The sequence below is a fragment of the Loxodonta africana genome, chromosome 7 (assembly GCF_030014295.1).
Source record: "Loxodonta africana isolate mLoxAfr1 chromosome 7, mLoxAfr1.hap2, whole genome shotgun sequence".
NCBI classification, from domain to species: Eukaryota; Metazoa; Chordata; class Mammalia; order Proboscidea; family Elephantidae; genus Loxodonta; species Loxodonta africana.
The window spans coordinates 17112311-17184399 of NC_087348.1; the positions used below are offsets into that span (position 1 = coordinate 17112311).

The 72089-nt window shown below is 41.0% G+C and overlaps 1 protein-coding gene and 1 pseudogene across 1 annotated transcript; both read left to right on the top strand.

Moving 5' to 3' along the window:
- The first annotated feature begins 2702 nt into the window (after positions 1-2702).
- On the top strand, positions 2703-26684 carry LOC100663214 (glycine N-acyltransferase-like; annotated as a pseudogene).
- A 14488-nt stretch (positions 26685-41172) lies between these two features.
- On the top strand, positions 41173-47816 carry GLYATL2 (glycine-N-acyltransferase like 2). Its single transcript, XM_010600909.3, is given in 6 exon segments — positions 41173-41579; positions 43423-43448; positions 43451-43512; positions 44837-44963; positions 45059-45239; positions 47092-47816. Coding segments are annotated over 6 exon segments (903 nt in total). The 5' UTR covers positions 41173-41493; the 3' UTR covers positions 47513-47816.
- Positions 47817-72089: the final 24273 nt, after the last annotated feature.

Below are 72089 nucleotides of genomic sequence, written 5' to 3' on the forward strand. Positions count from 1 at the left end.
ATTCTTAGGGTTTCTTCATTTTTTTAAATTCTTTTATCTGATTTTTTTTCAGCTATGTTGGTGTTGATTCCCTGGTCCTCCAGATGTCCCAATCTGCATTCTAATTGCTCGAGTCTTCTCCTCTGACTTCCTATTGCGTTGTCTAATTCTGTAATTTTATTGTTAATCTTTTGGATTTCTACATGTTGTCTCTCTATGGATTCTTGCAACTTATTAATTTTTCCACTATGTTCTTGAATAATCTTTTTGAGTTCTTCAACAGTTTTATCAGTGTGTTCCTTGGCTTTTTCTGCAGTTATCCTAATTTCATTTGTGATATCATTAAGCATTCTGTAAATTAGTTTTTTATATTCTGTATCTGATAATTCCAAGATTGTATCTTCATTTGGGAAAGATTTTGATTCTTTTGTTTGGGGGGTTGGAGAAGCTGTCATGGTCTGCTTCTTTAAGTGGTTTGATATGGATTGTTGTCTCTGAGCCATCACTGGGAAACTAGTTTTTCCAGAAAATCCGCTAAAAAAAAATGCAGTCAGATCCCTATCAGAGTTCTCCCTCTGGCTCAGGCTATTCAGATGTTAATGAAGCCGCCTGGGGAGGGTGGGGGAGGGAACAGAGAGATAGGAGAGTAGCACCTCAGAATATAGCCAGAGTTGCTTGTCTTGCTTGGAATGACTATTATATCTGAGATTCCCGCAGGGCACGTCGCCTATGTGTGCTGGCTGTGTGGAGATTGCCCCTGGGGGGTCTGGCCAGCTGGAGTCACGGTCAGATCCTCCGCTTCCAGCCCCACGCCCAGCGTCAAGGCTCCCCTACTGGGACGATGCCCTCTCGACTCCAAAATCAGTCGCTGCCTCCCGGGGACTTCTCGTCCCTCTAGCCGCGTGGCCGTACCGCCTCCGAGAACCAGTTGGGCCTTCTCTCGGGGTTAGTTCAGATGGGTGGAGCAGGTCCCCGTGCTTGTGCCGTGACCGAGTGTCCCGGCTGGGACGCTGTTCTCCCTGCTCCAATACCAGTCGCTGCCTCCCAGGGACTTCTCCTACAGGCTGCGTCCCACACTGCCCACGTGACCCGGCTGGTCTCCTTCCCGGGGTTAGTTCAGGGGGGTGGAGCAACTCTCCATGTTTATGCCGTACCTGCCTCCAGTCCAAATCCCTGCGGGATGGTTCCCCGGCTCGGACGCTGCTCTTTCTGCTCCAAGACCAGTCACCGCCTCCCGGGGACTTCTCCTACCGGCTGCGTCCCACACCGCCCGTGGGACCGGCTGGTCCCCCTCCGGGGGTTAGTTCAGGGGGGTGGAGCGGCTCTCTGTGCTTGTGCCGTACCTGACTGGTACGCTGGCTCCAGGCCCTGAAACAATCACTGCTTCCCCGTATTAGTTCGTTCTCCGTCTCTAAATCTGTGTTTGTTGTTCAGGGTTCGTAGATTGTTATGTATGTGATCGATTCACTTGTTTTTCCGTGTCTTTGTTGTAAGAGGGATCCGAGGTAGCGTCTGCCTAGTCCGCCATCTTGGCTCCGCCCCCTGCTCTTAGTTTTTATCTGATGGAAATTATTCTGATCATATTTCATTCTTTGCTTAGACTTCCAAAAAGGTCAGATTCAAATTTTAACCCTCTTCTCACCAAAGCATAAAACACTATTAGTTGTAATCTAAACGTCAGACTCCTTTCATATTGTTTTCCTACAGTTTCCTATTGCCTGACTTTCCCCATGTGTCTGTGTGTTTTTTTTTTTTTTTTTAATATAAATTATGATGTACTACATGCATTTCTGGAGTGCAAAGTACATATCAGAGCCTTTTTTAATGAGTTGGGGGAGTAATTAATTAACACAGAGTTTATGATATAAACTTGACCTCTGGCTCTTGACAGCAAGATTCCATTGGAAACAACCCATTGCTGTTGAGTCAAATTCCAACTCAAAGCAATGCTATAAGACAGAGCAGAGCTGCCCCATAGGGTTTCCGAGGATGTAAATCTTTACAGAAGCAGACTGCTGCATCTTTCTCCTTTGGAGCACCTGGTGGGTTCACACCTCTGACCTTTCAGTTAGCAGCCAAGCATTTAAACCACTGTGCCACCATAGAAAATAAACAAAATATCCATTGCTGTCCAATTGATTTTGACTCATAGCAACCCTATAGAAGTGAGGAAGAAGAAGGTGTGAATACAGAGGAACAAAGGAAAGTGGAGGAGGAGGAGGCCACACGGATTCCAGGACCATCTCATGACACAACTCCAGATGTAAAGCTACATCCCAGCCCTTCAATGGAGAAGAAGGGCAAGCCAATGAACCACTGTGAATCCCAGTGTGGTTGTCTGCCACTGAAGACATTAAGAGGAAGAGGAAGTGAAAAAGAAGGAAGAAGAGTGTAGTAGTAATAAAATAACCGTTCAGTGCTTACTACATGGCAGGTATTCTTCTAAACACTTTGCATGTATTCACTCATTGAAGCCTCACAAAACCTCTGAGTTAGACACTGCTATTATCCCACCCACATGTGAGTTAACTTAGACAAAGAGGCTGAATAACTTTCCCAAGATTCCAGCCAACCAATCAACCAGTTGTCGTCAAGTCGACTCTGACTCATATGGCGACCCCAGGCATGTCACAATAGAACTGTGCTCCGTAGGGTTTTCAGTGGCTCAGTTTTCAGAAGTAGATCACCAGGCCTTCTGTGATGCCTCTGGATAGACTCAAACTTGCAACCTTTGTTTAGCAGTAGAACAAGTTACTTGTTTGCACCACCCAGGGACTCCTTCCCAAGGTTACATAGCTTGTTCCTGGCAGAATCGGGAGAATCACTGAAAAACAACTTCATTTCAAAAGATTCTACACATATTTTAAAAATATGCTTCTTAGGCTGAAAGTGAAACTAATGGGTGGAAATAATTAAAATGTAAGAAAGGGAAACTTGGAAAAAGGCCCCTGTGTGCTCTGCCAGTCTTATCCTTACTTGGAGCTGGTGTGGACTTTAGTGAAGGCATCAGCAGTGAAGAGACTCTGGCCATTAGCGTAGAATTTGCTACTCTTGTTTCTCAGCTTCCTCTGGCTCTTCTCATTCCTCCTTGTTTCTTGGTCTGCTCTCCAGGCTGAAGTGTCCTCTACCATGTTTCCATTGCAAGGAGCCCAGATGCTGCAAAAGCTGGAGAATTCCTTGAGGAAGAGCCTTCCTGAATCTTTAAAGGTGAGCCTGGGCCATTCTAAAGGGAGCAAGAAATGGCAACTTCCTCTGAAGGAGGAGGAAAACATACTAACATTTATTGAACACTTGTTCTGTGCCAGGCATTACCCATGTTCCTTCTCACTTAATTATCGTAATCTTTCTACAAAAAATAAAGAGCCCTGGTGGTGCAGTGGTTAAGTGCCTGGCTGCTAACCAAAAGGTCAGTGGTTCCAATACACCAGCAACTCTGAGGGAGAAAAACGTGGCAGTGTGCTTCCATAAAGTTTACTGCCCCTTTGGGGCAGTTCTACTCTGTCCTAGAAGGTCGTTATAAACTGGAATCAACTCAAGGGCAACGGGTTTGGGATTTTTTTTTTTCTTTACAAGATATTTTCTATTACTTCCGTGTCGCAGATGAAAAAAGGGAAGCTCAGTTACATAACCTGCCCAATACCCACCCAAATAGTGAACTGCAATGATATGTTGTAAGCATGGGTATATCTGAGACCAAACACAGCTTTTTGCTCTTGGCTGATTCAAAAAATATTCCCTTGTTCCTTTTCCTAAGAAACGTTTCTTAACAACACTGGAAATTTATCCAAAGTCCTCCAAAGCTTACTGAGATTATACATTAATGTTTAATTTCCTCAGCAAAAGAATTTTTGCCAAGTGAGAGATCGACTGTCACAAGTGTTCCTTGAACGTGGTCATAGGTCAAATTGTATTTTATCTAGCCTCAAAGTATTGTGATTTACAAACTAGATCTATTAAGGAGTCTTAAAAAGAATTTTTAACGATGGGTCTTTCCATTGCAATGATATGTTTGCAAAGGGAGTGAATTCATGCATGTGTGTGTGTGTGTGTGTGTGCATGTATGCGTGTGTTTTAACACTCAGGCGGAACTGAAACTGAGGACCAGTTCATTTGAAGTTTGTTCAGCAAATGAAAATAGATGGCTTCTCACAACCATCTCCAAAGCCAACCAGCTTCAGATCCAGGTGTAGTAGTAGTGTGGAAATAGTATTGGCAAGGTCTTTTTGAGAACCACCTCCGTAGTGAGGTAAGGTAGCTCCCTTGGCTCCTCAATTTGCATGAGAAAATAGCATCCCTCTCCTTTATTTGCATACTAAAGATATACATTTGCCCCTAAAGGAAATCTAGAATATTTGTACACTAGGCACTTTTAGGAAAACCTGGTGGTGTAGTAGTTCAGATCTATGACTACTAACCAAAAGGTCAGCAGTTCAAAGCCACCAGGTGCTCTTTGAAAACTCTATGTGGCAGTTCTACTCTGTCCTCTAGGTTTGTATGATTTGGAATCAACTTGACGACAATGGGTTGGTTGGTTTGTTGCTAGGTATTTTTAATGGAGGTATAACCTAAAACTGACCGTTACTTAATACTTACTTTTGGAATGGTTGAGTAACAGTCCATTCATTCTTCTAAGTATTGGATATTGAATAGATTTTATCACATGTGACAACTCTGGTAGCCTCAATTTATAGTAGACACCTGAATCACAGAGGAGTCTGGGTAGTTTATAATCGGGTGTTAGCCTAAAGGTTGACAGTTTGAACCCACCCAGCAGCTCCTCAGAAGAAAAGCCTGTGGAACTGTCTCTGTAAAGATTACAGCCAAGGCAACCCGATGGAGCAGCTTTACTCTGTAAAACACAGGGTCACCATGAGTCAGGGGACAACTCGACAGCTGCTAACAAACATCAGTGATACCTGAATCACTATGTTCTGAGCTCAGTGGCTGGAAATATCGTAAATTCAGATAAACTCAGTAAGTTTATAAGGTTTTCTCCTTTCTCTTTCTCTCTTCTGTACCATCAACAATTCATGTGGGATGGGGGGTGACAGAAGGGATGGATACAGGAGTAGTTCCTGGTCACCATATGTCTATTGTGGCAGCCATTGAAATGCACATCATCTTACTTGGTCTTTGGTCATTGGGATACTTTCAGGCTGGCATCTGCTGAGGCTTTGTGTTCACATCTGTCATGAGGTCCATGTTGCTATCCACTGCTGCATTCCACAACCCAAGACCATAAGAACCTTCAGTATCCACAGGCACTCTCTCATTCTCTCTCCCATCTTGATGCTCCTCTTGAGATTAGAGAAGCTTAAACTGATACTTGAAAAGATTAAACAGTATGTCCTATATTGCAGGGTGAGGATCTAAGAATGGACCCAACCTGTAAGACCCCAAACCCTATTCTCTTGAGCACCAGGTTTTAGCCTCCATTTGCTGATGGGAGTTCATTTAACCTTTCCAGATGGTTATGTGGAAGTACAAGTTAAAAAGTTTTAAATATGCTCATTACATTTGGAACAGCAATTACCCCTCTAGATTTCCTAAGAAAATATTAGGTACCCGTGCAATGGATTTTGTGCAAGCATGTTCTATGAGGAATAATTTGTTTTAAACTGAAATTTTGGAAACAACTGAAATGACCATCAATAGGCAAAGGAATAAACAAACTGTGATGCATCCATATAAACAAAACCTAACCAAACCCAGTGCTGTCCAGTCGCCCCTGACTCATAGCGACCCTATAGTACAGAGTAGAACTGCCCCATAGAGTTTCCAAGGAGTGCCTGGCAGATTCGAACTGTCGACCCTTTGGTTAGCAGCTGTAGCACTGAACCACTATGCCACCAGGGTTTCCACGTCCATATAATGGGATCCTATAAAGCCTTGGTGGAGCAGTAGTTAAGAGCTATGGCTGCTAACCAAAAGGTCAACAGTTTGAATCCACCAGCCACTCCTTTGAAACTTTATGGGGAATTTCTACTTTGTCCTACAGGGTCACTATGAGTCAGAATCAACTCGATGACAATTTTTTTTTTTTTTAATTCAGCCTCTAGAAAATAATTGAAAATGTTTGCATATATTAACATGGAAATGTGCCCACAGTGTGTTCATTGGCCACACTGTGTGTTCAAGTCGCAAAACAGTATACATCAGGTAATTTTGCTTTTGTAAAATTGCATATCTCCATGAGTATGAATAAAGTCCTGAAAAACATCATATTAGAATATCAATAAAGAGCGGTGTTTTTTAAATCATTGTTTTTATTGGTATGACTTTTTCACTCTATGTATAATTCTTACAATTTGATGGAGGAAAAAGTTCTTCTCATTTGGGGTAAAAACATAGAACAGAATGATTATTTGGTCTAGATGCCCTGTTTGGCCCTTTCTACCACACACTTTCATGGTTTTATAGAAATAATCATTGTTCTGATCAAACACAAGGCGCCTTGTTATCCCATCCTAACACGCCAACTCTCCTACTTTCTTGGGATGCGGCAGGTTTATGGGACCGTCTTCCATATGAACCAGGGAAACCCATTCAAGTTAAAGGCCTTAGTGGACAAGTGGCCAGATTTTAATACAGTGGTTGTCCGCCCTCAGGAACAGGTAAGTCACCAGATGTAGAATGAGTGTGCTTTAATGTTTCTATTTGTTGAGTGCCTCTCATGTGACTGGCAATATGGCAGTCCCTGAGGGTACAGATATGAACCATGGTGATGGGGAACAAGTTCCTGCCATCAAGAAGTTCATACGGTAGAAGAGAAGATAAACAAATAACTTAAAACACGATGTGAGATATGCAAGAACAGAAGATGTACAAGATAAAGGACTAGTCCATACAAGGGAAAGATTAGTCCAAAGGACTAATGGACCATGGCCTCCCCCAGACTGAGTCCAGTGCAAGCAGATGGTGCCTGGCTACCACCACTGACTGCTCTGAGAGGGATACCAATAGAGGGTCCCAGACAGAGCTGGAGAAAAAAGTAGAACAAAATTCTTACTCTCAAAGAAAGACCAGACTTGCTGGTCTGACAGAGACTGGAGAAACCCTGAGAGTATGGCCTCCGACACCCTTTTAGCTCAGTAAGGAGGTCACTGCCGAGGTTTACCCTTCAGCCAAAGGTTGAACAGGCCCATGGAACAAAACAAGACTAAAAGGGTGCACCAGTCCTGGGGCAGGCACTTGAAGGCATGACGGAATAGGAAAGCTGGTAATAGGGAACCCATGGTTGAGATGGGAGAGTGTTGACATGTCGTGGGGCTGTTAACCAATGTCATAGAATGATGTGTGTACTAACAGTTTAATGAAAAACTAGTTTGTTCTGTAAACCTTCATCTAAAGTACAATAAAAATTTCAAAAGAAAAAAAAAAAAAAGAAATAGTCCAGACAACAGCTGACTAAAGCTAGATGTGTAGAGGTGATGGGAGAGGGTTCGAGACACATCTTGGTGGAGATTTCATCTGAACTGGACTTTGTAAGTAAATATATTTTTGTCTGACTGAGAAGGAAAAGGGCATTCTAACCAGAGAGAGTAGAGAGAGCAGACAGGAAGGTGTGAGTCTTCGCAGTGAGCTAGGGGAACAACAAAAAAGCAATATTACACTGCTAGAATTTTCATGTATGTTTTGGGTAAAGGTTTTTTAAAAGTAGTAAAGCTAAATTGTTAATACATTTCAAAGACAAAAATTCTTAAGCTTATTTTAAAACATCAAGTGAAAATAGAAATTTATAAAAATAGTAATGGGATGCTTCTGCTACAAGCAAAATGCAATTTAAAAATCTCTAAGTCAAATAATGTGTAAAATGAAGAACTTTACATTAATAAGAAAACTTGGAAGGAAACAATAGTATTTGATCTTTTATTTTATATTGATCTTATAGAAAACGTATCCACGATATCATTGCTGACTTGTCGATCTATTTTTTGCCCAACATTTTCCAACTACACTGATTCTATACTAATTGGGATTGTATTTTCCGCTGGCTTCTTCCTCCAAATAATCCCATCGGTTATTCACTGATTTAAGAGGATCTTTCTGAGTAAGTTGTTGGTTTGTTTTTCTGGGGCGATAATTTATGGTATTTTTTAAGGAAGCTTTTCTAATTGGTCCTCATTTTCTTTGGTTGTGTTCTGTATAGACAGAGATTTTAATCCGTGTTTATCTGCATCACATTTAACACTGTCATGTTCATCCTTTGTACGTGCTGCAAGACTTTGTGCTGTAGTAAAATTCACTCTTGCAACAGAAGTCTTCATTGTCGGTTGCTTTTATCATCTTCCTGTAAAGGATTATGGAGGTATAGCAGAGTGTTTTCCAAATGGTTACGCATTTTCTTTGAAATTTTAATGTATTATATGTGTAGAGAAACAGTATTCTGCTGCAATTATCCATCATAAATTTTTTTTATTGTGCTTTAGATAAAGGTTTACAGAGCAAATCAATTTCTCATTAAACAATACACATACTGTTTTGTGACATTGGTTGCCAGCCCCACACTGTGTCAAGGCTCTCCCCTTCTCAACCTTCGGTTCCCCATTACCAGATTTCCTGTCCCCTCTGGAGTTCTTGACCTTTGCCCTGGACTGGTGTGTCTATTTAGTCCAGTTTTGCTTTATGGGCCTGTCTAATCTTTGGCTGAAGAGTGAACCTCAGGAGTGACTTCAGTACTGAGTTAAAAGGGTGTCCGGGGGCAAAACTGTCAAGCCAGTAAGTCCAGTCCTTTTCTGGGAGTTAGAATTTTGTCCTACATTTTTCTCCAGCTCTAATTTTTTTTTATTGTTATCCCTGTTAGAACAGTCAGTGGTGCTAGCTGGGCACCATGTAATTGTGCTGGACTCAATCTGGGGGAAATCTTAGTGGTGTAGTGGTTATAAGCTATGGCTGCTAACCAAAAGGTTGGCAGATCGAATCCACCAGGCTCTCCTTGGAAACCCTATGGGGCACTTTTACTCTGTCCTATGGGCTCGCTCGAGTCAGAATCGACTCAACAGAAACAAGTTTTTTTTTAGTCTGGTGGAGGCTGTGGTAGTTTTGGTCCATTAGTCCTATGGATGAATCTTTCTGGTTTGTCCTTGGTTTTCTTCATTCTCCCTTACTCCAGATGGAGTGGGACCAGTGGAATATCTTAAATAGCCACTCAAACGCTTTTAAGGTCCAAGATGCTATTCACCAAAAGAGGATGTAGAATATTTTCTTTAAAAACTATGCTATGCAGATTGAGTTAGATGTCCCCCAAGATCTGTGATAAATTTAACACTTGAATCTCTGACCTTTTTTTCTCTTCTTCTTTACTTTTTTAAATTGTGCTTTTGGTGAAAGTTACAGCTCATGTTAGATTCTCATACAAATATTTATACACACACTTTATGTAACCCTAGTTGTTATTCCTATCATGTGACCACGCATTCCTCCTTTCCACCCTGGATTTCCCTTGTTCATTCAACCAGCTCTTATCCCTTTCTGACTTTTCATCTTGCCTCCGGACAGGAGCTGTTCATTTTGTCTCCTGTATCTACCTGAACTAAGTAGCACACTCTTCATGAGTATCATTTCATGTCTTATACTCCAGTCTATTTTTTGTCTGAAGAGTTGGCTTCGGGAATGGTTTTAGTTCTAGGTTAACAGAGAGTCCAGGAACCATGTATTCTGTGGTTCCTCCAGTCTCATTCAGACCATTAAGCTTGCTCTTTTCACTAGAATTTGAGTTCTGCACCCCGTTTTTCTCTGGCTCTGTCAGGGACTCTCTGTTTTGTTTCCTGTGAGGGCAGTCATGGGTGGCAGCCAGGCACCATTCAGCTCTTCTGCTCTCAGGCTGATGGAGTCTCTGGTTTATGTGGCCCATTTGTTTTCTCTTGGACTAATATTTTCCTTGTGTCTTTGGCATTTTTCATTCTGCTTTGCTCTAGGTAGGTTCGGACCAATTGATGCAGAACCCCTGATCTTGAGCTCATGATTTAAGTGATTCAGAAATAATGGCAATGCACTCCTAAAAATACCAATATTTTAATACTGGAAAATTGTCACAGTGTACTGAAATTCCAAAAAATAGCATCACAATAATAAAATACAATGAATTTGATTTACCCCCCTTTCCAATACAAACAGGAGATGACAGATGATCTTGATCACTACACCAATACTTACCAAATCTACTCCAAGGATCCCAAGAACTGCCTGAAATTCCTCGACCCACCAGAAGTCATCAACTGGAAACAACATTTGCAGATCCAGAGTAAGAGGCCTGGGATGTGTGCTGACTCACTTGTTTGTGCTGAGCAAGGCCCCCCTGTGATTGGTACCTCCTTCTTACAAGTTCCAGACTCTCAGTCTGCTGTCTTTTCTTTTTTTAAAACTCAGCTTCAACTATAGGTATAAAGGAAAGAAGAAGAAGAAAAAAAAAACCCTCAAAGCTAGTAAAGAATAGATTTCACATACCAGTTGCTATAAAGTAGACTCCATTTCAAGGTAACTCCATGTACGTCGGAGTACAACTATGCTCCATGAGATTTTCAATGGCTGATTTTTTGGAAGTAGATTGTCACGTCTTTCTTCTGAGGCACCTCTGGGTGGGCTCAAACCTCCAAAATTTCAGTTAACAGCTGAGAATATTAACCATTTGTACCACCCAGGGACTCCAGGTTTCATATAAGGAACCATAATATAATTTATTGGTGCCAATGACTTACGATATATTTTGCAAGGATATTCAGGATCCCTGGGGCTGATTAGTTGTGAGGGCAGAGTTTGCATCTGGACTTCTGTTCTTGGAATGACAAGCACAGGTCATTGTACCATAGAGCACTCTTCCAGTCACCAAGGACAACTGTGTGGTTATGAACATGCCCTCTGGAGTCAGACTGCCTAGGTCTGTTCCTTTCTGTGTGATTGAAACTTGCTGCCTGGATTTGAACTGCTGACCTTTAGGTTGGCAGCCATAGCACTTAACCACTATACCACCAGGTTTCCGTGTGATCTTAGCCAAGTGATTTACCCTCTCTGAGGCTCATGTACTTCATATAAAAAAGTGAGAATAATAGTAGTACCTAAAACACGTTGGGTTGTTGTTGTGTGGCATTGAGTTGATTCCAACTCATAGTGGCCCCATGTGACAGAGTAGAACTATCTCATACAGTCCCTAGGTTGTAATCCTTAAAGGAACAGATCACCAGGTCTTTTTCCTGTGATGCTGCTCAGTGGGAGATCCGCCAAACTTTTGGTTAGGAGCCAAGTACTTAACCATTGCATCACCAGGGCTTCTTATCTAAAACATAAAAAAAAAAATAGGGGCACTAAAAAGATGAAAGTAAATTTTTCTTTTAATAATTTATTTTATTTTGTTGTTATTATTCAGGATGTACACAGTGGAATATACACCAATTCAACAATTTCTACATGAATCAACTCAGTGACATTGATTACCTTCTTTGTGTTGTGCAACCATTGTCACCCTCCTATTCCAAGTTGCTTCTCCCCCATTAACATAAACTTACTGCCCCCTAAGTTTCCTATCTAATCTTCCAAGTTTCTGTCGTCAATTTGGTCCCGTAGAGATAGATCTCAAAAGACCACAATGCAGGGGGTGGACCTAAGATGGCAGAGTAGTTCAGACGCTTTTGGTGAACCCTCTTACAAGAAAGACCTGTAAACCACATGGAATGATTATATTTACGACAAGCTAGGAGCGTTGGACATCAAAGGCAAAGTTAGAAAACATGCCGCATGGCAGGGGAAGGAAGAGACGGTTCAGAAGCAGATAGCAGTTGCCAAAACCGAATCACCAGGAACCTTCAGGCTGCGGTGGGCTGGTGGTACCATTTGGCTGTACCTTCCTCAGGGAGAAACAACCAGCCCCATAGCCCACTCACACCTCCTGAACCAGAGAAGAAGGGCGCTCTTGGCAAAAGCTAATTACTGGTGTATATTTTACCATGCCCCTAGCCCTCAAGTTGGCTTCAGTGACTGTTGATTTCCTTGGGCCTGAGATAGGCTCTGCTGTGCTCCCTGATCCATTCTCCTGGCCTTGGAGAAGGAGCAAATTCACAACAGAGAAAAAGATAATCTACCAGCTCCACTAACCTGGGTAGCTGAGGACAGAAGCAGCTCCCATTTGGCATGAATATTCTGTTGATTTTGAATAACTTTCTCCCCTCCATGAACCTGTGTGTGCCTATTTCAGGAGAATAGGCCCCTGTTGGCAGACTGCAACCATTTCAGCTGTGCAGTGGAGAGGTGGGTGTTTGATGTTTGACACTGCTTTGCTTATTAAACGGGGTCCTCACCTACCCACATCAGGGGCCTAAGGGCTGGTGACTCAACTCAGGTCACCCAGCCACCCATGACAGGGGTCCAAGGATAACTGGTCCCTTTCAGTCAAATGCATTGGGTGCCCATGGTCCATCTGCAAAACCCACCCACCTGTGCGCTCTAGGCAACAGGGATGTGCTTTCCTCACAAACACTAGGGGGATAGTTGTCAATCCCCTTCCTTGTTTGGAGCATGATGCCTGCTACAACCAGATACTGGTACCTACATCCATCACTCCTGCCCCTCTAAGACTGTAGGAGAGAGTGTGTACCACACACTTGATGACCAACTAACTGGACACCTGAGCTGAATTCATACAAGAAAAGTAAGTGGACTCCTAGGCAGATTTTTTTTTTTTTTAGGCCGATATACCTGATAAGAGTTCAAGCCATCTGGTGACAGGATGTTAGAGCTACAAAGGCAAAAATAATCCAGCTAACTCAGTCAAGCAATGCATTTGGGCATATCAAAACAAAACAGAGCAAGAAGCTAAGATACAGTCAGCAAACATAAAATAAACTAATACAATAACTTATAGATGGCTCGGAGACAATGCTCAATATCAAATCACATAAAGAAGCAGACCATGATCCCCTCAACAAGCTCTCATAAAAAAGAATCAAGGGATCTTCTGGATGAAGGTACTCTCCTAGGATTACCAGATGCAGAATACAAAAGATTAATATACAGAACTCTTCAGGACAGCAGGAACGAGATCAGGAAGGAGATTAGGCAGTACTGAGAACTTGCCAAGGAACACACAGATGAAGCAGTTGAAAAAATTAAAAAGTTTATTCAAGAATATAATGAAAAATTTAATAAGCTGCAAGAATCTATAGAGAGACAGCAATCAGAAATCCAGAAAGTTAACAATAAAATTACAGAAGTAGACAACTCAATAGAAAGTCAGAGGAGCAGAATGGAACAAGTGGAAGGCAAAATTGGTCAGCTTGAAGACAAAGCACTTGACACCAATATATTTGAAGAAAAATCAGATAAAGGAATTAAAAAAAATGAAGAAATCTTAAGAATCATGTGGGACTCTACCAAGAGAAATAACCTAGGAGTGATTGGAGTAACAGAACAGGGAGGATTAACAGAAAATACAGAGAGAATTGTTGAAGATTTGTTGTTGGAAAACTTCCCGCATATGAAAGATGAGAAGATATCAAGATGCTCATCGAACTCCACATAAGGTAGATTTTAAAAGAAAGTCTCCAAGACATATCATAATCAAATTTGTGAAAATCAAAGATAAAGAGAGAATGTGAAGAGCAGCTAGGGATAAACAAAAAGTCACCTACAAAGGAGAGCCAATAAGAATAAGCTCAGGGGGGAAGCAAGACCAAGATGCTGGAATAGATAGACTCTTCCGGCAAGCCCTCTTACAACAAAGACCCAAAAAACAAGTGAAACGGTGTATTTATGACAAGCTAGGAGCCCTGAACATCGAAGGCAAATTTAGAAAATGAACTGAACAGCAGGGGGAGGAAGAGAGAGTTCAGAAACGGAGAGGAGTTACTGGACCTGAATCGCCGGGACACCTCAGGCATCATTCCCGGGAGCGGCCGCGGTGGGCTGGTAGTAGTGTTTGGCCGCAGTTTCCTCAGGGATAGACAGCCAGTCGCACAGCCTAGTCACACCTCCAGAAATAGAAAGGAATGGTGCTCTTGGCAAAAGCTATGTACATAAAAAAAAAAAAAATGTACATGGCATATATTTTTTCACTCCCTCAGCCCCAAAGCTGGCTTCAGTGGCTGGTGATTTCCCTGGGCCTGAGATAGACCCTATTGCACATCCTGAGCCAGTCTCCCTAACTTGGAGAAGGAATAAATTCACAACTAGGGTAAAAGATAATTTGCCAGCTCCACTAACCGCGGGAGCTAAGGACAGAAGCAGCTCCTGTCCACGCATAAATGGTCTGTGGACTTTGAATAACTTTCGCCCCTGCATGGACCTGTGTGGACCTATTTCAGGACAATAGGCCCTAGTTGGCAAACTAACCATTTCAGTTGTGTGGTGGAGAGGTAGGTGTTTGATATTTGACACAGCTTTGCCTATTCAACGGGGTCCTCACCTACCCACATCAGGGGCATAAGGACTGGTGGCTCCACTCAGGTCACCCAGCCACCCATGACAGGGGTCTAAGAATAACTGACTCTTAAATATGAAGGTGAAATTAAGACATTTCCAGATAAGCACAAGTTCAGGGAATTTGTAAAAACCAAACCAAAACTACAAGAAATACTAAAGGGAGTTCTTTAGTTGGAAAATCAATAACATTAGGTATCAACCCAAGAGTAAAACACTGGACAGAGCAATCAGATGTCAACCCACACAGAGAAATCACAAAAATAAATCAAGATAAAAAAAGCTCAAAACCAGGAAACCGCGATGTTATTATGTAAAAAAGTCAGCATTAAAACAATAAAGAGGGACTAAGAAATGTCATAGATGTTTCAAGTGGAGAGGAAGGCAAGGTAGTATAAAGAAATAAAAGTTAGGTTTAAACTTAGAAAAATAGGGGTAAGTATTAAGGTAACCACAAAAGAGAGTAACTATCCTACTCATCAAGATAAAATACAAGAAATAAATATAGACTCAGTAGAAACAAAATCAAGAACAACGAGTAAGAAGAAAAGGAGACATATAAAGATAAACTACTCAGCAGAAAAAATTAAGCAGGAGAAAGAATCTGTCAACAACACACAAAAACGACATCAAAATGACAGAAATAAACTCATACGTATCCATAATTATGCTGAACGTAAATGGACTCAAGGCACCAATAAAGAGACAGAGAGTGGCAGAATGGAGTCAAAAAACACCACCCGTCTATATGCTGCCTACAAGAGACACACTTCAGACTTAGAGACACAAACAAACTAAAACTCAAAGAATGGGGAAAATATATATAAAGGAAACAACAACCAAAAAAGGGCAGGAGAGGGGATATTAATTTTTGACAAAATAGTTTTTAAAGTTATGTCCACCACAAAGGATAAGGAAGGACACTATATAATGATTAAAGGGACAATATGCCAGAAAGATATAACCATATTTAATATTTATGCACCCAATGACAGGGCTGCAAGATACAAAAAACAGACACTAACAGCATTGAAAAGTGAGATAGACAGTTGCACAATTATTAGACTTCGACACACCACTTTCGCTGAAAGAAGCTCAATAAAGACACAGAAGATCTAAATGACACAATCAACCAACTTGACCTCATAGACATATACAGAACGCTCCACTCAACGGTAACCAAGTATACTTTCTTTTCTAGTGCACATGGCACATTCTCTAGAATAGACCACATATTAGGTCATAAAGCAAGTCTTAGCAGAATCCAAAACATTGAAATCTTACAAAGCATCTTATCTGACCATAAAGCCATAAGTGTAGAAATCAATAACAGAAAAAGCAGGGAAAAGAAATCAATCATTTGGAGACTGAACAATACTCTGCTCAAAAAGACTGGATTATAGAAGACATCAATGGTGGCAGAAAGGAATTCATAGAATCCAATGAGAATGAAAACACTTCCTATCAGAACCTTTGGGATATAGTGAAAGCAGTGCACAGAGGTCAATTTATATCAAAAAATGCACACATCCATAAAGAAGAAAGGGCCAAAAATCAAAGAATTATCCCTACAACTTGAACAGAGAGCAACAAAAGAAACCCTAAGGCACCAGAAGAAAGCAAATAATAAAAATTAGAGCAGAATCAAAAGAAATAGAAAATAGAAAAACAATTTGAGAGGGTTACAAGACCAAAAGCTGGTTCTTTGAAAAAAATTAACAAAATTGATAAACCATCAGCCAAACAGAAAAAAAAAAGCAGGACAGGAAGCAAATAGAGCCAATAAGAAATGAGATGGGTGATATTACAATGGACCCAACTGAAATTAAAAGAATCAGATCATATTACCACAAAAAATTGTGCTCTAACAAATTTGCAAACCTAGAAGAAATGAATGAGTTCCTAGAAAAACACTGCCTACCTAAACTAACACAAACAGAGGTAGAACAACTAAATAGACCCATAACAAAAGAAGAGATTGAAAAGATAATCAAAAAACACCCAACAAAATAAAAAGCCCAGGCCCAGATGGCTTCACTGCAGAGTTCTACCATAATTTCAATGCTTGTTTTTCACCAATGCCCCCACGTGTCTGTCAGTTTGTCCTATTGTGGGAGCTTGCGTGTGATGTGATGCTGAAAGCTATGCCAACAGTATTCAGATACCAGCAGGGTCACCTATGGAGGACAGGTTTCAGCTGAGCTTCCAGACTAAGACAGACTAGGAAGAAGGACACGGCAGTCTACTTCTGAAAAACATTAGCCAGTGAAACCCTTAGGAATAGTAGTGGAAGATTGTCTGATATAGTGCTGGAAGATGAGCCCTCCAGGTTGGAAGGCACTCAATTGATGACTGGGGAACAGTTGCCTCCTCAATGTAGAACCCACCCAAACCCAGTGCTGATGAGTCAATTCTGACTCATAGCGACCATATAGGACAGAGTAGAACTGCCCCACAGAGTTTCCAAGGAGCATCTGGCAGATTCGAACTGTCGACCCTTTGGTTAGCAGCCGTAGCACTTAACCACTATGCTACCAGGGTTTCCCCTCAATGCAGAGCCGACCTTAATGACGTCGTTAGAGTAAAGCTTTTGGGACCTTCATTTGCTGATGTGGAAAGACTCAAAATGAGAAGAAATAGCTGCAAACATCCATTAATAATTGGAACCTGAAATGTACAAAGTATGAATCTACGAAAATTGGAAATCTTCAAAAATGAAATGGAACGCATAAACATCGTATCCTAGGCATTAGTGAGCTGAACTGGGCTGGTATTGGCCATTTCGAATCAGACAATCCTATAGTCTACTATACTGGGGATGACAGCTTGAAGAGGAATGGTGTTGCATTCATTGTCAAAAAGAACATTTCAAGATCTATCCTAAAGTACGATGCTGTCAGAGATAGGATAATATCCACACGCCTACAAGGAAGACAAGCTAATATGGCTATTATTTAAATTAATGCACCAAACACTAGGGCCAAAGATGAAGAAATAGAAGATTTTTATCAGTTGCTGCAGTCTGAAATTGGTTGAACATGCAATCAAGATGCATTGATAATTACTGGTGATTGGAATGCGAAAGTTAGAAACAAAGATGAAGGACCAGTAGTTGGAAAATATGGCTTCGGTGATAGAAACAATGCCAGAGATCGAATGATAGAATTTCACAAGTCACAATGACTTCTTCATTGCAAATACCTTCTTTCACCAACATAAATGGTGACTATACACATGGCCCTTGCCAGATGAAACACACAGAAATCAAATTGACTACATCTGTGGAAAGAGACGATGCAAAAGCTCAATATCCTCAGTCAGAACAAGGCCAGGAGTCGACTGTGGAACAGACCATCAATTGCTCACATGCAAGTTCAATCTGAAACTGAAGGAAGTCAGAGCAAGTCCACGAGAGCCAAAATATGACCTTGAGTATATTCCACCTGAATTTAGAGACCCTCTGAAAAATACAAATGACACATTGAATGCTCGTGAGCAAAGACCAGACAAGTTGTGGAATGACATCAAGGACATCATCCATGAAGAAAGCAAGAGGTCATTGAAAAGACAGGAAAGAAAGAAAAGACCAAGATGGATGTCATAGGAGACTCTGAAACTTGCTCTCAAACTTCGAGCAGCTAAACGAAAAGGGAGAATTGATGAAGTAAAAGAACTGAACAGAAGATTTCAAAGGGCAGCTCGAGAAGACAAAGTAAAGTATTATACTGACTTGTGCAAAGAGTTGGAGATGGAAAACCAAAAGGGAAGAGCATGCTCGGCGTTTCTCAAGCCGAAAGAATTGAAGGAAAAATTCAAGCCTCAAGTTGTAATAGTGAAGGATTGTATGGGGGAAATATTAAACGACACAGGAAGCATCCAAAGAAGATGGGAGGAATACACAGAGTCATTATACCAAAAAGAATTAGTCAACGTTCAACCATTTTTAAGAGGTGGCATATGATCAAGAACCGATGGTACTGAAGGAAGAAGTTCAAGCTCCTCTGAAGACACTGGTGAAAAACAAGGCTCCAGGAATTGATGGAATATCAATTGAGATGTTTCAACAAACAGATGCAGCGCTGGAGGTACTCACTTGTCTATGCCAAGAAATATGGAAGACAGCTTCCTGGCCAACTGACGGGAAGAGATCCATATTTATGCCTATTCCCAAGAAAGGTGATCCAGCCGAATGTGGAAATTATAGAACGATATCATTGATATCACATGCAAGCAAAATTTTGCTGACGATCATTGAAAAATAGCTGCAGCAGCGTATCAACAGGGAACTGCCAGAAATTCAGGCCAGTTTCAGAAGAGGACACGGAACCAGGGATATCATTGCTGATGTTAGATGGATCCTGGCTGAAAGCAGAGAATGCCAGAAAGATGTTTAGCTGTGTTTTATTGGCTATGCAAAGGCATTCAACTGTGTGGATAGTAACAAATTATGGATACCATTGAGAAGAATGGGAATTCCAGAACCCTTAATTATGCTCATGAGGAATCTTTACATAGATTAAGAGGCAGTTGTTCGGACAGAACAAGGGGATACTGATCAGTTGAAAGTCAGGAAAGGTGTATATCAGGGTTGTATTCTTTCACCTTACCTATTCAATCTGCATGCTGAGCAAATAATAGGAGCAACTGGACTATATGAAGAAGAACGGGGCATCAGGATTGGAGGAAGACTCATTAACAACCTGTATTATGCAGATGACACAACCTTGCTTGCTGAAAGTGAAGAGGACTTGAAGCACTTACTAATGAAGATCAAAGACCATAGCCTTCATTACGGATTGCATCTCAAAATAAAGAAAACAAAAACCTCACAACTGGACCAGTGAGCAACATCATGATAAATGGAGAAAAGATTGAAGTTGTCAAGGATTTCATTTTACTTGGATCCACAATCAACGGCCATGGAAGCAGCAGTCAAGAAATCAAGATTCACATTGCATTGGGTAAATCTGCTGCAAAGGACCTCTATAAAGTGTTGAAGAGCAAAGATATCACCCTGAAGGCTAAGGTGCACCTGACTCAAGCCATGGTATTTTCAATTGCATCATATGCATGTGAAAGCTGGAAAATGAATAAGGAAGACTCTAGAAGAGTTGACGCCTTTGAATTGTGGTGTTGGCGAAAAATATTGAGTATACCATGGACTGCCAAACGAACAAACAAATCTGTCTTAGGAGTAGTACAAGCAGAATGCTAATGCATGTGATCAGGAACCAATGGTACTGAAGGAAGAAGTCCAAGCTGCTCTGAAGTCATTGGCAAAAAAGAAGGCTCATGAACTTAGAAGCAAAAATCATCAACAAAATTCTAGCCAATAGAATTCAACAACATATCAAACAAACAAAAAAATAACTCTCCGTGGCCAAGCTAGATTCACATGTAGGGATGAATCAACATTAGAAGAACAATTAATGTGATCCATGCTATAAATAAAAGAGAAGCACCACATGATTTTATCAATTGATGCAGAAAAGGCATTTGACAAAGTTCAACACCCATTCATGGTAAAAAGTCTCAGCAAAATAGGAATACAAGGAAAATTCCTCAACATAATAAAGGGCATTTATACAAAGCCAACAGCCAACATCATCCTAAATGAAGAGAGTCTGAAAGCATTCCCCTCGAGATCAGGAATCAGACAAGGATGCCCTTTCTCACAACTTTTATTCAACATTTTGCTGGAGGTCCTAGCCAGAGCAATTAGGCTAGATAAAGAAATAAAGGGCATCCAGATTGGTAGGAAAGAAGTAAAAGTATCTCTATGTGCAGATGGCATGATCATACAGACAGAAAACCCTAAATAATCCTCAAGAAAACTACTGAAACCAATAGGAGAGCTCAGCAGAGAATCAAGATATGGTATAAACATATGAAAATCTGTTGGATTTTCTACACCAACAAAAAGAACATCGAGGAGCAAATCACCGAATTGATACCATTTACAGTAACCCCCAAGAAGATAAAATACTTAGGAATAAATCTTACCAGAGACATTAAAGACCTGTACAATGAAAACTACAAGACACTACAGCAAAAAATCAAAAGAGACCTACATAAGTGGAAAAACACACCTTGTTCGTCGATGGGAAGACTTAACATTCTAAAAATGCTCATTTTACCAAAAGCGATCTATAGACACAATGCAAGTCTGATCCAAATTCCAACGACATTTTTTAATGAGATGGAGAAACAAATCACGAACTTTTTATGGAAGGGAAAGAGGCCCCAGATAAGTAAACAATTACAGACAAAGAAGAACAAACTGGGAGGCCTCACTCTACCTGATTTTAGAACCTATTATACTGCTGCAGTAGTCAAAACAGCCTCGTATTAGTACAACAACAGATACAGAGGCCAATGAAACAGAATTGAGAATCCAGACATGAATCCATCCATATATAAGCAGCCGATATTTGACAAAGTCAGTTAAATGGGGAAAAGACAGTCTCTTTAAGAAAAGGGGCTGGCATAACTGAATAGCCATCTGCAAAAAAATGAAACAAGACCCATACCTCACACCATGTGTAAAAACTAACAATGGATCAAAGACCTAAATACAAAATCTAAAAAGGTTAATATCATGGAAGAAAAAATGGGGACAGTGCTAGGAGCCCTAATACATGGCATAAACACTATAGAAAACATTGCTAACAATGCAGAACAGAAACTAGATGACTGCGAGCCCCTAAAAATCAAACACCCCTGGTCATCCAAAGACTTCACCAAAAGAGTAAAAAGATTACCTACAAAACCTACAGACAGGGAAAAAGTTTTTTGCTATGACATTTGCCATCAGCATCTGATCTCTAAAATCTACAGGATACGGCAAAAACTCAAGTAGAAAAAGACAAATAATCAAATTAAAAAATGGGCAAAGGATATGAACAGGCACTTCACTAAAGAGAACGTTCAGGTAGCTAACAGATACAGGAGGGAATGCTCACGAGCATTAGCCATTAAAAAAAAAAAATAGAAATGCAAATCAAAACTACAATGAGATTCCATCTCACTCCAACAAGGTTGGCAATAATCCAAAAAACACAAAATAATAAATGTTGGAGAGGTTGTGGAAAGATTGGAAAACTTATATGCTGCTGGTGGGAATGTAAAATGGTACAACCACTTTGGAAATCAATTTGGTGCTTCCTTAAAAAGCTAGAATTAGAAATACCCTACAATTCAACAATCCCACCCCTTGGAATATACCCTAGAGAAACAAGAGCCTTGTCACGAACAGATATATGCACACTCATGTTCATTGCAGCACTGTTTAGAATAGAAAAAAGATGGAATCACCCAAGGTGCCCACCAGTGGACAAATGGGTAAATAAATTATGGCATATTCACTCAATGGAATACTACGCATCAATAAAGAACAATGATGAATCTGTGCAACATTTTACAGCATGGGGAACCTAGAAGGCATTATGCTGAGTGAAATTCGTCAGTTGCAAAAGGGCAAATATTGTATGAGACCACTATTTTAAGAACTCAAAAAATAGTTTAAACAGAGAAGAAAATATCATTTGATGGTTACTAGTGTGGGGAGGGAGTGAGGGAGAGGGGTTTTCACTAATTAGATAGTAGATAAGAAGTATTTTAGGGAAAGGTGTGGGGAGGGAGTGAGGGAGAGGGGTTTTCACTAATTAGATAGTAGATAAGTAGTATTTTAGGGAAAGGGAAAGACAACACATAATACAGAAGAGGTCAGCACAACTGGACTAAACCAAAAGCAAAGAAGTTTCCTGAATAAACTGAACAGTTTGAAGGCAAATGTAGCAGGGGCAGGAGTTTGGGGACCATGGTTTCAGGGGACATTGAAATCAAGTTGCATAATAAAATCTATTAAGGAAACGTTCTGCATCTCGCTTTGGAGAGTGGCATCTGGGGTCTTAAAAGCTAGCAAGCAGCCATCTAAGATGGGTCAGTGGGTCTCAACCCACCTGGAGCAAAGGAGAAAGAACACCAAAGACACAAGGTAATTATGAGTCCAAGAGGCAGAAATGTCCACATGAATCAGAGACTACATCAGCCGGAGACCAGAAGTAGATGGTGCCTGGCTACAACTGATGGCTGCCCTGACAGGGAACAAGACAGAGAACCCCTGAGGGAGCAGGAGAGTAGTGGGCTGCAGACCTCAAATTCTTGTAAAAAGACCAGACTTAATGGTCTGACTGAGACTAGAAGGACCCCAGATTTCATGGTCCACAGACCTTCTGTTAGCCCAAGAGAGGAACCATTCCTTTAGCCAACTCTTCAGACAGGGATTGGATCAGACTATGGGATAGAAAATGATACTGGTGAAGAGTGAGCTTCTTGGATCAAGTAGACATATGAGACTATGTGGGCAGCTCCTGTCTGGAGAGGAGATGAGAGGACAGAGGGAGTCAGAAGCTGGCCAAATGGACACGAAAACAGAGAGTGGAGGGGAAAAGTGTGCTGTTTCATTAGTGGGAGAGAAACTAGGAGAACATAACAAGGTGTACATAAGGTTTTGCATGAGAGACTGACTTGGTTTGTAAACTCTCACTTAACACACAATGAAAATTAAAAAAAAAAGCACAAGGCAGACATTCTTTACTAGTTAAGCTGATCTATTGTTTGGTTTTAAGAAAACTTCAGTGAAGTGAAATCTTGAAGAGGAAGAGCTTAGCACAATACCTGAATATATCAGTTAGCTTTTGCAGCATAGAAAAACCACCCCAAAAGTTAAATCAACAATTACTGATTCTTAAATTTCTGCAAATCAGCGATTAGGCTGGGCTTTGGCTGGTATTCCTGGGTTTACTCATGCAGTTGTGGTCAGGTGGTGGGTGGAGTATGGGCTGGTTGCTATAATGTGACCTCACTCACATGTTTGAATGATTGTTCTGGCTGTCAGTTAGTGCCAGCTGTTGGCTGTGGTGACAGGGTGATAAAGCCCCATGTAGGCTAGTATATGTAGGTTCTCAGGTATCCTAGTGTACCCGCCACCCACTGTTGTGGAGCCTATTCTGATTCATACTGGCCCTATAGGACAGAGTAGAGCTGCCCCACAGAGTTCCCAAGGAGCACCTGGTGGGTTCGAACCACCGACCCTTTGGTTAGCAGCTGTAGCACTCAACCACTACGCCACCAGGGTTTGCTAGTGTAGGCCTACTTGTATGGTATGAATTTCAGAGTAACTGAGAGCAGAAAAAGAGGGCAAGCTCCAACAGGCAAGCACTTTTAAGCCTCTCCAAACATCCAATTTACTTTTCTCCCATTGGTGAAAGGAAGTCACATGACCACAGTAAGCCTCATTGCATTAGGGTTCTATCCCAGGAAATGGATAGCAGGAGGTTTGGACAAATTATGGATTATTACTGCAAAAATTTGCTGTTTTGAGAATAGAATAAGTGCTCATAGATGTTGGCTACTTTTTCTTTATAACTCACCTCTTTTAATTACCAAAACTGCATGGTTATGCAGACTGGAACACTTGGTTCTGGTCTTGGTGCTGCCATTAATGGCATGACTGTGGCTAAATCAACCCCTGGGCATGTTTCCACTTGTATAAAACAAGGAAAATGACACAAATGCTTAATACATAATACTAAAGCCATACAGCAGCAGCACCAACCCCAAAACCATGTTTTTCTGAATTTAAATCCTAGACACTTCCTACTCCACTGGAGAGCTTCTCCCTAGAATGTACTTGAGCAATGACATCTCTCCTTATAATCCTGTCTAGGTTCACAGTCCAGCCTGAATGAGGTGATGCAAAGTCTTGCAGCTACTAAACGGTTCGAGGTCAAGCACACACAATGCATCCTCTATATGGCGTCTGAGACACTGAGGAAACTGGTTCCTTCTTTGCTGGATGCAAAGAACTTATCACCCGTGACTGGCAGAACCAAGGCCATGTGAGTGTGATAAAAGTTACTCTGCATTACACGTATCTCTCACTAGTAAAGGAGCCCCCCAACTTCTTTCCCTGCTTTCTGCTTCAAGGCTATCAAATCAGGCTCTGTCTACCTCTTTAACCTGTCTTGTCCTTTCTGCTCATTCCCTCCAGCAACACTGGCCTTCTTTCTGTTTTTCTGTTACCACACGCTCATCCATACTCCAGGACTTTGCACTTGTTATTTCCTCTGCCTGCTCTGTCTCTCAAGACAATAGCGGTAAGAGCAATTGTAAAACTTCATAAAACCTGTTGCCATCAAGTGGATTCCAACTCATGGTGACCCCATGTGTTACAGAGTAGAACTGTACTCCATCGGATTTTCTTGACTTTAATCTTTATGAAACCAGGTTGCCAATCCTTTCTTCTGTGGTGCCTCAGAGAGGGCTTGAATTGTTGGCCTTTAGGTTAATAGTCAAGCAGAAACCTTTTGTCACATAGGGAGCATAAAACATTCTGCTTGCTCTCGTTCTTGTTTGCTGCTGGGTCGATTCTGACTCAAACGACCCCATGTGACAGAGGAGAACTGCCCCAGAGGGTTTTCTTGGCTGTAATCTTCATGTAAGCAGATCACCAAGTCTTTTTCCTGAATCGCTGTTGAGTGAATTCGAACCACCAATCTTTTGGTTAGCAGCTGAGTGCACTACCAGGGCTCCTTATAAAATTCATACTCATGAGCTTTCCTTTTCTCTTGGCCTCTCCACAGCAACCAAGAGCTGTTTAAGCCCTCATCGTTGGATGTCACCCACGCTGCCTTAGTGAATAAAGTTTGGCTCTTCGGTGGCAATGAGGACAGCCAGAGATTTATTGAGCGCTGTATCCAGACCTTCCCCACGTATTGTCTTTTGGGGCCCAAAGGGACCCCTGTGTCCTGGTCCTTGGTGGATCAGACTGGAGAGATGAGGATGGGAGGTACCGTGCCTGAGTACCGGGAACAAGGCCTTATCTCCCATGTCGCCTATCACCATGTCCAGGCTCTTCTCAAACTTGGCCTCCCCGTCTATTCTCACACAGACAAGAGCAACAAAGCTGTACAAAGACTGAATCACAATCTGAACCATATCATCCTGCCCTGTACCTGGAACCAGTGGAACTGTGTGCCTCTGTGATGCTGCACCTGAACATAGTTAATGTTGGGGGGTGCAGCTGGGCATATGGCTGGAGGAGCAGATGGGTGGATGGAGAAAAAGAGCAAATTGTAACCACTGGTAAAGGAGTGAGAGCTATTTGGGTTCTGGGGGAGCAGAAATGCATAGCGAACAGAACAGCCACGGTCACTACCCTTAAAGAGCTCATGGACTTCCATTTGGTGCCTTAGTAGGAAAGAGGCTCGGCATTCCTTCAGTGGCCTCCACGTTGTTTAGCGCCCCACGTTTCCAGGATTTATACAACAGACTTTCATGAGCAGCATCCCTGGCCTCTACCCACTAGATGCCAGTTGCATCCTCCCTCCCAGAATTGACAACCAAAAATATCTCCACACATTCGCAAATGTCCCCTGGAGGCAAAATAGCCCCTTGTTGAGAACTACCAGTTTAGAGTTGTGGTTCTCAGACTTGAGCCTGCATCAAAATCATCTGCAGGCTTCTTAAAACCAGATAGCTGGGCCCCATCCCCAGATTTTCTGCTTCAGTTGATATGGAGTCCCACCCAGGGCCGACGAATTTGCATTTCTCACAAGTTCCCAAGAGATCCTGATACTGCTGGTCCAGAGACATCCTTTGAGAACCACTGGTGCAGAGAAATAATAGAGTGTATCTTATTCCCTAGAATTCCACTCTAATTAAGCATATAGATTTCACTTTTGTAGTTATAATAGAAACTTGTGTTCCAATTGACTTTCCATATTATTTCATAGAAACACCTTAAAATTTCTGTAACTTTTTCACTTTGATGGTGGCAAAATATTTAATCACACTGATATAGTACCATTTACTTCACTTGTTGGTGAACACTGAGGTTTATATTCTTTCATTTTTTTCCCTTTTCTTCATTTTTCTCTTTCCTTCCTTCATCTCTCCCTTTCTTCCTCCTTGCCTCCCTTCTTTCCTTCCTCTCTCCCCTCCTTCTTTCCTTTTCATTTCTTCCTTCTTTAGTCTTTTTCTTAAACTTATTTCCTTGAGGAGAATTCCCAAATCTAGAAATGGCAAGTTCCAAAAGGGCTCACATCCTCGTAACTCTTGACTTAGATTTCCAGATTTAGATTTCTCCATGCTGGCAGCACCGATGTGAATCTGTTAAATTCTCCACAGTTTTCCTCATTTCAACAACAATAATAAATATTAATCGATCACTTAGAATGTGCCAGGCACTGTTCTATGCACTTGGGACATAGCAGTGAATAAATACCTTCTGTGAAATTTATAAACTATGTTCATTTATTGACACATCTTTTTCTAACTTGATGATATTTTTATTACATTGCACTAGGATGATGTAGTGATTCTTACTGGGAGGGTGGCCTGCCTTTAGGATTCCCATCCAGGCTACCTAAGGACCCTGTTGTCCCAGTGGTTAAAGCGATCAACTGCTAGCCAAAAGGTCGGTAGTTCAAAACCACCAGCGACTCCATGGGAGAAAGATGTGGTAGTCTGGTTCCATAGAGAAATACACCTTGGGAACTCTATGGGGTTGCTATGAGTTGGAATCAATTTGATGGTGGTGGTTTCCAGGCTACCTAAGCCTTGGGCTCAGAGCATTCTCTGATAAGGAGGCTGGGAATTGGGTCTCACCTCTCTCTCCCAGTTTCTTCTTGACAGAGAAGTCTTCCTCCCTGTTCTGAGCTCACAGTAACTTTGTCTGTCTCCATGACTATCCATAACTACTTAAGCGTACACAATCTTGTAGTTAGTGGGGAAGCTGGTGACAGGAGCTGTCTGCTCCTGAGAAAAGGCATCTTCCTGGTCCTGGGATTGTTAGGCTATTTGTATCTAAACAAAGGCACCTTCCCCTTCCCCTTCCTTCCTCTTGCTTCCATGCAGTTCAGCACTACAACTGTCCCATTTATCTATATAAACCCAGGCCCAAGTTCCTATTTCTTCTCTTACCCATTGAGGGCTGTGCATAGAAGTGACCAAACATTTCACCCTTAGACAAACGTCTTTTGGGAGAACTTACTCCATTTGATAAATCCTACTCCATTTATCTCATCCTGATTACTGTAAGTGATAAAAACCTGTGGACTTGCCAGTGAGCAGTGGGATTATTCATCATGACCCAAAGAGCCCCACACTGTTTGATTTCTTTCACTTGGAACATGGCAATTCTGTTTGTTTGTGTGAGGAAGGCAAGAAATGGTTAACAGGCTGGACCCAAGTTATAGAGTTCCAAGTTTATGGTGTATTAATATGACCCAGAAGGATTTTGTACCAGATTAACATCAACCATCCATACATATGTAGGGGACTCAGGCATCGGAAAGGGTTAAGACATCCTGTAAGAACTTTTCACCTCTCTTGGGTGAAGGTCTAAATTGGACACCTTGGGAAACCTCACCATAAGCAGTTGGCAGACAGCAAATCACACCTTCACCACTTCCCCAGGTACCGTGCTGTCTAGGCTGTCTAGAGGACACCAGAGATGGTTTGTAATAAAAGAAAATAATAACTTCAGCTAATGAATGCTGTGCAGTGTATACATTTAGAAAGTATATTGCCTATGAACCCAAAATGAAAAATTGACTTGAAGGCACACTTGAATTAAATGAGAAATGGATACAAATAAAGAAATCAAGAATTAGCAACTTTAGTAAAGAGGTCTCACTACCCGTCTGTCAGGTTGTCATGCTGTAGCTGCTAGCATATTGCTCTGATGCTGGAAGCCATGCTGACAGCATTTCAAATACCAGCAAGGTCATCCATGGTGAACAGCTTCCAGTCAAGCTTCCAGACTAAGACAGACTTGGGAGAAAGGCCTAGAGATCACATATAGGTCACAGTAGAGCATTGTCCAACTTGCTCGCTTTGGACATATCATCAGGTGAGATCGGTCACTAGAGGAAATATCATGTTTGGTGAAGTAGAGGGCCAATGAGGGCATGGGAGACCCTCAGTGGGATGGATTGGCAAAATAGCCACAACGATGGACTTGAACACGCTGGTGATTGCGAAGATGACACAAGACCAGGCAACATTTTGCTCTGTTGTATTTAAGGTCACCATGAGTTGGGATCAACTCTGCGGCAGCGAACAACAAGAGTTGGATATTGCAGTGACCCTCTGGGAGTTATATTACTCGGCATGGGTCTATCGTTTTATACATATCGTTTAAAATTCGTCACATTTATGTGCATTTCAGAAGGTGATTCACTTGAATCTAAGTCCATAATTGCCTACTCTAAACTCATGTTTTTAACTAATGGTATGCTAGTATATTCTGTCTTATCTCATTACTACACATCTTTTTCATACATTTTGGGTCAGTTCTAGACTTTTTAAAATCATATAAAATAATGCAATTAATATTTTTATGTGCAGAGAGTTGTGGGTTGTTAAAGCTTAAAGGTCATATTTTCATTTATTAGGAAAAAATATTGTGGTCTAAAGCAAAAAATAAAACATCATCTATGAGGTGAGAATTTTGTCCACATTTTCATGTTGTTGAAATTAAAGAAAAACAATCAGTTGATATGCTTTTCTCTATCCTCAGACCTATGCCATGAACACTGCCCCACTTGTCCACAACGTCATGTTGTTGTTGCTTTTGTTGTTAGGTGCCATCGAGTAGGTTCTGATTCATAGAACTCTATGTACAATAGAATGAAACACCGCACATTCATGGGCCATCCTCACGATCATTGCTATGATTGAGCCCATTGTTGGAGCCATTGTTGTTGCTGTTAAGTGCTGTCGAGTTGGTTCTGACTCTTAGCGACCCTATGCACAACAGAACGAAACACTGCCCGGTCCTGAGCCATCCTTACAATCGTTGTTATGCTTGAGCTCGCTGCTGCAGCCACTGTGTCAATCCACCTCGTTGAGGGCCTACCTCTTTTCCACTGACCCTGTACTCTGCCAAGCATGATGTCCTTCTCCAGGGACTCATCGCCCTGACAACATGTCCAAAGTATGTAAGATGCAGTCTCACCATCCTTGCCTCTAAGGAGCATTCTGGCTGCCCTTCTTCGAAGACAGATTTGTTCCTTCTTTTGGCAGTCCATGGTATATTCAATATTCCCTCCAACACCACAATTCAAAGGCACCAACTCTTCTTCGGTCTTCCTTATTCATTGTCCAGATTTCACATGCATATGATGCAACTGAAAATACCATGGCTTGGGTCAGGCGCACCTTAGTCTTCAGGGTGACATCTTTGCTCTTCAACACTTTAAAGAGGTCCTTTGCAGCAGATTTGCCCAATGCAATGCATCTTTTGATTTCTTGACTGCTGCTTCCGTGGCTTTTGATTGTGGATCCAAGTAAAGTGAAATCCTTGACAACTTCAAACTTTTCTCCGTTTATCATGATGTTGCTCATTGGTCCAGTTGTGAGGAGTTTTGTTTTCTTTATGTTGAGGTGCAATCCATACTGAAGGCCGTAATCTTTGATCTTCATTAGTAAGTGCTTCAAATCCTTTTCACTTGCAGCAAGCAAGGTTGTGTCATCTGCATAACGCAGGTTGTTATTGAGTCTTCCTCCAACCCTGATGCCCCGTTCTTCTTCATATAGTCCAGCTTCTCGTATTATTTGTTCAGCATAGAGATTAAATAGGCATGGCGAAAGACTACAACCCTGACACACACCTTTCCTGACTTTAAACCAAGCAGTATCCCCTTGTTCTGTCCGAACAACTGCCTCCTGATATATGTAAAGGTTCCTCATGAGCACAATGAAGTGTTCTAGAATTCCCATTCTTCGCAGTTTTATCCATAGTTTGTTATGATCCACACAGTCGAATGCCTTTGCATAGTCAATAAAACACAGGTAAACATCCTTCTGGTATTCTCTACTTTCAGCCAGGATCCATCTGACATCAGCAAAGATATCTCTGGTTCCACATCCTCTCCTGAAGTTCTGGCAGTTCCCTGTTGATATACTGCTGCAGCCGTTTCTGAATGATCTTCAGCAAAATTTTCCTCGTGTGTGATATTAATGATATTGTTCTATAATTTCAACATTCAGTTGGATCACCTTTCTTGGGAGTAGGCGTAAATATGGATCTCTTCCAGTCAGTTGGCCAGGAAGCTGTCTTCCATATTTCTTGGCGTAGACCAGTGAGCACCTCCAGCGCTGCATCTGTTTGTTGAAACATCTCAATTGATATTCCATCAATTCCTGGAGCCTTGTTTTTCGCCAATGCCTTCAGAGCAGCTTGGACTTCTTCCTTCAGTACCATCGGTTCCTGATCATATGCCACCTCTTGAAATGGTTGAATACCAACTAATTCTTTTTGGTATAATGACTCTGTGTACTCCTTCCATCTTCTTTTGATGCTTCCTGCGTTGTTTAATATTTTCCCCATGGAATCCTTCACTATTGCAATTCGAGGCTTGAATTTTTTCTTCAGTTCTTTCAGCTTGAGAAATGCCGAGCGTGTTCTTCCCTTTCGGTTTCCCATCTCCAGCTCTTTGCACATGTCATTATAATACTTTACTTTGTCTTCTTGAGAGGCCCTCTGAAATCTTCTGTTCTTTTACTTCATCAATTCTTCCTTTTGCTTTAGCTGCTCGACACTCAAGAGCAATTTCAGAGTCTCCTCTGACATCCATCTTGGCCTTTTCTTTCTTTCCTGTCTTTTCAGTGACCTCTTGCTTTCTTCATGGATGATGTCCTTGATGTCATTCCACAACTCGTCTGGTCTGAGGTCACTAGTGTTCAATGCGTCAAATCTATTCTTCAGATGGTCTCTAAATTCAGGTGGGATATGCTCAAGGTCATATTTTGGCTCTCATGGGCTTGCTCTGATTTTCTTCAATTTCAGCTTGAACTTGCATAGGAGCAATTGATGGTCTATTCCACAGTCGGTGCCTGGCCTTGTTCTGACTGATGATATTGAGCTTTTCCATCGTCTCTTTCCACAGATGTAGTCAATTTGATTTCTGTGTCTTCCATCTGGCGAGATCCATGTGTATAATCGCCGTTTATGTTGGTGAACGAAGGTATTTGCGATGAAGAAGTCGTTCGTCTTGCAAAATTCTATCATGTGATCTCCGGCATTGTTTCTATCACCCAGGCCATATTTTCCAACTAGTGATCCTTCTTCTTTGTTTCCGACTTTCACATTCCAATCACCAGTTATTTTCAATGCATCTTGATTGCATGTGCGATCAATTTCAGACTGCAGCATCTGATAAAAATCTTCTGTTTCTTCATCTTTGGCCATAGTAGTTGGTGCGTAAATTTAAATAATAGTCGTATTAACTGGTCTTCCTTGTAGGCGTATGGATATTATCCTATCACTGATAGCGTTGTACTTCAGGATAGATCTTGAAATGTTCTTTTTGACAATGAATGCAACACACACCATTTCTCTTCGAGTTGTCATTCCCAGCATAGAAGACAATGTGATTGTCAGATTCAAAATGGCCCAAATCTGTCCATTTCAGCTCACTAATGCCTAGGATACCGATGTTTATGTGTTCCATTTCAGTTTTGATGATTTCCAATTTTCCTAGATTCATACTTCGTATTTTCCAGGTTCCGATTATGAATGGATGTTTGCAGCTGTTTCTTTCCATTTTGAGTCATGCCACATCAGCAAATGAAGGTCCCAAAAGCTTTACTCCATCCAGGTCATTAAGGTTGACTCTACTTTGAGGAGGCAGGTCTTCCCCAGTCATCTTTTGAGTGCCTTCCAACCTGGGGGGCTCATCTTCCACCACTATATCAGTCTGTTGTAGATAATACATATTTTCCTGTGTTTGGCTCTCCATCCATGCACCAACGCCTTTCTGATTTTAGGTTTTGGAAAATGTTCATTTTCTCCTTTTTCAAGCTTCCTTGTGTGTTTTCCAGCTTGCTCCCTTATCATAGTGGACTATTTTACCTCTTTGTAGCAGGTTCTGCAGTTGCTCACCAATATCTGTATTCTCCCTTTCTTCTTTGGAACAGAGCTAGACCCTAGTGTTTAATCTCATTGTGACCATGTGCCTCAGCTCTGGTCACTGGATTTTATTATACTGATGGCACCATTTCCATAGCTGGCCCTTGCTCCTTTTCCCCATCCATGAGCTATAAAAGAGAACTCCGAAGTCTTAGAGGAGAGTAGAGTCACAAGATTGAGTCTGGGTCCTAATAGCAATGTGTGGGACAGAGTCCCCCGGCACCTAATATTGCGCAGTGATATGGAGAAAATGCACAGTTTTATTGTGTTAAGTCACTGAAATTTTGAGGGATCCTACTGTGATGCTGTTGAAGAATATATCATGGACTTCCAGAAAAATGAACAGATCAGTCTTAGAAGAAACACAACCAGAAAGTTCCTTAGAAGAGAGGATGGTGAGATGTCTTCTTGCTTACTTTGAACACATCATCAGAAAAGATCAACTGCTAGAGAAAACAATATATTTGGTAAAGTAAAGGGCCAGAAAAAATGAGGCAAGCCCTCAATGAGGTGGATTGACACAATAGCCTCAACAATGGACTCAAACATACCAATAATCATAAGGATGCCACAGGGTTGGGCAACATTTTGTTCTGTTATACACGGTAAGGTCACCATGAGTCAGAGCTGATTCAAGAGCAATTAAGAATGCTTGTTTTTTCATGGCCTCAATGGTAAGATCTCTTGTTATACTCTACCATCTGGCTTATATCCCTTTTCTCTTTTTAACCTATTATTGCCTCTGTTTCTACATGTCTAGAAAAGGCTGATTAAACAAATAATTTATTTTGTAAGGATTAGCACAAAGCTGGTTCGTATGAGGGGGAGGTCAAAGATGTCTCAAACATCCAAATTTTCCAAATTGCTGTAGCACTCCATCATCTCCAACATCAACTACTCCTTCTTCCCTCAGTACTCTCCCTTCCATCTTTGGGTTCTGTAATTCACTGCAGTGTCTCACAGAACTCAAGAACTGTGTCAAGGCCATGGCACATGAGGTTGTGAAGGCTGGGAAGTCCCAAATCTATGGGTGAGGTGTAGGGTTCTCCCAACCTGTGTGGCTGCAGGGGTATACAAACCCAAATCGGCTGATCAGACCATAGGCTGCTGGCTCACAAAGCTGCAGAAGCAGGAGAATCGGGTCAGATGATAGGCCACCGGTTCACAAGGCTGTGGAGGCTGGCAAATCCCAGAATTAGCAGAGCAGATGGCAGGTCTCTATCTCAAGTCACAAGAACCGGAGGTCAGACAGTAATGAACCAGATACTAGGTACAGATGCAGAGAAAGAGAGCTATGCCAGGGCACCCATATATATACCTTGGCCACACTCCAGGGAAGGACATAACTTGAGTAAGGGTGGGACTTGAGTTATGCCCTCCTACAAAGCTGTGACTTAAGATACCCTACACCAATCCTGTCTCATTAACATGTAGAGGTTAGTATTTACAACAGTAAAACGGAGAACAACCATACTACACTGGGAATCATGGCCTAACTAAGTTGACAAAAAAGCCCAACAATGATCAAAGATTCCATATACTTTATTTGCATAATCCCACTTAATCACTGTGCGTGAGTCACACTGACCATGACTAGAAAGGCCATATTAAGTAATTCATTGCACCACGCAGACAAATTGCATATAACAGATCCAAAAATCTCCAAATTGCAAAACGGCCTGAGCCATGAGAGTAATTCTGCTTAGAGAAGGAAGAGCGTACTTGGTAGAATAAGCCATTAGAAAGAAAAGTGACCATCCACACAGCACTATGGAAGTAGAAATGGGTACATCTAGGAACCATACACTAGCAATTATGTCCCCCAATTTTATATGTCTGCAACTTCAAGGAGAGTCCAAGTGTTATGTAATAAAATTCTTTTTAAGATGGACAACTCAATTACACAACCACTACAAACTATCTTTATAAAGAATATTAATGACTTGAGAAATTATGCAACACTCAGGTAGGATACTAAATTGATTGACCTCAACTATTTATAGAGTGTGATCTCAACTATATAAAAAATATGCATTAACTGATAGGAAATAGACCAACATTTTTAGAAAGAAGGGTGAATTAATAAATTGGATATCTATATGCAATTTAATATTAAAACTTTCTCATCAAATTAATCATATGAAATCACAAATTTTTAAAAGTGTATTTGATAAGACCTTGCGAACCATTTTTGGTTTACAAAACAGGGTTGCTAAAACATACCCAAAATCCAAACTCATTGCTGTCAAGTCAATCCCGACTCATAGCGACCCTATAGGACAAAGCAGTACTGCCGCATAGGGTTTCCAAGACTGTAATATTTACATAAGCAGACTGCCACATTTTTCTCCCATGGAGTGGCTGGTGGTTTTGAACAGCTGACCTTTTGGTTAGCAGCCAAGCACTTAACCACAGGGTCACCAGGGCTCCTAGCACACACATCATCATCACCATACCACCCATTGCCATGGAGTTATTCTGACTCATAGCAATCCTATAGGGCACAGTAGAACTGCCCCATAAGGTTTCCAAGAAGTGGCTAGTGGATTCAAACTGTCGACCTTTTGGTTAGCAGCCAAACGCTTAAGCACTGGGCAACCAGGGCATACGCAGTTGGTGCTAAATGCTCATTGGTGATTTTTTAATACATTATCTAAAGTGAATGAAGTAAGTTTATAAGATGATATCCATTGACCAAGCATAGAGAATCATTCGCTAAGGAATCATGGTGTCATTAAAAGAGCCTGGTCCTTGGCTTCGGATCTAGGCATTGCTGTTGGCTAGTTTTATGACCTTTGGAGAAGACATTCAGCTCTCTCATCATCATCCTCCTGGTTGTTGGTGGTGGTGTTGTTGTGTGCCAAAGAGTCGGTTTCAACACATAGGCACCCAATGTGACAGAGTGGAACTGCCCCATAAAGCTTTCTTGGTTGTAATCTTTACAGAAGCAGATTGCCCGGTCTTTCTCCTGCAGAGCTGCTGGGTGGATTTGAACCACCAACATTTTGTTAGCAGTCAAGCAATTAACCATTTGCACCACCAGGGCTCTTTATCGTCTTCCTTGTTGTTGTTAGGTGCCATCAAGTCAGTTCTGACTCATAGCAACCCTATGTGCAACAGAATGAAACACTGCCCAGTGCTGCGCCATCCTCACAATCATTATTATGCTTGAGCCCACTGTTGCAGCCACTGTGTCAATCCACCTCATGGAGGGCCTTCCTCTTTTTTGCTGACCCTCTACTTTACCAAGCATGATGTCCTTCTCCAGGGATTGATCCTCCTGATAACATGTCCAAAGTATGTGAGACGTAATCTCAGCATCTTTGCTTCTAAGGAGCATTCTGGTTGTGCTTCTTCCAAGACAGATTTGTTCATTATTTCGGCATTACATGGCATATTCAATATTCTTCGCCAACACCACAAGTCAAAGGCGTCAGTTCTTCTTTGGTCTTCCTTATTTATCGTCTAGCTTTTGCATGTGTATGAGGCAACTGAAAACACTGTGGCTTGCGTCAGGCGCACCTTAGTCTTCAAGGCAACATCTTTGCTTTTCAACACTTTAAAGAGGTCTTTTGCAGCAGATTTGCCCAATGCAATGCATCTTTTGATTTCTTCACTGCTGTTTCCATGGGTGTCGATTGTGGATCCAAGTAAAATGAAATCTTTGCAGCTATGTCTTCTCATTTTGCATCAGACCACACCAGCAAATGAAGGTCCCGAAAGCTTTACTCCATCCATGTCGTTAAGGTCAACTCTACTTTGAGGAGGCAGCTCTTCCCCAGTCGTATTTTGAGTGCCTTCTAACCTGAGGGACTGAATATATCAGAACATGTTCCGCTGATACTTATAAGGTTTTCGTTTGCTAATCCTTTTCCGAAGTAGACTCCTCGGTCCTTCTTCCTAGTTTGCCTTAGTCTGGAAGCTCAGCTGAAACCCGTTCACCATGGGTGACCCTGCTGGTATATTTGAGTACCCGTGACATAGCTTCCAGGATCACGCAACATGAAAGCCCCCACAGTAAGACAAACTTACAGACATGTGGGGTCATCTTCCTTACACATGTAAAAATAATTACTGCCTTTCTCATTTCATACAAACAAACTGCTGTCGAGTTGATTTGGACTCATGGCAACCCCATGTGACAGAGTTGAACTGCTCCATAGGGTTTCTTGGTTGTAATCTTTATAGAAACACATCACCAGGACTTTTCTCCTGGAATGCTGATGGGTGAGTACAAACCACCAACCTTTGTTTTGGTTGTTGCTAGTTGGTGTTGAGTTGATTCCGACTCATGGCAACCCCTTATGTGCAGAGTAGAGTTGCCCCATGGTGTTTTCAAGCTTGTGACCTTACAGAAGCAGATGGCCAGGCTTCTCTTCTCAGGTGCCTTTGTGTTAGTAGTAAAGCACAAATTATTTGTGCCCCCCCGAGTTACCATTTCTCTTTTTATAAATGATTAAAATTTGTGAAGTTGCTCCACACAGTTTCAGAAAGTGGGTAAAAATTTGATAACCTTTATTTTCCCTTTTCTCTATCTCAATGTCTTCAAAACGTTAATGTAGATCAAATTCTTTTTAGGTAGCTTTTTACAAAATACAGATTCGCAGGCACTCTGGGAGACCCTGATTGGAGTGATCTAGAAAGTTCCCATATTTTTAATAAGCAAGCCCAGTTAATCTTGACGTAGATGGTGTGAGGAACACACTTTAAGAAACCATTTTTACCTCTTTTCCTCTCCCAGTTCCTGCCAACTTTCATTCGAGAGCTGTTTTCCATTCTTACATTTACAAACACTCCCTATCCATTTGGCCCCTGCACTTCAGGCAACACAGAGAGCCAGGGGTCTGAAGCACAGTTCTCATGCTTTCCAGACTTCCCCAAGGCATTCTTGCTGTCTCCTAATTTGTACATTTTTGATGATGTTAGGCAAAGCATTTTGCAGTGACCTCAAATTCCCCAAGAATCTTGTTTGCTGTAAGGATATTGTTTAAACAGTGCCATGGCTGAGCCGTTTCTGTCAACTCCATAGCCTTGCTTCCTTTGGATTAACCAATCAGCTATGATGCTAATGTATAAAACAGAAGCTTTTGATGGGAGATTTCTTATAATCGCAGAAACTGCCCAATACGGAATACATTCCCAGTTTTTCTCTTGGCGACAAAGCATGCCAATGGGCAGAATGTTCGGTCTATTCAAGAGGAACCCATAGCTTCTTGGATCTTTATGCTAAAGAACTACAACCTGAATCAGTTCAAGTTCCACGTGAATAAGCCTAAGGTGCTGGCTACAGAAGGCCCTGATTGCCACCTTCAGCTTCTGTAGAAGGTGGTGTGTATACAGGTCTACAAAGAAACTTCAGGTAAGCAGAATTGTTTTAAAACTAAAGCTTTGTTGTTTACTCAGCCTTTCAATTAATTAGGACCCTGGTTCAAAATAATTTGTTTTTGTTAATTCACAGTTTTTTGTTTTAGTTTTTCCTTGCACGCCCTTGGAAAGAGCACTCACCAAAGTCCCAAGGTTGAGAACAAATTCCTCATAAAATCGTAGGTCTCTGGAAGCAGGGAGCCCTGGTGTTGCAGTGGTTAAGAGCTACGGCTGCTAACCAAAAAATCCACCAGCTGCTCCTTGGAAACCCTAGGGAGCAGTTTGCTATGAGTTGGAATTGACTCAACAGCAATGGGTTTGGTTTTTTTGGTTTGGAACCAGAAAGCGCTTTAGGAACCAATGAAGCCAGTGTGTATCATCTTAAACTGGTAAGATATCTAAATGTTTCCTTGAACTGTAAATATTTTAAGAATATATTGCGTGTACCTTTCTCTGCCACCATCTGGAAGTCCATTGTAACACTGTGAGTACAGAAAAGAATCAACATTCTTTTGGCCCCTAGTCCATGTTCTAAAGTTTTTACTTGTCCACATGCATAGAAAATTCCTGCCTTCTTTGAGTGCCACACTATGCCTTGATTTACCCTTTCCTCTTACTCTCTGCCAGATTCCTCCCCATTCATTGATGCCTTTGGCAGCTGGCTCACAGACTTTCCTGCCACATCCTGTGAGATCTGAAATCTCCAGTTCTTTACCCGCTCCTACTCTGTTGACTTGGAGTTGAAGCCAATAACCATACATTCAGAATGGAGCCAACTCTGAAATCCTAGCTCCTAGCAATCTAATTTCTGACTGCAGTCTCCTCGTTACTAAAAGCATTTCCCTTGTTTATTACCATTGCTATTCTTTGACCTCATGAAGCACTTTCATCTCTCGCTCTCTCCTGCATCCAACTGGTCCCTGATTTGTTTCACTTCCTTCCCTCTCTTTCCTTGACCCCACAGTGTCAGTTTAAAGGCTCCCATTCCTATATACTTATTTATTTTGCCCCTTATCTTTGTTGCTGCTCTAGCCTAGAAAAGGAGGCTTAGTGGCACAGTGGTGAAGAAGTTTGGCTACTAACCAAAAGGTCAGCAGTTTGAATCCTCCAGCCACTCGAATTCACCAGCTGCTTTTTGGAAACCTGTGGAGCAGTTCTATTCTGTCCTATAGGGTCACTTTGAGCTGGAATCAAGTCAACAGCAACAATGGAATGGGTTTAGCTTGAGTTTTTTAGCCTAGAAAAATCATTTCGTCTTTTCTGCTTCTACTCTCAGGCTGCTGAACTCATACAAGTGGATGAATACCACGCCAACACGGTGGATTTAATCTGCATGTTACCCTAAGCAATGCCCGGCAATCCCTTTATGTAATCTGAGTCAACTCTTTCTTCACTGGAAACTGGTGGTGCAGTGGTTAAGAGCTAAGGCTACTAACTAAAATGTTGGCAGCTCGAATCCATCAGCTGCTACTTGGAAACACCATGAGGCAGTTCTACTCTGTCCTATAAGGGTCGCTATGAGTCCGAATTGACTTGATGGCAACAAGTTTTTTCCTTCACTAGCATCGGAAATCATTAAAACCCTACCATTTTCCACAGGACTCCACTTCTTTTTTCTTGGCATCTTTCTAGCACACCTCTTCCCCTTCATTCACCTCCAAAAGGCCACTCATCATTCTATTTCTTCAAGGAAATACATATTCAAAAATAACCTGTCCACTTCCTGCTCCTTTTCCTAACCCTGAGTACTCACGCATACACCCATGCACATAGACCTACATCCACCAGATACCAAAACCAAGCCCACTGCTGTCGAGTCAATTCCAACTCACAGCGACACTATAAGACAGAGTAAAACTGCCCCATAGGGTTTCCAAGCCTATAATCTTCGCAGAAGCAGAGTGCCACATCTTTCTCACTTGGAGAGATTGGATAGGTTCAAACCACTGACCTCTTGATAGGAGCCGAACACTTAACCACTGCTCCACCAGAGCTCCTTTCCTGCCTCCACGCCCATCCTAAAATCTTTCTCTCCCATCTCAGTGGAAGAGATATTTTTCTTGCCCAAAATTAATCCCAATCTCTTCACTTTAAGTTATATTTGAAGATTAAATGAGTGAACAAACATAAAGCATTTGAAACAGCTCCTGGTACTGGTAACAGAACAATGTAAAAAATTAACGATTGTCCTATAAGCCATCAAACTGGCTTGGAAATTCCTGTATTTGTGGGTTTTTAGAAAATATGACTATTCCTACACAGTGCTTGGAAGTATCATAACAGAGGCCAGTTATGTGTAGTAAATATCCATTATATGATTATATAGGCAGAGATTTGTGTGTATAATACTTGAAGAAAGGTTTTATTTACGTACCGCTTGTTTCAGAAAGACTTTCAAGTTGGTATATACACACATACATACACATGGATAACCGATTCACCTATCTTTATATTAGTAATTTGGGTTTATATATTTTCTTGACTTTATAATTTGTACTATCAGAGTTTCTTAGTGTGCTATAACAGAAATACCACAAGTGGGTGGCTTTAATGAACAGAAATTTATTATCTCATAGTTTAGGAGACTAGAAGTCTGAATTCAGGGCACTGGCTCTAGGCAGAAGCTTTCTCTCTCCATCAGCTTGGAAGGGGGTCCTTGTCCTTTTCAGTTTCTATTCCTCAGTTTCTTGGTAGTCTTTGTGTGGTGTGTATCTTCCCTCCACTTGTGCTTTCTTTTTTTTTTTTTTTTAACCAAACCAAACCCATTACCACCAAGTTGATTCTGACTCATAGTGACCCTACGAAACAGGATAGAACTATCCATAGGGTTTCTTTCAAGGCTATAATCTTTACGGAAGCAGACTACCACATTTTTTCCCAAGGAGCGGCTCATGTCTTTGACCTAGCGAACTTTTGGTTAGCAGCTGAACACTTAACCACTATACCACCGGGGCTCCTTACATTTTTACAAACCAAAAAACAAAAGAAACCAAACCCACTGTCGTTGAGTCGATTCCGACTCATAGCGACCCTGTCTTTATAGATATCTATTGTTTCCTTGGGATGAGCTTCTAGAAGTGCAATTGTTGAATAAAAAGATTTGCTCCATTTTTCAGGTTGCTAAGATATATTTCCAGTTCCTAGGTTTTGCTAATTTATACTTGGGTGGTATCACTACTAATTATCGTGAATAAATTTTCCTTTCTATAATTTTGTTCCTTAGGAAAAAGGAACTGTGCACAATATGGTCTTTAGGATCTTTTCCAGATGATCTCATTCTTTCACGATGGCTGAAAACGATACTGATGCTAGGGCAGCATTAGAGCAAGTGTTTCAGTGCCTGTGGGCCTCTAGTTTCCCCAATGTCTAGGGCCTCCAGGCAGTCCATGCACTCTTCTTCATCTGCAGCTGGCCGGGTTTGAATCAAATGGGCTTGAGGAGTTTCATTTCACCAGATGTGTCATGGTCCTTCTTACTGTGTAACTGTAGAGAGATCACTAAGGGGCCTTGAGGTCTAGATGCAACTCTGTCCCTGTCCCTCCCAGGGCACGACTGCTCTAGGCTTTAGTTTCTCACTTGCAAAATCAGAGGTTTGGGCTAGATAATGTCTGAAGCCTTTCAACTCTCACTATGTATGGTGTCCTAGGAGACTTCTCCTTCTTTCTCTTCCTGGATCCTTGTCTACTGCCTCCAAGTATTTCTGTTTGTGTATTTATTTCCTTAGATCATCTTCCGGAGGGAAGGGAGCTGAAGTGCCACACAAGATGCTTGTCATTTGTGAACCCCAGAAGCTGCAGATTCTATATGAATCCCTGGAAAAGAGTAGTCCTGAGTCCCTAAAGGTGAGAAAGTAGGGGGAGCTAGGTAGATCGGTCTGAGGAGTGGGCATGATCATGATAGGTTCAGGGCTCAGAATCTTTCTAGACAGATAGAAAAACAAGTTTAAAGTCAGATTCCTTTGGCAAGGATGATCTTAATATGCATATCCAATCAGCCACCTACTTTGCTTCATTTTTGGCCTCTTAACCATATTTTGAATTCATCCCACTGTTACCTCTGGTGAACTTCCTTATTCCCTACAAGCCATTGCAATGTATCCCTGTCTCCAAACTTACCAGATCACTTGCTGCGTGGTGACCACAATCATCTCTCTGACACAATTATGGTCATATCATTTCCATGCTTTAAAATTTCCAGTAGCAGTCTATGCCCAAGGCATAAAGTCCATACTCCTAAATTGGGTATATAGGGCTTTACCCAAAAATGCTCCACCTTCACCTACTTCATCCCCCAACATTCCCCTGCCACATACCACATGGTATTAACACTGAACCCCTCACAATTCAGGAAGTATGGTATCATCTGCCACACTTGCAAGAATCTTTCCATGATTTTTGCCCCCTACCAGAAATAATTTACCCTCTTCCTCTACACGCCCTGGGTGGTGCAAATGGTTTGCACTCTACTGCAAACCTAAATGTTGGCAGTTGAAAACCAGTTAGTGGCACTGTGGAAGAAAGTCTTGGCAATCTGCCTCTGTAACGATTTGTTGTTAGTTGTTTTTCAGTAGGTTTTGACTCATGGCGGCTCCATGTGTGCAGAGTAGAACTGCTCCATAGCATATTCAAGACTGTGACCTTTTGGAAGGATCTCTGGGTGGGATTGAACTGCCAGCTTTTGGGTAGTAGTCAAGCACTTAACTGTTTGTATCACCCGGGGCTCCCAGCAGTTCTGCTCCCCTCACACATGGGGTCACCATAAGTAGGAGTTGACTTGACAGCAGTGTTTTTTTTTTTTAATTTGGTTTCCTCTCTTTCTCTCTTCTTTGGCCAGGAAAAGTCTCTATACATAAAGATCCTGTTCAAATATTATTTCCACTCTAAGTCCCCACGCCATTTCCTAGACAGGTGGTACATTTCCTGTGTGCATACTTCTACCAGGAGACACCTCCTATTATGATTGGACCCTGTGTCTCTCTATCCTTCTAGACTTAACTTGAAGGCAGTGATCATATCATATTCACCTTTCTCTGTACTTAACACAAACCTGATACACAATACCAAAACCAAAAACCAAACCCGGTGCCGTTGAGTTGATTCCGACTCATAGTGACCCTATAGGACAGAGCAGAACTGCCCCATAGAGTTTCCAAGGAGCGTCTGGTGGATTCAAACTGCCGACCTTTTGGTTTGTAGCTGTAGCACTTAACCACTACACCACCAGGCTTTCCTGATACATAATAAAAAAATAGATACCCATAAATGTTGGTATGAATGAAAAAGCAGATAAGTTCATGTCAGGGGAGTTAGTTCCTAAGGATCCAGCTATTGACTTGAGTTTTTGTGAGTTCTTATTGGGACCTCTTGCAGCCTGTCTTCCAATGAGTCATCCAGTCAGTCATCCTGGCACTACAGGCTCTATCCTGGTCAAGTCCTCCAAACTATTTTTTAATTTTTTTTTTAATATAGTTCATTTTATATGAAATACCCAGAACAGGAAAATCCATAGAGACAGAAAGTAGATTAGTGGTTGCCTATACCTGGGGGAAGGGGAGGGGGGAACTCTGAGGTCTAAAGGGTATGAATTTCCTATTTTTTTTCTTCCCTACTTGACCGCATGCCACGCCTAAAATCCTATCTTGAAGAAAAACTTCATCCTCTCCTGTTTTGTTCTGTTGCTCTTCTAGTATACAGTGCCATTTTTAACGTGAAAAACAAACATGGAGGTGCTGGTTGGATGCCTGGCCAGATTATCAGAGTGTCATTACGTGGCCTAAGAAACAGGTGGGAGCAAGAGCTACTGAGCCCCAGGCCAGTCACTCTCAGGGTATCCTCTGTGTGAGAATGAAGAAATGGAAGTTGAGGGCTAGGAAGAGGAACCATGGAACTACTGCTACATATGGGTTTGGGAAAGAATTCTTAGGGAACTTCTGGGATGGGGGGAACAGAAGAGTGAGATAAAGCATGGGAGCAGATCAAATAGCCAATAATCTAGGATTCGTTAATCACATCTGGATGATTTTTTCCCAGTTAAAATTCTGATCATAGGCATATACATCAACACAGATGCCTATTTCTGTAAATATTGGGACAGACATATCTTGCCACTCCGTGGGCATAATCCAATCATACTGAACTCAGTGCTGGGTTTGACACCTAAATTTGCCAGAAACTAGTTGTGTGACCTTGGGAAAACTGTTTTCTTACTTACAAAATGAAAAAGTGAAGCTGACAAAAATTACCTGTGTCAGAGGATTGGTAAATAGTCAAAACCAAAACCAAACCCGTTACCATCTCCGTGGAGTGGCTGGTGGATTTGAATCTCTGAACTTTCAGTTAGCAGCTGAGTGCATAACCACTCTGCCACTGGGGCTCCTTAAACAATAGATAGATCATGTATATTTAACAGGAATGTCTTCCCCATCTTCCAGATTTGGGGCGTCTAACTAGTGAATCCCATTTCAGCTCAGAGTTTGGCCATCTTATCCCCCACTTCCCTATTTACATAGGAATTAGGGGGAATTGAAGCATAGATCCTCCTGCAATGGTCCCACCAGGGCAAGTGTCAGCCACAGAGTGGTGCCTGGCTGGCCTGGAGGGTCACCAGGCATGTGGTGGTAAATTGGGCCCTCTACTCCATGTGCTGCCATGAGCTCTGGCATGATGACTCTTTCCATATTCCTCCATTGTCACATACACACCAAGATCCAATCGCCATACTGGCCCTAGAGTGTTGGCAATCAGCCCTAGAGTGCTGGGTCAGAATTAGCTCAGGCATCATTTCTTCACAGTCCGAAACCTTGTTCCCCATACTTCACCCTATACCTCAGGAACCCTCTCTTTTAGATCATTGACATGCACCATCTCTAGTACATCTTCTATCCCAGACAATGGAGCTACTTCTCCTGAGGGAAGCTGACCTCAGTACCCCATCATACCTTCAGTACGTCAACAGTGATTTATTCTTCAAGGGACTCCAAGACAATTTCCTGCCCCTCTGTCAGAAAACTAGACAGTATCAAATAATCTAATCTCTAGCACTGTAGACATATGCAAGAACATTCTGTAAATTGTGGTGCAAATATATGATTGATATTTGTTATATCAGGAGATGAAGAATGACCTGGATCACTGTACCAACACCTATCACATCTTCACCAAAGATCCTGACAAGTTAGAGGAAGTCCTGAGATGTCTGCAAGCTATGAACTGGGAACAAGTCTTCCAGATCCAAGGTAACTAGTCTCAGATAAAAGGCAAGAAACCCTTGCTCCATTAAATAGCAAATATGCAAGGGGTGAACCAATGCCTATCTTTCTCCTCCGTCTAGGTTGCCAAGAGAGCGTGGAAAAAGCAATAAGAGAGGTCTCAGCTTCAAAATTAGTGCAGGTGGACTACAGGAAGACCATGCTCTGTGTAACAAAACTGCCAATGAAACACAAGACTTCAAGTGATGATGAGATGGAGCCATCGAAGTCATTTAAAATGTGTAAACTGGATGAAAATAACAGGTGAGATTTTGCCTTTTATTCCCCAAATTTCTGATAGAACAGTTCATTTGCCACAAGGGCCAGCCTTGGAAATGTAGGATTTGAGGCCAAATTATGATGGGATACATAGTTGATGTGGGCAAGAAAAGGGAATTACGTTACCTACCATTTGCTGAGCAGGGGACAGAGCCTTCATTGTATGTAAATAAATAAACTTGTTTAGGTCTCAAAAAGTCTCCCTGGAAGAGTGTTGGACATCATGGTAGTATTTGAAAAATGTTTACTGAAATTAGTTTTTTACAAAAATATTACATGCTATACGAAGTAAAAAATCATTCACTTGTGTTCCATCACACTCTCCCTGCCTAGGTATAAATATTATTAACACTGGTATGTATGCTTTTAAGGTCCCTAGGTAGTACAAATGGTTTGCACTTGACTGATAACTTAAAGGTTGGAGGTTCAGATACACCTAGGGTTACTACAGAAGAAAAGGCCTGATGATCTGCTTCAGTTAAGATTACAGCTAATAAAATTCTATAGAGCAGTTCTACTCTGTAACACATGGGTCGCCATGATTCAGAATGGACTCGATGGCCACTAACAACAATATGTATGCTTTTAGTGCTCTGTGTATGAGTTGTTTTAGTTGTTTTTTTTTTTTTATATATATAATGACATATGCACATGTTGTACCGTGATTCACTTTTTTCACTCAGCAATATCTTATGTACATCCTTCATGTTGGCCTATACAGATCACTCATTTGACAGCTCCCCAAAATTCCATAATAGGAAGGTATACTATTACGTATTCCGATAGTAACACCTTTTTGAGTTATCTCCAGTTCTTTCTAATAACAAAAATTCTGAAATAAATGTCTTCAAAAGTAGATATTTTCACAGTTTTATAGATTTTTCTGAAAGACTGATGCCTAGAATTGAAATGATTGGGTCAAAGAACATGCATATTAAATGAAAGGTGTTGCCAAATTAGATGGTGAGACTTTGATGATTTTAATATGTGATACAACTGAAATTTTTATTAATAGGGGATTGGATAAACACATTATAATATAATGAAACAATGGAATACTATACAGCCACTAAAAAGAATGAGAAAACTCTATACAAACTGATAAAGAAATAATTCCAAAATATATTCCCTTGAGATATGTAGTGATGGGCTTTGAGGCACAAGGTGCTGTAAGATCAACATGACCTTTATCTTCCTATAAAACACATTTTATTGGAATAGCTGTTGAAAAAATATCTTACATATTCACAAACACAGTAGATATTTTGTGGTGTAGAATTCAAAATTCAGTGTTTCCTACATAAGTTTTCAAAGAAAACTAGGTCGTGTGGAAGGATGTTCTGGTCTATATTCTCATTCCTTCAGAAGCATGCACTCATTTTCTTCTTTCTTGGAGTATTTGGACATTTTTCAGATGTATTGTACTATGCCATGCTGACTTTCTGCTATGGAATATATCATAAAGCACATATGGTTTTTTCCCTTCCCAATTATTTAGGTACATTTTGAGACAGACATAGAAATAGAAAGTTTTTTATGCTAGGCTAAGTGGAATCCTCCAAGGTCCTTGAGTGGTACAAACAGTTTGCCCTGGGCTGTTAGCCTAAAGGTTGACGGTTTGAATCCACAGAGGAAAAAGCCTGGTGATCTGCTTCCATAAAGATCACAGCTAAGAAAACCTTATGGAGCAGTTCCACTCTAAAACGCATGGCTCACTATGAGTTGGAATCAACTTGGCGTCAACCAATAACAAGTGGGATCCTCAAGGGAAGGCATTGTGTCATATTAGTTTTCTGTATCCCTAATGTTTGGTAAATAATGACTGAATACCTGCAAGTTTTTCTTCTCAGGAAATAAACTTTCAGAGCATCTTCTTGGATAGCTCACATGCAGAGCTTGTGAATGAACAGTGGCGTTTTGGGAAAAATGAGCAGAGCTTGAAATATATCCAATGCTGCCTCCAGAATTTTCCAGGATTTGGTGTGGTAGGTCCAGAGGGTGCTCCCACCTCCTGGATTGTTATGGAACAGTCTTGTGGGTTAAGAATGGGTTACACTGTCTCCAAATACCAGGGCCAAGGCAACATGTGGCAAATTGGTTCTCATTTTGGAAAGTTTCTTACTCAGAAAAATATCCCATTTTATTTACATGTACCACATGATAATGACAAAACCCAAGACACACTAAAAAGTTTTGAGTTTAAAGTTGCCCCTTGTGGCTGGCATCAGGGGATATGCACACCGCAGAAATATTGCTGATTAGCACTAGTGCCCATTTCAAACCTTCCTAAGCAGGGTAAAGGAATCAATACAAACACTACCTAAGCCCACTTCTTAAACAACCTTCTATCCTCACCCTCCTCCATATCCTTACAAAAAATTAGAAGCTTGACGCTTCAGAGTCATATTTTTTCTTCATGGTGACAGACATCTCAAAATTAAAATCATTCAATGTCAATCATTTTTGCCAGGATAACCTTTTAAAAGCAATACATTCTTCTTTGAAGAAGACTACCTCCATGAAAGAATCCTGCTTCTGAGTTTGAAAATAAAAAGTCTGTTTTGAAATGTCTCCTGCCCTTCCTTCCACAAGGTTTTCCAAAGGATCTTTCAGAAGCCCTCAGCATCATTGCCTTTGATCCTGGGTATCTTCGAAGGTGCTTTGAGACACTCTATTGAATTAAATTATATGGCCATCAGTGGACGTTTGGTTTTCTAAGTAGCTTTTCATAATGGGGCTTGCTGAGTTGAGTTGTGTGGCTTGATTTCAAAATTTCAGAGTTAGTTTTATATTTTACTGTATTAGTTCCCTTTTACCAGTGTAACAAATTACCACAAACTTAGTGGCTTAAAGCAACTCATATTTATTCTCCAATAATTTTGGCAGTTAGTAGTCCAAAATGAGTCCTACAGGACATCTAAACGCCCTGAGGGACCACGCTACTGGGCTAAGGGCTGGGACCATGGGCTAAGGGCTGGGACCATGGTCTCAGGGGACATCTAGCTCTATTGGCATAACAAAGTTTATAAAGAAAATGTTCTATCCAGCAATCCCACTCCTAGGAATATATCCTAGAGAAATAAGAGTCGTCACACCGATAGACATCTGCACTCCCATGTTCATTGCAGCATAGTTCACAATAGCAAAAAGATAGAAAAAAACCTAGATGCCCACAACAGATGAATGGATAAACAAACTGTGGTACATACACACGATGGAGTATTATGCAATGATAAGGAACAACAATGAATCTCTGAGGCATCTCATAACGTGGATGAATCTGGAGGGCATTATGCTGAGTGAAATAACTCAATGAAAAAAGGACAAATATTGTATGAGACCACTACTGTAAACACTCATGAAAGGTTCACATTTCAAAAGAAACAATCTTTGATAGTTAGGAGAGACGGGAAGGGTGGGGATAGAAAAACACTTAATAGACAATAGATAAGTGGAAACATTGGTGAAGGGTAAGACAGTACACAATACTGGGGAAGCCAGCACAACCTGTACAAGACAAGGTCATATAGCTCCATAGACACATCCAAACTCCCTGAGGGACCAAATTGCTGGGCTGAGGGCTGTGGGGACCATGATCTCAGGGGATGTCTAGCTCAATTGACAGAATATAGTTTATAAAGAACATGTTCTACATTCTACTTTGGTGAGTAGCGTCCGAGGTCTTAAAAGCCTGTGAATGGGAGGTGGAACCAAGACGGCAGAATAGACAGATGCTTCCGGCGAGCCCTCTTTACAACTCCTTCTCTGTTAAACTTTCATCCTAAGATTGCAGCAATTCAGTCACATCTTCAAGCTCCACTTATAATTCCACATTTGCAGTTACTCCCTCCGCTCAAGTCTTGAACCCCTCTAAGTCATTCATGAAGGTTGGAATCAACTTCTTCCAAATTCCTGTTAATGTTAATATTTTGACCTCCTCCCATGAATCACAAATGTTCTTGATGGCATCTAGAATGGTAAATCCTTTCCAGAAGGTTTTCAATTCACTTTGCCCAGATTCATCAGAGGAATCACTACCTATGGCAGCTATAAAACCCAAAAACCCAGTGCCGTCGAGTTGATTCCGACTCATAGCGACCCTATGGGACAGGGTAGAACTGCCCCATAGAATTTCCAAGGACTGTATTTCTTAAATAATAAGACTTGGAAGTCAAAATTACTGCTTGGACCATGGATTGGAGAATGGATTTGTTGTGTTTGCAGGTACAAAAACAACATTAATCTTCTTGTACATTTCCATCAGAGCTCTTGGGTGACCAGGTGCATTGAAAATTAGTAATATTTTGAAAGGAATCTTTTTTCTGAGCAGTAGATCTCAACAGTGGGCTTAAAATAGTCAGCAAGTCATTTTGTAAACAGATATGCTGTCATCCAGTCTTTGTTGTTCCATTCATTGAGACCAGACAGAATAGATTTAGTATAATTCTTAAGGGCCCTAGGAGTTTCAGAATGACAAATCAGCACTGACTTCAACTTAAAGTCACCTGCTGCATTTGCCCCTAACAAGAGAGTCAACCTGTCATTTGAAGCGTTGAAGCTTGGTGTTCCGTGCCACAGCCTCGAGCCCTCGCAGTTCCCTGGTACAGAGTGGTGGGGCTGATTGCCGCTTACTGAGACAGGAGAAGCACAGGACACAGCCCTAACCCTTAAACCCCCAGAGTAACCTCAGTAGAGACTCAGCCAGCGCAAGCAGGCAGCACACTGACATGGCTCACAAGAGAACGAGCAACCACGGGGAAGCAGCGACTGTTTTTGGAGCCTGGAGCCAGCGTCCCAGTCAGAAAACATTGGTGCCGGGCTTTGGACCAAGCACAGAGGAGCTGAGCATGGCTTCCTGAGACAGCGCAAGCACGGGACACAGCCCTAGCCCCCTGAAGTAACCTCGGGGGAACCTAGCTAGTGCATGCAGGCAGCACAACGACGCAGCTGACAGGAGGAGAAATCACCAGGAATTAGCAACTGGTTCTGGAGCCTGGAGTGCAGCGTCCCAGCCAGAAAACCTCGGCGCTGGGCTTTGGACTTGGAGAGGAGGAGCTGACCATAGCTTCTGAGATGGCACAAGCATGGGACGCAGGCCTGACCCTTGGGGGCAATCTCGACCCAGCCAGCACACACAGGCTACAAGCCCCTTGGGAATCTCAGATAAAACAGTCATCACCAAGCAAGATAAGTAACTTTGTCTATATTGCTGGGTGCTACTCTCTCCTATCTATCTGATCCCTCCCCTCCCTGCCCCAGGTGGCTTCATTAACATGGGAATATCCTTGGCCAGGGAGTGAAGTGCTCTGTGGGGTTTTTTAGGTTTTTTTTCCTAACCCATTCTCCTGGCCTGAGAGAAGCAGCTACTAACAACCCAGGGATGAAAAATTCTTCCCCGACTTCCCTAAACTGGAATAAAAATACAGAAGCCGCTCCAGCCAAGTATATGAGATCCATAGTCTTTGGCTTTCATCCCTACAGGGAACAAGGTGGCTATTATAATGCAAAGGAAATTCTGATAGAGATCTGACTGTAATTGTTTTCTAGGTCTGATATCTCTACCTATTAAACAGAGCCCTCACTGATCCACAGCTGGGAACTGAGGGCTGAAGCTCCACCCAAACCACCTAGTCACCTGCCAAACGGGTCTGAGGAGACTGATGCCTACCAATCTTTAGAGGTACAAGCATTGGGTGCCGAAGGTACAGCTGCAGAGCCCACCCACCAAAGTGCTTTAGGAATAGAGACACACCTACCGCACTGGCACGTGGGAGAAGGCTGTCAGCATCCTGCCCTCCTTGAAGTGTGACCCCCTGCCGCTACTAGAATCTGGTGCACACAACAATCACCACTACTGTTCTAATAGGTAACAGTCTACACCACACACTTGGTGACAAAAAATCAGAACACCTAAGCTAATTCTATTCAAGCATAGTGAACGGACTCTTAGGCTTATATATCTGGTAACAGCCCAAACCAGCTGGTATTAGGACATAAGTAATTCAAAGGCTACAACAATCAAGACAGAGCAATCTAGTAGCCCATCTGGGTATATTGAAATGAAACAAAACAAAATAAGACACAGTGAGCAAATATAAAACCAATCATTACAATATCTTACAGATGGCTCAGAGACAGCAGTCGATATCAAATCACATAAAGAAGCAGACCATGATCGCTTCTACAACTCCCCAAATAAAAGAATCAAAATCTTTCCCAAATGAAGATACAATCCTGGAATTACCAGATGCAGAATATAAAAAACTAATCTTCACAATGCTTCAAGACATCAGGGATGACCTCAGAAATGAAATTAGGCAATCTACAGAAAAAGCCAAGGAACACACTGACAAAGCAGTTGAAGAAATCAAAAAGATTATTCAAGAACTTAGTGGAAAAATTAATAAGCTGCAAGAATCCATAGAGAGACAGCACTCAGAAATCCAAAAGATTAACAGTAAAATTACAGAATTAGACAACTCGATAGGAAGTCAGAGGAGCAGAATCGAGGAATTGGAATGCAGAGAGGTGGAGATGGAGGATAAGGCAATTGACACCAATATAGTTGAAGAAAAATCAGATAAAAGAATCTTAAAAAATGAAGAAACCCTAAGAATCATGTGGGACTCTGTCAAGAAGAATAACTTGCGTGGGATTGGAGTTCCAGAACAGGGAGGGATAAGAGAAAATACAGAGAGAATAGTGGAAGATCTGTTGGTAGAAAACTTCCCTGGCATCATGAAAGACGAAATGATATCTATCCAAGATGCTCATCGAACCCCATATAAGATTGACCCAAAAAGAAAATCACCAAGGCATATTATCATCAAACTTACCAAAATCAAAGCTAAAGAGAAAATTTTAAAAGCAGCCAGGGATAAAAGAAAAGACACCTACAAAGGAGAATCAATAAGAATAAGTTCAGAATACTCAGCAGAAACCATGCAGGCAAGAATGGAATGGGATGACATACATAGAGCACTGAAAGGAGAAAAACTGCCAGCCAAGGATCATATATCCAGCAAAACTCTCTCTCAAATATGAACGTGAAATTAAACCATTTATAGATAAACACAAACTTAGAGAGTTTGCAAAAAATGAAACGAAAGCTACAAGAAATACTAAAGGAAATTGTTTGGTCAGAAATCAAAAATATCAGATACCAACACAGCACAAGGTCACAGAACAGAACATCCTGATATCAACTCAAATAGGTAATCACAAAACAAAATAAGATTAAGTGACAACAGAAAAAAAAATGCTCAAAACAGGGAATCATTGAAGTCATTATGTAAAAGATCACAATAATCAAAAAGAGGGACTAAATACAGGAGGCATAGATCTTCCATATGGAGAGGAAAACAAGGCGATATAGACAATAGAAGTTAGGTTTTTACTTAGAAAAATAGGGGTAAATACTAAGGTAACCACAAAGAGGTCTAACAATTCCATAATTCAAAATAAAAACCAAGAAAAACATAAGGACTCAGCAAACACAAACACAAATTCAAATACTATGAAAATGAGGAACACAAAATTTACAAAGAAAAACTTCTCAGCACAAAAAAGTAGAAAAATGAATTGTCAACAACACACACAAAAAGGAATCAAAATGACACCACTAAACTCATAATTATCTATAATTACACTGAATGTAAATGGACTAAATGCACCAATAAAGAGGCAGAGAGTCTCAGACTGGATAAAGGAACACGATCTGTCTATATGTTGCCTACAAGAGACACACCTTAGACTTAGAGACACAAACAAACTAAACCTCAAGGGATGGAAAAAAAACAGATCAAGCCAAAAGCAATCAAAATAGAGCAGGAGTGGCAATATTAATTTCTGACAAAATAGACTTTAAAATTAAATCCATCACAAAGGATAAAGAAGGACACCGCATAACGATTAAAGGGACAATTTACCAGGAAGATATAACCATATTAAATAATTATGCACCCAATGACAAGGCTGCAAGGTACATAAAACAAACTTTAAGAGAATTGAAAAGTGAGAGATACCTCCACAATTATAGTAGGAGACTTCAACACACCACTTTCGGAGGAGGATACGACTTCCAGTAAGAAGCTCAATAGAGACACGGAAGATCTAATTGCTACAATCAACCAACTTGACCTCATAGACTTATACAGAACACTCCACCCAACAGATGCAAAGTATACTTTTTTTTCTGGTGCACATGGAACATTCTCTAGAATAGATCACATATTAGGTCATCAAACAAACTTTTGCAGAATCCAAAACATCGAAATATTACAAAGCATCCTCTCAGACCATAAGGCCATAAAAGTAGAAATCAATAACAGAAAAATCAGGGAAAAGAAATCAAATACTTGGAAACTGAACAATACCCTGCTCAAAAAAGACTGGGTTATAGAAGACATTAAGGAGGGAATAAAGAAATTCATAGAATGCAACAAGAATGAAAACACTTCCTTTCAAAACCTCTGGGACACAGCAAAAGCAGTGCTCAGAGGTCAATTTATAACGATGAATGCACACATACATAAAGAGGAAAGAGCCAAAATCAGAGAACTGTCCCTACAACTTGAACAAATAGAAGGCGAGCAACAAAAGAATCCATCAGGCCCCAGAAGAAAACAAATAGCAAAAATTAGAGCTGAACTAAATGAATTAGAGAACAGAAAAACAATTGAAAGAATTAACAAAGACAAAAGCTGGTTCTTTCAAAAAAAATTTTAAACAAAATTGATAAACCATTGGCCAGACTGACTAAAGAAATACAGGAAAGGAAACAAATAACCCAAATAAGAAATGAGATGGGCCATATCACAAAAGACCCAACTGAAATTAAAAGAATCATATCAGATTATTATGAAAAATTGTACTCTAACAAATTTGCAAATCTAGAAAAAATGGATGAATTCCTAGAAAAACACTACCTACCTAAACTAACAGAATCAGAAGTAGGACAAATAGACCCATAACAAAAAAGAGATTGAAAAGGTAATCAAAAAACTCCCAACAAAAAAAAACCCTGGCCTGGATGACTTCACTGCAGAGTTCTACCAAACTTTCAGAGAAGAGATAACACCATTACTACTAAAGGTATTTCAAAGCACAGAAAAGAATAGAATACTACCTAACTCATTCAATGAAGCCAGCATAACCCTGATACCAAAACCAGGTAAAGACACCACAAAAAAAGAAAATTACAGACCTATATCCCTCATGAACATAGATGCAAAAATCCTCAAGAAAATTCTAGCCAATAGAATTCATCAACATATCAAAAAATAATCCACCACAACCATGTGGGATTTATACCAGGTACGCAAGGTTGGTTCAATATTAGAAAAACCATTAATGTAATCCACCATATAAATAAGACAGAAGACAAAGACCACATGATCTTATCAATTGAATCAATGCAGAAAAGCCAACAGCCAACATCATTCTAAATGGAGAGAGCGTGAAAGCATTTCCCTTGAGAACGGGAACCAGACAAGGATGCCCTTTATCACTACTCTTATTCAACATTGTGCTAGAAGTCCTAGCCAGAGCAATTAGGCTAGACAAAGAAATAAAGGGCATCTGGATTCACAAGGAAGAAGTAAAATTATCTCTATTTGCAGATGACATGATCTTATACACAGAAAATCCTAAGGAATCCTCCAGAAAACTACTGAAACTAATAGAAGAGTTCGGCAGAGTCTCAGGTTACAAGATAAACATACAAACATTACTTGGATTCCTCCACATCAACAAAAAGAACATCGAAGAGGAAATCACCAAATCAATACCATTCACAGTAGCCCCCAAGAAGATAAAATACTTAGGGATAAATCTTACCAAAGATGTAAAAGACCTATACAAAGAAAACTACAAAGTACTAGTGCAAGAAACTAAAACGGACCTACATAATTGGAAAAACACACCTTGTTCATGGATAGGAGGACTTAATATAGTAAAAATATCTATTCTACCAAAAGCCATCTATATATTCAATGCACTTTCGATCCAAATTCCAACGACATTTTTTAATGTGATGGAGAAACAAATCACCAACTTCCTATGGAAGGGAAAGAAGCCCCGGATAAGTAAAGCATTATTGAAAAAGAAGAAGAAATTGGGAGACCTCACTGTAACTGATTTTAGAACATATTATACAGCCACAGTAGTCAAAACAGCCTGGTACTGGTACAACAACAGGCACATAGACCAATGGAACAGAATTGAGAACTCAGATATAAATCCATCCACATATGAGCAGCTGATATTTGACAAAGGCCCAGTGTCAGTTAATTGGGGAAAAGATAGTCTTTTCAACAAATGGTGCTGGCATAACTGGATATCCATTTGCAAAAAAATGAAACAGGACCCATACCTCACACCATGCACAAAAACTAACTCCAAGTGAATCAAAGACCTAAACATAAAGACTAAAATCATAAAGATCATGGAAGAAAAAACAGGGACAACGTTAGGAGCCCTAACACAAGGTATAAACAGAATACAAAACATTATTAAAAATGACAAAGAGAAACCAGATAATTGGGAGCATCTAAAAATCAAACACCTCTGCTCATCTAAAGACTTCATCAAAAGAGTAAAAAGACCACCTACAGATTGGGAAAAAATTTTCAGCTATAACATCTCTGACCAGCGCCTGATCTCTAAAATCTATATCATTCTGTTAAAACTCAACCAGAAAAAGACAAACAACCCAATTAAAAATTGGGCAAAGGATATGAACACACACTTCATTAAAGAAGATATTCAGGCGGCTAACAGATATATGAGAAAATGCTCTTATCATTAGCCATTAAAAAAAAAAAAAAACTACGATGAGATTCCATCTCACTCCAACAAGGCTGGCATTAATCCAAAAACCACAAAATAATAAATGTTGGAGAGGCTATGGAGAGATTGGAGCTCTTACACACTGCTGGTGGGAATGTAAAATGGTACAACCACTTCGGAAATCTATCTGGTGTTTCCTTAAAAAGTTAGAAATAGAACTACCATACAACCCAGAAATCCCACTCCTCAGAAGATACCCTAGAGAAATAAGAGCCTTTACATGAACAGATATATGCACACCCATGTTTATTGCAGCACTGTTTACAATAGCAAAAACATGGAAGCAACCAAGGTGCCCATCAATGGATGAATGGATAAATAAATTATGTTATATTCACACAATGGAATACTACGCATCGATAAAGAACAATGATGAGTCCGTGAAACATTTCATAACATGGAGGAACCTGGAAGGCATTATGCTGAGCGAAATTAGTCAGATGCAAAAGGACAAATATTGTAAAAGACCACTATTATAAGAACGTGAGAAATACTTTAAACTGAGAAGAACACATTCCTTTGTGGTTACCAGAGGGGGGTGGGAGAGGGTTATTTACTGATTAGATAGTAGATAAGAACTACTTTAGGTGAAGGGAAGGACGACACTCAACACAGGGAAGGTCAGCTCAACTGGACTGGACCAAAAGCAAAGAAGTTTCCTGAATAAGCTGAATGCTTCGAAGGTCAGCGGAGCAAGGGCGGGGTTTGGGGACTATGGCTTCAGGGGACATCTAAGTAAATAGGCAAAATAAATTCACTTAAGAAAACATTCTGCATCCCACTTTGAAATGTGGTGTCTGGGGTCTTAAATGCTAACAAGAGGCCATCTAAGATGCATCAATTGGTCTCAACCCACCTGGATGAAAGGGGAATGAAGAACACCAAGGTCAAAAGGTAATTATGAGTCCAAGAGACAGAAAGGGCCACATGAACCAGAGACTACATCATCCTGAGACCAGAAGAACTGGATGGTGCCCGGCTATAACCAATGACTGCCCTGACAGGGAACACAACAGAGAACCCGTGAGGAAGCAGGAGAGCAGTGGGATGCAGACCCCAAATTCTCATAAGACCAGACTTAATGGTCTGACTGAGACTGGAAGAACCCCGGTAGTCATGGCCCCCAGACCCTCTGTTGGCCCAGGACAAGAACCATTCCCGAAGCCAACTCTTCAGACATGGATTGGCCTGGACAATGGGTTGGAGAGGGATGCTGGTGAGGAGTGAGCTTCTTGGATCAGGTGGACACTTGAGACTCTATTGGCATCTCCTGCATGGAGGGGAGATAAGAGGGTGGAGGGGGTTAGAAGCTGGCAAAATGGACACGAAAAGAGAGAGTGGAGGGAGAGAGCAGGCTGTCTCATTAGGGGAGAGCAATTGGGAGTGTGTAGCAAGGTGTATATAAGTTTTTGTGTGAGAGACTGACTTGATTTGTAAACTTTCACTTAAAGCACAATGAAAATTATATAAAAAAAAGAAATCAAATGATGCATTGCATTGGGGAAATCTTCTGCAAAAGACCTCTTTAAAGTACTGAAAAGCAAAGATGTTACTTTGAGTGTTAAGGTGCATCTGACCCAAGCCATGGTATTTTCTATCGCATCATATGCATGTGAAAACTGGACAATGAGTAGGGAAGACTGAAGAAGAATTGATGCCTTGGAATTATGGTGTAGGCAACGAATATTGAATGTACCATGGACTACCAGAAGAATGAACAAATCTGTCTTGGAGGAAGTACAGCTAGAATGCTCCTTAGAAGCAAGAATAAGACTTTGTCTCACGTACTTTGCACATGTTGTCAAGAGGGATCAGTCCCTGGAGACTGATTGATGCTTGGTAGAGGGTTATGCTTGGCAGAGGACAAGCGAAAAAGAGGAAGACCCTCGTGAGATGGATTGAGACAGTGACTGTAGCAGTGGACTCAAGCATAACAACAATTTGGAGGATGGTGCAAGACCAGGCAGTGTTTCATTCTGTTGTACACGGGGTCACTATGAGCTGAAAGTGACTGGGCGGCATCTCACAACAAGAAGCAAGGGGCACTGATCTTGTAAGGCATGATGTCTGACTAAAAAAAATTCTTGATTTTCTGTCAAAAAAAGCATCGCATTCAGAAATAGGTGGACTCTAGAACAAAGGTGTGTTCAAGCATTAAATGATCTTTAGCACTAGTCATGGAGTTACTGGAATGTGGCTGTTTCTGATTGACTAACTTGCAGGTCATGGCCACTGGTGGGAGGCTGTTGTCCATTGTTTGGCTTTCAGAAATGTGTGTTCTGATGCAAAGTTGCCACTGATCAGTTTGGATAAGCTTAAAACTGGTTGGCATTGTTATTTCCCCATTGCTCAGAACTATGGTCAAAGAACTAGGTCTTTTCCTTTCTTTAGTTTGGCATACAGAAACTTTTTATTTGCATTCCCCTTTCATTTGCAGCTCTCTCAGCCAAAGCTGTGGAAGAAACTGTGAAGGATTGCTTGGTTCTTCAGCACTGTTGTTGATTCTCCTTGAAGATGAATTTTTATTTCAGAGATTTCATTTTCAGATTGAATGTCAATAAACATGCTTTTATACTTTTTTTTTAACTATTTGTTAAATTACCCTGTGAGACAGTGACTGCAAAATTATTTCAGAGATTTCATTTTCAGATTGAATGTCAATAAACATGCTTTTCTACTTTTTTTTTAACTATTTGTTGAATTACCCTGTGAGACAGTGACTGCAAAGAAGCATTTAATTCTCTGTATCACAGATAGCCAATGACTGTGAGACAAATAAGGATAACTAAAACTAATATAAGAAAGAACTGGAAGGCAGTCTGAAGCCCTGACTCATGATTTCTCAGGAATGCCTGAGAAAACAAATTCCAACAGTTTCCTCAGTGTACCTTAGCTTGTCAGATGGCATTTTATTTATTTTAGATATAGATTGCTCCAACTCAACTTTGTTGTTAATCTGGGTACATCATGTTGTATTTGCAGTAGCACAGATTCTCACCAAACCCCAAAACCAAACCAAACCCATTGCCCCATAGGGTTTCCAAGGAGTACCTGGTGGATTCGTACTGCTGACCTTTTTCAGTTAGCAGCCATACCTCTTAACAGCTATGCCACCAGACTCTCACGTTACCCAAAAATAAATAAATAAAGGTGAACATCCTAGGCAGCTCCATTATCCTTATTCGGGCTAAAGAATATAAACTGGCTTGACATGGCTTCTTGTAATGAGAAATCTTAGAAGTCAACTTAAAATGTATAAAGGGGATATGTAATTTTCAAGAACCTTTTAGGGGTTCATTTGTAAAAAGTGCTTGAATGCTACTGTGATTAGGCATGACAAGTAATTAACATAGTGTCTGAAATACAGCCAGCCAGCCAAACACATTTAGCAACTCTAATGGAAACCTTTTTTTTTTTTAATGGAAACCCTGGTGGCATAGTGGTTGCTATGGCTGTTAACCAAGAGGTCAGCAGTTCGAATCTGACAGGCACTCCTTGGAAACTCTACGGGGCAGTTCTACTCTGTCCTATAGGGTTGCTATTGGTCGGAATCGACTCGACGGCAGTGGGTTTGGTTTTTTGGTGTCTTTATTATTGCAAATGTGTGTAAATGGGTGGTGGACACATTGAATCTGCTTCCAATTCAACTAATAAGTGTGGGCATTTGGGTGAAGAAATGAAGAGACGAGGCCAAGACATCTCCACGATTCCATACTGACGGAAACAATTTCATTTGGCCCCCTCATATGACTTCCATTGTATTTGACCTCAGATATCCCAATTTTATCCTTGATTATTTACCTAAAAAGCTTATCCCGAGGATCACCAATGGTGCAGAGTTCTCAAAATGGCCTCCTCTGCGGCTGCTAAGAGTTTTGTTTTGCAAATTCTTAGACTGCATTGCTCAAGAACCTTATGGTATCTATCACATCCTTTGTCCTCTGTCTTCAACTGCCCTCTATCCTGACTTGGTCCCTCTGGCATTTAAATATGCTCAAACCTCACATCTTTGAAATCAAAACAGAGGAACCAAAATATTTCTTTAGTGTAGCATCCCTATAGCTACCACCTTAGTTCTTTACTTCCAAGTGTAACTTCCCATCAAACCTCTTGGAAGAGTTTAATACCCTCTGGGTCAGTTACTTACCTCCCATCCTCTGAGTAAACATTCCTAACTGGAATCTTACCATCTTCATCTGTCCACTGCTCTTTCCTTCATTCACTCAACAGATATTTTTTAAGTGCCTACTATGTGCCAGGCATTGTTGTAGACTCCAGGTATGGAAGACCTCCTTGATAAGTCTAATTGGCACTTTTCAATGATAATTTCACTTGGATCCCTCTGCAACTTTGGCACTTTTGGCTGCTTCATCTTTCCACGTTTTCCTGGTTTTCCAAGAATCTTTATCTTGGTGACTAGAATTACCTGCCACTCAATACTCTCTCTATGCTTTTATTTAACCTCCACCTTTGGTTCATTTTATTCTAAGGAAACCCTAAATGATAAAGCTCTTCAGGACTTTCTCCTAGGGTTTATGCTCTTCTTGGTATTCACCCTCTTTCTAGAGTGCCTCACTTTGATGGATGCAATAATCGATGGCACCCACATTTACAATTCCTGTTCAGTCATTTCTTCTTAGCTCCAGACCTCACTATACAATTGTGTAACTGACATCTCCACTTGTGTATCCCAAAGGCACTGCAAACTTAACATACTCAGAATTTAACTCAGCAGCTCTCCTCCAAAACCTCAGTATCCAAGGATTTTTATCTTGGTAACTAGAATTCCTAGCCACTCAGTTGGTCAAGTCAGAAACCTGTGAACCATCCTGGGGTCTTTCTCTGCCCTCCCTACCAAACCCAAATCCATTGCCAAGCATTTTTTTAGTCTACATCCTAAACATGTGAGTATGCAAACTTTAAAACTGTGGCTGCTCGGCCTGATGGAAATCTTGTCCTTTTAACTAACCCTTGCACAGCTAAAGTGGATGGAATGAACCCTTGGATTCATTTGTCAGAACTCAAGAAAGCTAAAGAACCTATTTAGACTTGCCAGCCAGCCGGCGAGTCTGCTGCAAAAGATCTCTTTAAAGTGTTGAAAAGTAAAGAAGACACTTTAAAGCCTCAGGTGCTCCTGCCTCAAGCCATGGTGTTTTCAGTGGCCTCAATATGCATGTGAAAACAAAGAGTACGGAAGACTGAAGAAAAATTGACACCTTTGAGTTGGTTTGGCAAAGAATATTGACTATACCAGGGAGTGACAAAAGAACAAATATGTCTTGGAAGAAGTACAGCCAGAATGCTCCATAGAAGCAAGGATGGTGAGACTTCGTCCCACATATATGGGACTTGTTATCAGGAGGGATCAGTCCCTGGAAAAGCACACCATTCTTGGTAAAGTACAGGAGGGTCCTGAACGAAAAATCGAAAAAGAATACATCAACAAGATGGGCTGATGACACGGTGGCTGCAACAATGGGCTCAAACAGAACAGTGATCACGAGGTTGGCGCAGGGCCAGGCAGTGTTTTCTTCCGTTGTGCGTAGGGTCGCTGTGAGTCAAAATCAATCGAAAGCACCTAATATCAACAGCCAGCCAGAGATTTGAAACTCAAACTGCAGCATCGCCCCAGCGATCAAGAGCAAGCAAGTACAAAGCCAAGCCACTAACTCCAAAATCACAGAAAAACATCACATAAAAGCTGGTAAAATCTATGAATTCTGCTTCTGAACTGTTAATATTTTAATAGTCTTAACTAGTTTTGCTTACCTGTAGAATTATTCCTTAATAGCGCTAATGATCATTAAATATCTTTAACCCAGAAGTTAAACCTTTTTATTCTTTATACCAGTTATTGAAATTGTAACACTTCTTTGATCCTTATAACTTTGAAAATGTCTTTATTTTTCCTACTTAGGCTCATCTCCTGGTAAATTATAAAAATTAAAAGGAATGCATTTTATGCTCATTTCTCTTTGATTTACTGTATTACTTTAGTTAACTTTTCTCGATTATAAAATGTACAATAAATTTCCTCTTTCTATTTGTTATAACCACCACTAATGCCCAGAAAGAAAGAAAATGCTTTTATCAAATTAACTCAATCACTTGCCAGCACAAGCGATTTAACAGAATGTTAGGTATGTCACTCTGCCCAAGGTCCACACAGAGCCATGCTTAGCCTCTCGCTGTGCCACTTTTACATTATAAATTCACACCTAATTTTACTATTGATTTAAAAAAAACTGTTAAATGAGCTATCCGTATCAAATTATGATTACCCCCCTAGAGGGACCCCAGAGGTCATGGTCTCCAGACCCTCTGTTAGCCCAAGGCTAAAATCATTTCCGAAGTCAACTCTTCATATAGGGATTAGACTGGACTAGAAGACAAAAAATGATACTGGTGAGGAGTGAGCTTCTTGGCTCAAGTAGATACATGAGACTACGTGGGCAGCTTCTGTCTGGAGGCAAGATGAGAAGGCAGAGGGGGACAGGAGCTGGTTGAACGGACACCGGGAATGCACGGTGGAGAGGAGAAGTGTGCTGTCTCATTAGGGAGAGAGCAGCAAGCAGTACATAGCAAGGTGTGTATAAGTTTTTGTATGAGAGACTGACTTCATTTGTGAACATTCACTTAAATCACAATAAATAGCAAAAAAAGAAACTCCAAAAAAATTAAGATTACCTCCAGATTATCCACTATCCATCCACTCCCTGTTTTAACCTCACCCATATTTATTTGGAATGTGACCTTTTTATTAATAATACTCAGTATTATAACTTGACAGCAAACGGTTGTTTTAGAAATAATCCAGATCTCCCAGTTCATTCTCAACTCCAGGATCCCCTAATTTTTAGTCAGTTATCGATTCATAATGACCCATTAAGTGCAGACTGCCTTAAAAAGGCCAATAAGTCCATTCCATTTCTTAATATTCAAACTGGAACAGGAATGTTATAAGCCCCATCCAGGTATAGATATATATAGATATTTTATGGGGAGAATCAGCATATTTAAGGCATAAGTCTAATAATTCACCTTATACTTGAGCCTTGCCATGTTTAGATAATTAGATAATTATAAAAATTAGAATACGTTAAATCAATATTCTTTAAGAACTCTTGAAGTTCCTGTAAGTGTCCATTGATACAATAACAGCTTACTAAATTCAGTGACTCAAAATTAATATCCATACAGAAGAGACAACTTGTCCTCTCAGATAAACCTGTTACTATTAGACCTGGATGGCACTAGTCATTCTTCCAAACCTTCATTCCTTCTTAAGGTGTATTTGAACTAGAAAAGTCTATTAGCAATCTATCTGCCACTTTGGCTCAGGTTGCTGATAGTATTGCTGAGGAAATAACAGATCAACAAAAATCTTTTTAAAATCTTTGGTAAAAGTTAGACTACAGACTTTCCCTGGATTTTCTTTTAAATCATCAAGAAAGGGTTTGCGATGTCAGAAATACTTCTTGTTCATAGATAAATACCTCTGGAAAAATAAAACAAGACATCTCTAAAACATGCCAAAATGCCTCCTAATTACATACCATCCCTTTCATAACCATTCATTTCTTCCTTAATATTTTTAGCAGATTACCCCAGAGCACCAAGCCTGGAATACACTCCTTTCTGCTAGCCTGTCTCCTTCTAATCATTATATTTATTATAATGGAGCTTGTTAACGCAGTGTGTTTCTCATTGCCATGTCCAATCCTCAAGGCATCTGGCCAAGTGGTGAATCATATATTTAGAAGAAAATAATTTTGCTAAAAGAATAAAATGTAGTTCTAAAATTAAGCCCATTTTAAAACATCAAATTACTGTTCTCCCCTAATGTGGCCCCGTTTGCAACACTTACCCCAACCACAGATCAACACACCTTAAAGGCAAGACTTGAAGCTATAGCAAAGGAATCAGATAATACCCACCTATGAAAAAATAGTGTCCTGGATCCTAAAGGCTTGTCTAAGGCTAGCAGCCACCTAAAAACTGTAGCAGCTGGAATCTTAAATGGTCAACCAAGAGCAGCCATCCTAGAGACTCCAAGTCCTCACAGACAACAGGCAACTCCAGTATTATTAATAACTTAAGTGATCTGCGCCCCCTAGTGGCGGTTTGATAAAAAGATAAAAATGAATATGCAAACCTTTAAACTGAGGCTGCTTAATCCAATTGAAATAGGTAATGCCAGACCTGAGTTGAAATTTCATTAAATTAAGCTGCAACTAGGTTTGAAGCCTACTTCTGCCATACTGCAAAGACAGTTTGGCCTTTTGAAAAAGTTTCGACTGCAAAAAGTGCAGAGATCTGGGCCTTAGCTTATGTAATAAAACTTAAAAGAAAAAAAAATGTATAACCCTAAGCATTGCCCACATAGCCCAGTAGCCCGTGTTTACACTTCAAAAGACTTGAGGTTGGAGCTGATCTAATGTTCTCACCTTCTTAACTGCCTGGTATTCTTCTACATTTCAAAGACTTCAACAAGTGCTGACCAAGTCCACTATGAATCCCTAACGCCTCCCTGCCCCCAGTCAAGAGTGTCTATACGGCTTGCCTTAGAAACACTGCTTAGCCAATTTATTTAGGGAAATAAGAGACTAATATTATGTTTAAAATTTATGTTAGGAAAGGTTATAGCTGGGCAATTCCATATAAATTTTTCCTTCTTTCCCCTGTAACCCCTCTTGATGTGAAACCATTTGCCTTCGTTATTCTGCCTAATAAATACCTCACTGCTCTCCCTACAATTTAGAACACAACCTGCAGCCTCTTGTTTGAGTGATCCTGTGATTCTCCATTTCACAAAATGTCTTTATTCTTTACCCTTCAATAAAAAATCTTTTACTTTTCTTTCTAGGGAAGTGTAAGCCTAGAATTTCTCTAAAAAACATGTTTTCATTCCATCTCCATCCCCCATTGCAACCACTTTACTCCAAGAAACAATCATTTCTCATCTGAATTTCCTCTACAGCCTCCAGATTAGTCTCCCTCTTTCACTTCTATCCCTTCTAATGAATTATCCACTCTGTAGCCAGTATAATCTTCCTAAAGCAATGATCACTTAGATGTTTAAGTCTCTTCAATGTTTTCTTATGCCCAAAGTATTAACACAGTTTATGAGTCACTTTAGGAGACAGTCCCTGTCACCTCACATCCCTCTGTCATCATTATCCACCCTCTGGCCATACTTTCTTCCTAGAGTTCTTCAAATACAGTTCTCCCTCCTGTCTCAGTGACATTGTACCGTGATTGCCATTGTCTGGCTAGCTCCTACGCACCATTCAGTCTCAGCACAAATATCGCTTTCTTGGGACAATCTTCTCTGGCACCAGATAATAAGTCTCCCTGTATTTCTTCCCATGGTACCTTGAACTTCTCCTTTATAACATTAGTTATATTTATATTTACTTGTTCCACACTTGTCTATGGTATTGGAAGTCAAGAAGGCAGGGACCATGTACATGGCCTACTACTCTATTCCCAGAATTTAGCACAGTTCCAGTCCATATACTGTCTTAGTCATCTAGTGCTGCTATAACAGAAATACAACGAGTGGACGATTTTCATGAAGAGACATTAATTTTCTCACAGTCTAGTGGGCTAGAAGTCCAAATTCAAGGCGTCAGCTTCAGGGCAAGCCTTTCTCTTTCTGTTGGCTCTGGAGGAAGATCCTTGTCATCAGTCTTCACTTGGCCTGGGAGTTTCTCTGTGCAGGAACCCTGGGTCCAAAGGACATATATGTTCCGCTCTGGGCACTGCTTTCTCAGTGGTATGAGGCCCCCAACTCTCTGCTTGCTTCCCTGTCCTTTTATCTCTTGTAAGATAAAAGATGGTGCAGGCCACACCCCAGGGAAACTCCCTTTACATTGGATCAAGGATGTGACCTTAGTAAGGGTGTTACAATCCCACCCTAATCCTCTTTAACATAAAATTACAATCACAAAGCGGAGGACAACCACGCAATACTAGGAATCATGGCCTAACCAAGTTGACACATATTTTGGGAGGATGCAATTCAATCCATGATGTATACCAAAGCCCATTGCCATTGAGTCAATTCCAACTAATGGCGACCCTAGAGGACAGAGTAGAACTGCCCCATAGGATTTCCAAGGCTGTAAATTCTTATAGAAACAGGCTGCCATAACTCTCTCACTTTGGAGTGGCTGGTGGGTTTGAACCTCTGACCTATCAGTTAGCATCCGAGCCCTTAACCTTTGTGCTATAATGAATCCTTTCCAGTGATATACCGAAAACCAAAACTAAACGTGTTGCTGCCGAGTCGATTTTGACTCATAGCAACCCTCTAGAGCAGAGTAGAACTGCCCCATACACTTTCCAAGCAGATTACCAGTTTTTGATTACCAGCCCAACTCAACCACTGTGCCACTAAGGCTCCATTAACATCATAGAGGTTAGGATTTACAACAAATAGGATAATCACATCAGATTATGTGTGGTGGACAACCATACAATATTGGGAATCATAGGCTAGCTGAGTTGACACACAATTTTGGGGGGTACAATTCAATCCATAACATTCCAACCTTGGTCCCCCAAAAAGTCATGTCTGTGACATACGTAAAACACCTTCACCCCATCATATCACCCCAAAAGTCTTAAATCAGCTTCAAGTCCAAAGTCCAAAAAAAAACCATTTCATCTGTGAAATCTAGAATACAAGTTATCTGCTTCAAAGGCACATTGGTGGAACAGGCACAAAGTAGGCATTTCCATTATGAGTGGGAGAAATTGGAGGGAAAGAAGGGAAAACAGGCACTAAGCAAGTCCAAAACCCAGGAGAACACATTATATTAGTGCTCAAAGCTTGAAAATACTCCTCTGTTCTCTGAGACCATTTAGGCAATGGCCCTGCCCTCTAGACTCTGGGTTTTGGCCACACTCTGTGAATTCTGAGTAAAAGCCCCTTGGCTCTGGTCTTCAGCTCTGCCTTCCACACCCCCTGGGACAGCAATCCTGCTCCCTTGAATTTGGATGACCCTGTTGTCCTAGTCCATCTGATTGGTAATACTACCTCCTAGGTCCTGGCAGGCCTGTCCTTCTGTCCCTTGGGCAGGGAAGCCTTTCCTCCTCAGCTCTGGACAGCAGATTCTGCCCCATACCCTGGTTCTTGTGAACCTTAGCATCACAATCCAGAACCGAGCTGGTGAAGATCTGACTCTTTGAATCCTAGGAGGGTGTGGCCTAACTCTTTGCGATCCAGAAGGTCTTGGGTCCACTCTTTAACATCCCAGGATTGTGGCCCTACTCATTGAGACATAGGTAGTTCTGCTTCCTGTGGACTTTTTCCCTTCACCTTCTACTTCCTTGTTCCTTGGCCTCTTGGTCCCTTGGCCCCTCGGTCTTCTTCTGCCGGCCTGGATTCTGCCCTGCTCAAGCAAGTGTTCTAAAGGTCTTTAGCTCTACTGATAAGTGCCTGGAGGTGCCTCATTCTGCAAGTTAGCCTCGGCCAGAAGGCAGTCAGCTCTCTCGCTCCATGAATCCTTCTTCGCACTGGTCTCCTCGTTCTCCTGCTGCTATATCTCTGCTGCTGCTCCTTATTGTCTGCATCATCTACAGTGCTACCGCTCTCCTCGCTTCCTTCTGAGACCTCACCAGAATGTTCTTTGATATCCATAATTCCAGTAACAATGTCTTCAAGGCAATCTAGGCTTTTACCACTAGGCAGTTTAAAACTCTTCCAGCCTCTACCCGTTCAAGGTTTCAAAACTGCTTCCACAATTTAGGTATCTTTTACAGCAGCACTCCATGCTCCTGGTACCAAATTCTATCTCAGTTATATAGTACTGCTACAACAGAAATACCACAAGTGGATGGCTTTAACAATTGGAAGTTTATTCTCTCACTGTCCTGGAGGCTGCTGTTGTTGTTGTTAGGTGCCATTGAGTCAGTTCCGACCATAGTGACCCTATGCACAACAGAACGATACACTGCCCGGTCCTGCGCCATCCTTACAATCGTTGTTATGCTTGAGTTCATTGTGGCAGCCACTGTGTCAGTCCACCTTGTTGAGGGTCTTCCTCTTTTCCGCTGACACTGTACTCTGCCAACATGATGTCCTTCTGCAGGGACTCATCCCTCCTGACAACATGCCCAAAGTATGTAAGACGCAGTCTCGCCATCCTTGCCTCTAAGGAGCATTCTGGCTGCACTTCTTCCAAGACAGATCTGTTCGTTCTTTTGGCAGTCCATGGTATATTCAATATTCTTCACCAACACCACAATTCAAAGGCATGAACTCTTCTTCGGTCTTCCTTATTCATTGTCCAGCTTTTACATGCATATGATGCAAGTGAAAATACCATGGCTTGGGTCAGGTGCACCTTAGTCTTCAGGGTGACATCTTTGCTCTTCAACTCTTTCAAGAGGTCCTTTGCAGCAGATTTGCCCAGTGCAATGTGTCTTTTGATTTCTTGACTGCTGCTTCCATGGATGTTGATTGTGGATCCAGTAAAATGAAATCCTTGACAACTTCAATCTTTTCTCCATTTATCATGTTGTTGCTCATTGGTCCAGTTGTGAGGATTTTTGTTTTCTTTATGTTGGTGTGTAATCCATACTGAAGGCTGTGGTCTTTGATCTTCATTAGTAAGTGCTTCAGGTCCTCTTCACTTTCAGCAAGCAAGGTTGTATCACCTGTATGACACAGGTTGTTAATGAGTCTTCCTCCATTCCTCATGCCCCGTTCTTCTTCATATAGTCCAGCTTCTCAGATTATTTGTTCAGCATACAGATTAAAGAGATGTGGTGAAAGAATACAACCCTGACGCACACCTTTCCTGACTTTAAACCAATCAGTATCCCCTTGTTCTGTCTGAACAACTGCCTCTTGATCCATGTAAAGGTTCCTCATGAGCACAATTAAGTGTTCTGGAATTCCCATTCTTTGCAGTGTTATCCATAGTTTGTTAGGGCCCACACAGTTGAATGCCTTTGCGTAGTCAATAAAACACAGGTATAAACACCCGTCTGGTAGTCTCTGCTTTTTGCCAGGATCCATCTGACATCAGCAATGATATCCCTGGTTCCACGTCCTCTTCTGAAACCAGCCTAAATTTCTGGCATTTCCCTGACGATATACTGCTGCAGCTGTTTTTGAATGATCTTTGGCAAAATTTTGCTTGCGTGTGATATTAACGATAAAAAACAAAAACAAAAACAAAAACGATAGTCTTCTATAATATCCACTTTTAGTTCGTTTACCTTTCTTGGGAATAGGCATAAATATGGATCTCTTCCAATCAGTTGGCCAAGAAGCTGTCTTCCATATTTCTTGGCATAGACAAGTGAGCCCCCCCAGCGCTGCATCTGTTTGTTGAAACATCTCAATTGATATTCCATCAATTCCTGGAGCCTTGATTTTTGCCAATGCCTTCAGAGCAGCTTGGACTTCCTCCTTCAGTACCATCGGTTCCTGGTCATATGCCACCTCTTGAAAGAGTTGAATATCGACTAATTCTTTTTGGTATAATGACTCTGTGTTTTCTTTCCATCTTCTTTTGATGCTTCCTGTGTCATTTAATATTTTCCCAATGGAATCCTTCACTATTGCAAATTGAGGCTTGAATTTTTTCTTCAGTTCTTTCAGCTTGAGAAACACTGAGCATGTTCTTCCCTTTTGGTTTTCTATCTCCTGCTCTTTGCACATGTCATTATAATACTTTACTTTGTCTTCTCCAGAAGCCCTTTGAAATCTTCTGTTCAGTTCTTTTACTTCAACAATTCTTCCTTTTGCTTTAGCTGCTCGACCCTCAAGGGCAAGTTTCAGAGTCTTCTCTGACATCCATCTTGGTCTTTTCTTTCTTTCCTGTCTTTTCAGTGACCTTTTGCTTTCTTCATGGATGATGTCCTTGATGTCATTCCAGAACTCATCTGGTCTTAGGTCACTAGTGTTCAATGCATCAAATCTATTCTTCAGATGGTCTCTAAATTCAGGTGGGATATACTCAAGGTCATATTTTGGCTCTCGTGGACTTGCTCTGATTTTCTTCAGTTTCAGCTTGAACTTGCATATGAGCATTTGATGGTCTATTCCACAGTCGGTCCCTGCCCTTGTTCTGACTGATGATATTGAGCTTTTCCATCATCTTTTTCCACAGATGTAGTCAATTCGATTTCTGTGTGTTCCATCTGGCAAGATCCATGTGTATAGTCACCGTTTACGTTGGTGAAAGAAGGTATTTGCAATGAAGAATTCGTTGGTCTTGCAAAACTCTATCATTCAATATCCAGCATTGTTTCTATCACCAAGGCCATATTTTCCAACTACTGATCCTTCTTCTTTGTTTCCAACTTTTGCATTCCAATTGCCAGTAATTATCAATGCATCTTGATTGCATGTTGCATCAATTTCAGACTGTAGCAGCTGATAAAAATCTTGGAGGCTAGAAGTCTGAAATCAGAGTGCCATCTCCAGAGGAAGGCTTTCTCTCTCTGTCATCTCTGGGGGAAGATCCTTGTCATCCATGTTCCCCTGGCCAAGGAGTTTCTCAGCACAGGGACTCCAGATCCAAAAGTCACATTCTACTCCTGGCTTTTCTTTCTTGATGATAGGGGTTCCCGCTCATCTCTACTATCTTTTTTACCTCAGAACCGATTGAGTCCTTCCTCATTAACATAACTGCCTGTAACCCTGCCTCACTAACATCATACAGGTTAGGATTTATAACACAGGATAACCGCATCAGATCACAAAATGGTGGACAACCACACAATACTGGGGATCATGATCTAGTCAAGTTGACACAACACACATTTTGGGTGGACACAATTCAGTCTACAACACTGCACATTCTATCCAACAAGGTCTAGATGTATAAACAGTTGCTGTTTATTGTTGAAAAAGGGTATTTCCAATGAATACGTTGTTGATCTTGGAAAATTCTATCTTGTGATCTCTGGTATCATTTCCATCATCAAGGCCATATTATCCAACTACAGACCCTTCTCTGTTTCCAAGTTTCTCATTTCAATAACCGGTGACTATCAATGCATCTTGATTGCATGTTTGCTCAATTATAGACTGCAGAAGTTGGTAAAATTCTTCAATTTCTTCATCTTCATCAGGAGGCTACAAGTCTGAATTCAGGGCACCAGCTCAATGGGAAGGCTCTCTTTATCCACTCTGGAGGAAAATTCTTGTCTCAGCTTCTCTAGCATTCTTCTTGATGTTCCTTAAAAATCTCCTCATAGAATCTATCTTTCTCCCATTTGTGTGTGCTTGTTTCTGTGCCTAACATGCTCATTTTGTGTCTTAGTTACCTAAGCCTGCTAAAAATAACAGAAATAACACAAGTAGATGGCTTTAACAAAAAGAAATTTATTCTGTCACAGTCGAGTAGGCCACAAGTCCAAATTCAGGGTACCAGCTCCAGGGGAAGGCTTTTTTTCTGTCAGCTCTGAGAAAGGTCCTTGTATCAATCCTCCCCTCATCTACGAGCTTCTCTGCACAGGAACCTGAGGTCCAAAGGATGAGCCCTGACCCCGGTGCTGATTTCTTGGTGATATGAATTTCCCTAGTCTCTCTCTGCTAGCTTCTCTCTTTTATATCTTCAGAGAGAATCACTCAAGACGCAATTCTATCTTGTAGATTGAGTCCTGTGTCATTAACATAACTGCTGCCTATCTCATCTTTTTAATATCGTAAAGGTAGGATTTACAACACATATGAAAATCACCTCAGATGACAAAATGGTGGGCAATCACACAATACTGGGAGTCATGGTCTAGCCAAAGTGATGCACATATGTTTTGGGGGGACACAACTCAATGCATGACATTTTGTATCTCAAAAACGATTGGTTTAAAACATACCATATATTTAAATGGATTTGTTTACATAACAAAGAAAACCCTATTCCCAACTGAGATTACATTAATAGGTATATTGGTTAGGATTCCAGCACATATGTTGTTGGAATAGAGTACCCTTTAATTCATAACAGTAACAGAACACCA